Consider the following 72,089-nt stretch of genomic DNA (forward strand, 5'->3'; position numbering starts at 1 on the left):
CCTCTAGGACTTCTCCAGAGCCTCTCCCATCCTCTAGAATTCCCTGCCCCAGTATGTCCGTTAGCTCCTACCCTGCCTTTAGGTGATCCTTGAAAACTCATTTATTCAGGGAAGCCTACCCCAACTCCACCTAAGAATTGTACTTGAGTCACCTCCAATAAATCATCTCCTGCAGCTATTACCTTTTGTATCACCTCCCCCTTCCTTTAGACTGTAAGCTCCGTGAGCAGGGCCCTCCTGTTTCTTCTGTATTGAACCGTATTGCAATTGTACCATCCTCTGTATATTAATAAGTGCTGCGTAAACTGTTGGCACTATATAAATCCTGAATTATAATAATAATACCAAGTAAGTCCAGCTGAGCAGAATTACAAATCACTTGGTGGCTAAGATACGCTTATGTAATTAATGAAAACATTGCCTTGGGGGAAATCTAATTCCCTGATCTAATGATCTCAGCTAAAAATACATCAGAGAATATACACTTCTGCTTTGTTCCTTACCGTTTCTGATGTTTTCCAATGTATTGATTGTATTATTGGCTTCTACGGTATAACTGTACTATTGTAAGAAAAAAGAAAGACAAAGACAAACACCGCTTGGACCAACCTAATAGAGTCGGTATGAGTGCTAGCCTCAGCCGCAGCTCCAGCCATGGCCCTGTTGCATTTCACCCGCCCACTGGGGCTTGGTCAGAGAGGTGGGCAGGATGAAACGCGTCGAGGAAGTGGCTGAGCAACGGTACTGCAAGTTTACCAATTTTTTACAGTTATTATCCATCTAAAAAAAAGGAAGTATATTTTAACCGCTTTCCCACTGCCCTATAGCAGATATATTGCTACAAGGCGGCAGGGGTGCGCAAAATCATATATATATATATATATATATATATATATAATTTATATATGTGATTTTGCATTTCCGGGTAGGGGGTGAGCGCGAGCCACGTGCGTGCCCTACCCGCGCCACTGTTCGTGGCCTCGGCTGTCAATCACCGGTTCCCGGACGGTGATTACTTGCCGTCACCCGGTGATCGAGGAGCAGTACCGACGGAGGGAGAGAACTGTATCTAAACAACACAGATCTCTCCCCTGTCAGCTTCTGCACACTGCTTTGTATGGCTCTGCAAAGCAGTGTGCTTGCAGTTGAAAGCACACACGGAGCACATAGTAAAACAGCACACAGTTAACCCTTTGATCACCCCACGTTAACCCCTTCCTGCCCAGTGCCATTAGTACAGTGTCAGTGCTTTTTATTAGCACTGATCATTGTGTTAGTGTCACTGGGGATGTCAGTGACACCAAGTCAGTTCCCCCCCCCAGTGTCAGAATGCCTGCCGCAGTCCCTTTATAAGGCTTTAATAGTAAATAGACTCCACATGTGTGTAATTTAATATCAGTATAAATACAGCTGTTTTGTGAAGCACTCAGAGGTTTGTTAGAGAACACACCAGACAGGTCAGGGATAAAGTTGTGGAGAAGCTTAAAGCAGGGTTAAGTTATACTAAAATACCTTATATTGAATATATACGTATATTTTTTTTATCAATTTTGTTCACACAACTAGAGCTTTCTTTTCGTGGTATTCAATCACCACTGGGGGGAGGTTATTTGTTGCTAAATAAATAAACAAAGACTGCAAAGTTTGAAAAAAAAAACACGTTTTTCTTTGTTTCCATTAGAAACTTTTGCAAACAAATAATGTTTCTTTATACATTTAGGCTAAAATGTAGTCTGCTATATTTTCTTGGTAAAAATAACCCAAATTAGTGTATATTATTTATTCTGTGTGAAAGTTATAGAGCTTACAAACTATGGTATATATATATATATCTATATATATATAGATAGATATATATATATATATATATATATATATACAGTATTTGAAAATTGATGCACTGACTGTCTTATTTCTTGAGGCCCTAAAAAGCCAGGACTGTACAAATACTCTCCAAATTACCCCTTTTTGGAAAGTAAAAAATCCAAGATATTTAGTAAGAGTCATGGCAAGTTTTTTGAAGTTGTAATTTTTTTTGTCAAAATTTCAGAAAATTAAGTAATTAAATCAATTTAGTTTTTTTCACAAATTTTTTTTTTTTACATACTGTCACCAGTGCAGTACAGCGTCATCATATGACTGGTGTGGGAGTGATCAGGGATACTGACTGATGACAGTATGTAAAAAATAAATAAATAATAAATAAAACTTATTAATGTACATTAATGTAAATATTAATATAAAATTAATATAAATAATATTAATAAAATATATTTTTTTTTACTCATGTTTTCTTTTTTTCACATTTTTTTTTTACATTGTCATTAGAGCAGTTCAGTGTCACCATAGTTTTACACTGTGATTGCTTGTTATACTATCATCACTGTAGCAGCAATCATTTGAACTGTCATGAAAGGCTTTCAGTCATGACTAATTGTTTACCATTATGATGCTGTGATTGACCACAGCTATCACATGGTACAGGGGCCTGTGGTTGGCCCAGGTATTATGTGATCACCGTTGACCAATCACAGATGACACACAGTAGCAAACAATGATGGCAGTAATGGATTTGCATGAGCACATGAGTGGGTCAACTTACTGGTATGTGGTGCGTGCTCAAGCCTCTGGCCAGCAGTAAAATTACTGCTGGTTGGTTGGCAAGTGGTCAAAAAAAAGTATGGCGTGGTATGCTGTGAAGAAGGCTTCTTAGGCTGAAACGCATTGCATTTTATATTTTTATCTATATATACCTGAATATTTTGGTAACCAATAAAAATATTCATAAGAAGTCAGCGAATCGCCGGCTATTACCCTTGGAGTTACTAGTTCTGAGTGGACACTTGAGCACTGAACTCCTGTCCTGCAAATAGCAGTAGAGCTTGGGTAAGCTTTGTTCCATGGTCAAAAAAAAGCCTTTTAGTGGCCCTTTTAGTAACAATTAGGAAAAGTGAAAAATGCATGCAGCCTGTTATCACTGTAGTGCATGTTTGCAGGGACAGGCTATAAAAAGTCTGCAGGACATTAGCAGCATTAGGATGTAACAAAAGATGAAAAAATGTCAAAATCCTTACTTCCCCCTAACTCCAAATTCTTCAAAATACACAACATTTTGGTCCCTGCAGGATATTTGCTAAGGGATTACATATACTTTAAGAGACCAGCCAGAGACTATCGGCTCCACACTTATCTATCCCTCCTGCACTTTACCATTATCAGCAGTACTTCCCATACGGAAGAAAAATATATTTGAAATACTACAATTTTGGTCATATTCAATATATTTCAATAAATATAAATATATATACACACACACACATATAGTGTATGTTGAAATGCGTTTCTATTACAAAATATATGAAAAATATTTTTACCAATGTATTTCAAATATACTGTGTCTTTAAAATACAAATCTACATTTTTGGAATGCATTTACAAATATACGTAAAAATATATGTTCAAATGACTTTTTTATATGTAAAAAAGTCCGGGATATCTGCTCTCCGGGGAGAGCAGATATAGTGAATGCAGGGTCCGGGGAGACCATATATAATGAATGCAGGGTCCGGGGAGACCGGATATAGTGAATGCAGGGTCTGGGGAGACTGAATATAATTAATGCAGGGTCCGGGAGACCGGATATAGTGAATGCAGGGTCCGGGGAGAGCAGATATAGTGAATGCAGGGTCTGGGATGACCAGATATAGTGAATGCAGGGTCCGAGGAGACTAGATATAGTGAATGCAGGGTCCAGGGAGACCGGATATAGTGAAGGCAGGGTCCGGGGAGAGCGGATATAGTGAATGCAGGGTCCGGGGAGACCGGATATAGTGAATGCAGGGTCCGGGGAGAGCGGATATAGTGAATGCAGGGTCTGGGGAGAGCAGATATAGTGAATGCAGGGTCCGGGGAGACCGGATTTAGTGAATGCAGAGTCCGGGGAGACCAGGTATAGTGAATGCAGGGTCCGGGGAGAGCGGATATAGTGAATGCAGGGTCCGGGGAGAGCGGATATAGTGAATGCAGGGTCTGGGGAGACCGGATATAGTGAATGTAGGGTCCGGGGAGACCAGATATAGTGAATGCAGGGTCCGGGGAGACCGGATATAGGGAATGCAGGGTCCGGGGAGACCAGATATAGTGAATGCAGGGTCCGGGGAGACCGGATATAGGGAATGCAGGGTCCGGGGAGACCGGATATAGGGAATTCAGGGTCCTGGAAACCGGATATAGTGAATGCAGGGTCCGGGGAGACCAGATATAGCGAATGCAGGGTCCGGGATTTAGTAACACTTTAGGTTTAGCATACTATTAATTGATAATGTGGGTTTGTTAAACATTTGCACCATTATCATGTGACATAAAATTTACAACTACCACCATTTTATTCTCCAGGGTCTGCACTGTCAGAAAACTTATAATACTTGGGGGGGGGTTAACTAATCTTCAGGCCTAAAATGTAAATTTTAACATACATGCAAAAAATGGCAACATAGCCGTGGCAGCAGAATGGTAAAGGCAATTTCAGGGCTAGTTTAGATCAACATTTGCTGCACTAAGCTGGGAAATGTTAACAGTAATTCTGTTTATTAGCTAAATGGAGTAAATTCTGAATGACAGTAATGTAGGGATTACCATAAAACATTATTTGATTTGAAAACAGGGAGCTAATCTAAACATATCCCATTGGGTTGACAAGATAAAAACAGTATAATTTAAGATCCCCATAGGTATTCTTGTTTTTATTGAGCGGTAACATCACAGCAGTCCACACAGTATAAAATGCCTTCCCTCCTTAACAGGCAGTAATTTCCAGTATATTTTAAGGCAAGTTACATTCCATTTATTTACTGTTTAGCAAACACTGTGCAAGTTTATTTTGCTTATTGAATGCCAAGAGTTGCCAGACATATACAGTAGTATTAGTGGTGATGTTTTAGGGCCATTTATAAGTATTATACAAAAATTATTTAAAAAATCAGCCATCGTTCGCTTTGAAATTTGATGTACACAGGAATACCCATATGGAAGAAAATATATTTGAAATATATTTTAGAAATATTCTTCCCAAATATATTGACATATATTTGAAATACTACAATTTTGGCCATATTCAATATACCGTATTTTTCGCTCCATAAGACGCACTTTTTTCCCCCCAAAAAAGGGGGGAAAATGTCAGTTCGTCTTATGGAGCGAATATGGAGCGGCCGGTCCGGTATTTCCACCGCCGCCGTGTCAGAATACCGGGCCGGCCGCTCAGCTCTGCAGTGGGACCGTACCTGTTCCTCTATCCAGCGGCACGCTGTCTTCCCGGCTTCTGTAGTGTGCGTGACAGCCGGGTCCCAAGTGCGCATGCGCAAGAAGCGGTGCTCTTTGTGAATGGTAAGGCGGTACCTGGGACACATGACAGATCCCAGAAGCCGCCGGACCAATCACAAAGCACAGTGCTTCTCGCGCATGCGCACTGGGCATCCGGCTGTCCGCCGAGGGCCCACACTACAGAAGCCGGGTAGACAGCGCGCCTCTGGATAGAGGAATAGGTAAGATCAAAGAACAACTCCGCGGAAGTAAGAGCGGGTACCTGTCAAATTCAGGTACCCGATCCCCCCCCCCCCAAAGGTCAGCAGTCATCTTCTGTACTGTCTGCAGTCTCTGCTCATCCCCTGTACTGTCTCCGCAGTCTCTGGTCATCTCCTGTACTGTGTCCGCAGTCTCTGGTCATCTCCTGTACTGTGTCCGCAGTCTCTGCTCATCTCCTGTACTATGTCTGCAGTCCATTAGTTCAGAATTTTCTGCCTCTAAAACCTAGGTGCGTCTTATGGTCAGGTGCGTCTTATGGAGCGAAAAATACGGTATTTCAAAATATACTTAAATATATATATATATATATATTCACAGTATATATATATATATATATATATATATATATATATATATATATATACTGCATGTTGAAATGCATTTCTTATATGTTACAAAATATATGAAACATATTTTTCTGAATATATTTTTTAAATATATTCTTCAGATTTTTTTTAACATATAAAAAAGTAATTTTAACCTATATTTTTACATATATTTGTAAATGCATTCCATAAATGTAGATTTGTATTTTAAAGACATACAGTATATTATAAATGTATTTTTAAAAATATTTTTCAAATATTTTGTAATAAAAATGCATTTCAACATGCAGTATATATATATATATATATATATATATATATTTATTGAAATATGTTTTTAAATATATTGAATATGGCCAAAACTGTAGCATTTCAAATATATGTCAATATATTTGGGAAGAATATTTTCAATATATATATATATTATAAATATATATAATAAATATATTTCAAATATATTTTTCTTCCATGTGGGTATGGCCGGCTTTGGCTTATGGTATTCTATAATTTTTGGGTTACAAGAACTAAAACTAACACACACCTTTTATTTTGCTTGTAGGCTGAAATGGTGAACGGCACATTCCACAATGACTTCCAAATTGTGCCATTTTTCTACAAAACTGGCAATAGATCATTGGCGCTTAGCATTTTTTTCATTATATATTTAATTGGTTTGCTAATGAATTTCCTCCTCTTGACTGTGATCTACATTAATGATCACTTGCACACCCCTTTGTATATTTTTCTCTGCAATCTGTCCTTTGTAGATATATGTTCCACCACAGCCACCGTCCCTAAACTGCTGGGCATGCTCCTTTCTGGAAACAACACAATCTCCTTCATGCAATGCTTCTCTCAGACATACTTTTTTCTGCTGGCTGCCAGTGCAGAGGATATATTATTATTCGTCATGGCGTATGACCGTTATGTTGCGATATGTAACCCTTTACACTATCACCATCTGTTAAGGAAGAAAATTTGTATCTTCTTTATATTCGTGATTTGGCTATCGGCATCATTCAATTCCTTGTTAATGACTGTCCCGGTATTGATGATGTCATTCTGCCAGTCTAACATAATCAAACATTTCTTTTGTGAGGCTAAATCTCTCACAAACCTTTCATGTGCTGGCAGAGAAGTGTTTTACTACATTGTTTATATGGAGTTAGTGCTATTTGGTCTTTTTCCCTTTTTGTGTAGCTTGACATCATACATCAAAATCCTCAATGTCATCTTACAGATCAAATCAAGAGATGGGAAGAAGAAAGCGTTCTCCACCTGCTCATCCCACCTAGCTGTCATCATGCTCTACTATGTAACTGGTGCCTCCATATATGTAATTCCACCCACAAAATATTCAGATATCATAGAACAGATCTCCACGGTGCTCTGCACGGCTATTACTCCAATGTTAAACCCTCTGATATACAGCCTACGCAATAAAGATGTGAAGACAGCTTTGCGGAATTTAGCAGTGGTGCATTTAAAATTGAAATCAAACAAGTTTAACGTTTAAAAAAATGAACAAAACTGTTTTATCTTTGAATTCTCCTAATGTTTATGCCAGGGTTTCTCAACCAGGGTTCCATGGAACTCTAAGGTTCCTCCAGAGATTGCTGGGGGCTCCTTGAGCAACGAGCAATTTCTGCCTCTCAGATACGTTCCCACTGACACCAATGAGCTTCTTAGCTATCTGTAAGGGGTACATTCTTCCCATTGACCACAAGTGTAAGGAGCATTCATCCCACTGACCATCACACCGACGTATCATGAGTTGTAACAGTAATTTTTAGCAAGGGTTCCTTGAGACCCCAAAGTTATTTAAAGGGTTCCTCCATATTGAAAAGGTTGAACAAAGGCTGGTTTATACAGTTTTAACCTAAGGTATTATAAGTTTTGGACAATATATAACACATCCTCTTTATTTTACAATAATAAATGTAATATATAGAAGTTGATTCTCTGATCACTATGGGTTGTTGTGTTTTTTACACAGAAGTGGCTGTGTCTTTTCAGGCAAGGTAAGCAACACTGAAACCTTAGATGGTGTTATACTCAGGGAGAGGGAGGAGGAGGATTCTTGCTCTTACCTATTCACTTATGTGTGTTTTTCAGCCTGAGCTACTGAGTTCTGTAAATAACAGGCTGCAGGAGGTAAGGGGGAACTGGAAAATATGAAAAGCTGTCTTAAAGTGTTACTAAACCCCAGACTCTGCATTCACTATATCTGGTCTCCTTGGACCCTGCATTCACTATATCTGGTCTCCCCGGACCCTGCATTCACTATATCTGGTCTCCCTGGACCCCGCATTCACTATATCTGGTCTCCCAGGCCCTGCATTCACTATATCTGGTCTCCTTGGACCCTGCATTCACTATGTCTGGTCTCCTCGGACCTTGCATTCACTATATCTGGTCTTCCCGGACCCTGCATTCACTATATCCGGTCTCCCCAGAACCTGCATTCACTATATCTGGTCTCCCCAGACCCTGCATTCACTATATTCACTCACCCTGGACCCTGCTTTCACTATATCTGCTCTCCCCGGACCCTGCATGCATTACATCCGGTCTCCCTGGACCCCGCATTCACTATATCCAGTCTCCCCGGACCCTGCATTCACTATATCCGCTCTCCCCGGACCCTGCATTCACTATATCCAGTCTCCCCGGACCCTGCATTCACTATATCTTGTCTCCACGGACCCCGCATTCACTATATCCAGTCTCTCTGGACCCTGCATTCATTATATCCGGTCTCCCCGGACCCTGCATTCACTATATCTGGTCTCCCCGGACCCTGCATTCACTATATCCAGTCTCTCTGGACCCTGCATTCACTATATCTGGTCTCCCCGGACCCTGCATTCGTTATATCCGGTCTCCCCGGACCCTGCATTCACTATATCCGGTCTCCCTGGACCCTGCATTCACTATATCTGGTCTCCCCGGACCCTGCATTCACTATATCCAGTCTCTCTGGACCCTGCATTCACTATATCTGGTCTCCCCGGACCCTGCATTCGTTATATCCGGTCTCCCCGGACCCTGCATTCACTATATCCGGTCTCCCTGGACCCTGCATTCACTATATCTGGTCTCCCCGGACCCTGCATTCACTATATCCAGTCTCTCTGGACCCTGCATTCACTATATCTGGTCTCCCCGGACCCTGCATTCGTTATATCCGGTCTCCCCGGACCCTGCATTCACTATATCCGGTCTCCCCGAACCCTGCATTCACTATATCTGGTCTCCCCGTACCCTGCATTCATTATATCCAGTCTCCCCGGACACTGTATTCACTATATCTGGTCTCCCACAGTACACAGAACATGGAAGTGCAATTATATTAGTGAATATTAACTGCTAAATACCTTTTCTCATCAGCAGCAGTTAGAGCAGTCTTGTGACTTCTATCAGTGTCCAGCCCAACACTAGCTAAAGCTTGTAGGAGGAGTTTTCATTCTGCTTTAGGAGGATGCAGAACCCCTGACCTCTGTCTTGACAGTGCTGATTGGTCCTGTGCTGATCACATGCACTCTCCCAAGGAAAAAAAAAACTCTGTAGCAATACACACCAAAACAAGCATGTGCATGCCTATGGCTCAGTCTGGAGATTGGTGGTCACTTGAAAAAGGGTTCCTCCATATTGAAAAGGTTGACAGTATTTCTTATTTCCTGACAAAATAAAAAGTATTAATATTTTAGTCCAGCCATAACAACAGTAGTATTCTCTACCCTGTTGGTCATTGAATAATGCCGAAACATTGAAATTTAAGTAATACATTTATTGGCTAATTTAAATGACTAAAAATTCAAATTTTGGGATTTCTTAGGTGCCTTCACAAGGTTTATAAATCCTGTCCAAAGGATCTTAAAAATCGCAAAGTCTTTATCAACTTTAACCCCTTGGCGCTGGCGCCTCCCGGCCCTTTAAGGGTTCCAGAAGCCAGGAGGCACCTGTCATGGCGGTCACATGATCGGGAAAGGTCCTGATCGAAAGAGGAGAGTACCGACCGTGTGTGCTGGGAGCACGCTGGGCGCACGCTCTCAGCGCATATATTTTTTTTAATAGAACGCAAATGTGCGGCCGCTCAGCATCTAGGGCCAGACGCCGGGAGGCCACACATTTGCGTTTGGCCGGCACCAAGAGGTTAATTAGCTAATAAAGGATATTACTTAAAATCCAAGGTTTATGCAGTCCAGCCATAATAAATAATACATTAAAAATATTTACAGAACCATCATACAGTGACTTTAAGCCAGGGGTGTCAATCTGGCGGGTCTCCAGCTGTTGCGAAACTACAAGTCCCATCATGCCTCCGCCTTTAGGAGTCATGCTTGTAACTGTCAATCTTGCAATGCCTCATGGGACTTGTAGTTTGGCAACAGCTGGAGGGCCGCCAGTTTGACACCCCTGCTTTAAGCTATCTAACAACGAATGTTATGTGAAAAATACTCTCTAGGCAGATTAACGTGTGATGCATTGAACAACGGAATTTTCAAGAAGGAACAAAATTCTATACATACACTTTTGTCTGTCTTGCCAACGAGGCCTGTTTTTTAAAAAGTGCTTTTGATTATTTTGTATTAGTTTGCATATTGTGTAACAGAGTCTTTGTAAAACAGTGTCTTGGCATAATCTAATAGGAATGTGTGCCAATCATTTTTTTTAAATAAATTCTAAATGTATCTGTTTGATATCACATGATATATTTTAATGTATGAATGGTACCCTTGGTTTGTGCTCTATTGACGTAGGTCGCTCTTATTGGAAAGTCTGCATTTTTGTTTTCAGACTGCTAAGCCTTTTCAAGTGCAGTTTTGGTGTCCCACAAAAAAGAAATTATTCAGAATAAATATTTTATTTACGTGCAATTTAACAGCTTCCTCACCACCCTATAGCAAAAGTACAGGGCTGCACAAAATCATGTATTTATGACGCCCTACCAGCACCGTTATTGGTGGCTACAGATGTCAATCACCGGGATAGCCGGAGATTCCCCGCCGGCAACTGGCAATTGCCGAGGAACAGTGACAGGGGAGAAACCTGTGTGTAGACAACACAGGTCTCTCTCCAGCCAGTAGTAACATGCTGCTGTGTATTTCTCTTCACAGCAGAGAAATACACAGCAGCATGTTTCCCTAATAAAACACACACAGCACACAGTTAACCCTTTCAGAGGTCAGGGCAGGTAGCGGTCAAGCAGTGGTCAGAAACAAGCCGGTTCAGTATCAGGAGTCAATCTCAGGAATCAGGGAACACAAGCAGGGATAAGACGACACAGCAATGAGACATTTACTGCAGCCAGTTTAAATAGCCCCTTTGGCGCCAGCATTAGTGACCTAACAGGTGTTCTAATCCCTCTCTACCCTATCCAAAATCAAAAAAAGTTTTCCCTTTAGTTATACTTTAATAGTACTGCATTGTATAGTGGTATATTTAGCACAGATTAGCAGCACTCTAAAACAGCAGCTATCTTAGGGCAGCACAGTGGGTAATGGTTAGCACCCCTGCCTGGCAGTACTAGGGTCATTGGTTCAAATCCCAGCCACGGTACCACCTGCCTGGAGTTTGCATGTTCTCCCTGTGCCTGCGTGGGTTTCCTCCAGGTCCTCTGGTTTCCTTCCACACTCCAAAGACATGCTGGGAGGTGAATTGGATCCTGTATAAATTGACTCTAGTATATGATTGTGAGTTAGGGATCTTAGATTGTACGCTCCTTGAGGGTTAGGGACTGGATGTACAATATATATGTAAAGTGCTGCATAAATTGACAGAACTGTATAAGTACCTGAAATAAATAAATCTTTCTCTGCAATCAAAATGTCCCTATCTACTGGAAGTCTCCACACATTCTAACAAAATGCTGCTGGGAACCTTGACTTTAGAGGGAGAGGGCTGCCACATAATAAAACACTCATTATTGGCCCCTCTAACCCTCCACCTGAACACAGTTCAAAGGCAAAATTTGGAAGATTGTTGATTTGTTGCTATGGTGGCGAATTATCAGATTAGTTTCACGGCACCAAATGGTGGATGTGGACAAATTGGGCAGTGGGACGGTCTTAAAGGGGTACAGTCAAAGAAGATCTACTGAGAACGGATGTATTCAGTGAGCAAATGGCAATGCTTCTAATATGTAAAACACATCATTCAGAAAGGCAAAAAAAATGTTTTTAGAGATACACAAGCGCAGTCAAAATGGAAAACCTGACTCCTGCAAAGAACAAAGTCTTTTTCCAATAAGTGTTCAGAAATAATCCCCAAAGGGGCAGAATTTGGATATAACATGACAAGTCACTAAATGCCTCCATAAGTTGATTTCTCTAGAAGCTCCTGAAGAAGTCACCTTTTGGTTGCAATATACACAAAATGTTTTACTTTTTGTTCTTTTAGTGGCCTAATGCATTTCTCATGTCAATGCTAACCTTATTACATCAAGTCCACATTGAATACAACAAAAATATATAACAATAATATGACTCAGGGGACTACTCCTGTAATTATGCATTTTAGAACATATTCATTATTCCCTGATGATGTTTCGTGTCTTAACAGTGTACAAGATCTAATATAAATCACCCATATTCCTTCTTTGTTTCTGTGTCTGCACTGATAAAAACAGTGATTTTCTGAACCAGTTTCCAAAAGGTATGCGTGAAGCAACTATATTTATTACATTTGACATTTTCCGATTGGGACCAAGGAAAGTGATGGTGGAGTGGTGGAAATGCCCTATAACAGTTATCTAGCAAAACAATAAAAGAAATACAGAATACGTTTTTTAAATGTAACTATATTTGTAATATAAAATTCCGTAAGTTAGAAACTGGCATTCTGCATTAATGCTCTTAAAATTTAATTGATGAAATGGCCTGATGCTTGATATAAAAGTATTATAATTGTGTCATTTAACATGCTTAGAGGAACACTCCGGTCAAGATGATATAATTAAAGCTAGAAATGCATACAGAACACGGCATCCCTGTTCATTATTACTGTTATCATTATTTATTTATTTACCATTATTATCTCACCCACAATTGTACAAAATAATAGATATAGCAAGAAAGTGTAATATAGCTGTAAAATACACAAAATATTTTCAGGGATTATCCTTATAATATTATCAAGAATTCTCCTGACCCCAAAAATTTTAGGTCACAAAGGAACACACACAAAGGTTGAACTAGAAGGATTTTTTTTAAATATATTCTTCAGATTTTTTTTTAACAAAAAATTCATTTTAATATACGTATATTTTTACATATATTTGTAAATGCATTCCAAAAATTTAGATTTTTATTTTTAAAGACATACAGTATATTTGAAATGTATTTTTAAAAGTATTTTTCATATATTTTTTAATAATAACGCACTTCAACATGCAATATATATATATAAATATATTTTGAAATATATTGAATATGGCCAAAATATATGGCAATATATTTGGGAAGAATATTTTTTAATTATATTTCAAATATATTTTTCTTCCATGTGGGGCACTGCTCTGCAAACCAGTGTGTTACACTCAACCCATTGGGGTTTGGTCATATCTAAGACATATATTAGTCTCTATGACTAAGACCCAATAGGCAGGGCAAACACATCAACGGGTTTGGTTTTAGGAGCAGCACTGATTGAGGCAGCCATACATGGATGTGTGAGTTTGGGGTGGAGGAACTTGACTGGCCTGCACAGAGTCCTGACCTCAACCCCATAGAACACCTTTGGGATGAATTAGAGCGGAGACTGTGAGCCAGGCCTCCTCCCCTGACATCAGTGCCTGACCTGACAAATGTGCTTCTGGAAGAATGGTCCAACCTTCCCATAGACACCCTCCTAAACCTTGTGGACGGCCTTCCCAGAAGAGTTGAAGCTGTTATAGCTGCAAAGGGCGGGGCCAACTCAGTATTGAACCCTACGGACTAAGACTGGGGGGCCATTAAAGGACATGTGTGTGGAAAGGTAGGTGTCCTAATACTTTTGGCAATATAGTGTACCTCTTTTAAATGAAACATAACTTTCACTTTTCCTTTAAAACAGTCACAAACTATGTTAATGGAATGTATATTTAACACGATTCACGATCCTATGCCTCACATTTCTGATACATGGGAGGTTTGGGAATCTAAATCAGTGTTAATTTCATCAACAAAAACATTTCCATCATAGTTTTTGTCAGCTGCACGTTTTCATTGACGAAAACAAACAAAAAAAATATTAGTTTAAACTCAGATGACTAAAACTGAATTGAAATTTGATGTAGAAATTGACAGTGGTCAAAAATAAATATTCTTGTTTGTTTACGAAAATTGATTTTATTTATAAAGATGTTACGGGATACTTCTGTTAGTTATTAACAGAGAACTGCTAAAGTTTTTATATGCAGGTAATATGTGCAATGGCATTACAGCCAATAGAGTTTACAGTTTTTTGGGTTTTTTTTTTTAAAGTTGCACTTCTATTTGTCAAAAAGCGTTATTTTTGTTTGTTTATGATACTGGAGAGTTTAGTCCTCGAAAATATGACTATAACTAAAACAATTCAGAAACCTAAAATACAACTAAAACTAAAATGGCATTTTAGTCAAAAGACTATGACTAATACAAAATCGAAATTTGACTTCAAAATTGACACTGATCTAAACATGAACTATTTTCCAGAAAATTGTTTTATTTTTCTTCTTTTTTTTTATGGGGATTTCCAGTTTTCAACTACCACATGGGTGTTAGAAATCTCCGTCAAGGTCTTTATTACCTGCCTTTTGTTTGAACTGATTTTTCTGTATGACATTATGAGATGCTTTATCTCTATTTCATGATTCTTACATATTTTTGTTGTCTCATATCTGGACTGTCATTTATACAATTAGTTTCCAACTTTTGTATATTACCTTCAATAAACAGTTTGTATGCAAAAAAAAAAAAAGTTCACAAACTTTTATTTTCTTTCTTTATTTTGGCTTTCTTAAATGTGGCATTGACTGCCTAAACCAGGGGTGGGCAAACTTTTTGACTTGAGGGCCGCAATGGGTTCATATATTGGACCCGGGGGCCGGACCAAGAGTAGATAGTAATTCATCCCCCATAGTAATTCATCCCCCATATAGTAATTCATCCCCCATAGTAATTCATCCCCCATAGTAATTAATCCCCCATATAGTAATTCATCCCCCATAGTAATTCATCCCCCATATAGTAATTCATCCCCCATATAGTAATTCATCCCCCATAGTAATTCATCCCCCATAGTAATTAATCCCCCATATAGTAATTCATCCCCCATAGTAATTCATCCCCCATATAGTAATTCATCCCCCATAGTAATTAATCCCCCATATAGTAATTCATTCCCCATAGTAATTAATCCCCCATATAGTAATTCATCCCCCATAGTAATTCATCCCCCATATAGTAATTCATCCCCCATAGTAATTCATCCCCCATATAGTAATTCATCCCCCATAGTAATTCATCCCCCATAGTAATTCATCCCCCATATAGTAAATCATCCCCCCTATAGTAATTCATTCCCCATATAGTAAATCATCCCCCCTATAGTAATTCATTCCCCATATTAATTCATCCCCCATATTAATTCATCCCTCATATAGTATTTCATCCCCCACAGTACTATTCCCCCCCAAGTAGTAAGCCAAGTCCCCCCTGTGTCAATTCACTTACCTTTGCTCCGCACGTTCCTCTTGCCGTGTTCCCGCGCCGTTCCGGTCTTCAGGGCGGACTGTGAGAGGAGCCTAGCTCCCTTCACGTTCGTCACGCTGCCCCGCCTACACACATCCTGACAGCCAATGTTTGCCTGCCCTGGCTGTGTTTTTTTTTATCACGCTCCGCGGGCCCGATTAAAAGGTCCGCCGGGCCGTATACGGCCCGCGGGCCGTAGTTTGCCCATTGCTGGCCTAAACATTTGCTAAGTCTAAATGACAATTCCCTCAATATCTTACAGTCTGATGAAAATGTTCAAAGTGAGACTTGTCCTTTAAATCTTAGCTTCACCAAAATAATTTTTTTGTATTTTCCAGGATTTCAAAAAAGAAACATGGATAACTTTACAGCATTTAAAGAATTTCAAATTTTACTCTTCTCCAGCGTAGCTGGCAGCAAATCTTTTATACTTAGTGTATTTGCTTTAATATACCTGATAGGAGTTCTGCTGAATCTCACAATACTGACCGTGATATGCATGGATGTTCATTTACACACCCCCATGTATTTGTTTTTGTCTAACTTATCCTTAGTAGACATTTGCTATATAACAGTCACTATTCCAAAACTGATGGACATGTTGGTATCTGGACACAACAAAGTGTCATTCTCACGGTGCTTCATACAAATCTTCCTTTTATTCACGGTAGCTACCACTGAAGATATGCTGTTGATGATAATGGCGTATGACCGCTATGTTGCGATTTGTAATCCTTTGCGCTATCACCACCTCCTTAGTAAGAGAATGTGCTTTCTGTTCACAAATCTGGCATGGTTTTGTGGAAGTTTAAATTCATCTCAGCTTACCATATCTACATCCAAAATGTATTTCTACCATTCTAACACCATTCATAGTTTTTACTGTGATATCAAGGCCCTGATGAACATTGCAAGTGGCGGCAGAGAATTACTTCACAGTATCATTTATTTAAGCGTAGTTTTATTTGGAATTTTACCATTTATGTGCATTTTGACATCTTACACAAAAATTTTAAAGGTGATATTGAGTGTTAAGTCTTTGGACGGCAGAAGAAAAGCATTTTCCACATGTTCCTCTCACCTTACTGCCATTGTAATTTTCTACTGTACGGGAACAACTGTATACATGATACCAGCATCAGAAAAATACAACGTCCTGGAACAGATCTTCACTGTCCTGTATACAACAATCATACCTTTGCTGAACCCTTTAATATACAGCTTGAAGAATCAAGATGTAAAGGGGGCAATGATGAGGCTACTTGGGGTTAATGCTCCGCAATGAATGTATCCAAACGTTAAAGCAGATCTAAACCCAACCACTAAAATCATACGTGTTGTGCCTAGTACACACTATTAGAAAATCGAACAAACGATCATCCGATTTTCCACAAAAGTGTGTATCCAGGGGTGGACTGACCATTTGGGAACTCGGGCACTGCCCGAGGGCCCTGGGTCAATAGGGGACCCCATGAGATGCCCCTGGCACCTTTCATAGGCTTGTTTGGGTGTGGTTTGAGTGTGGGCGAGGACACAGGGGCCTCATGATCCCCTATTGCCCGAGGGCCCATGAGTTGTCAGTCCACCCCTGTGTGTATCATGAAGTAACTGAGAATGGTACTAACTTGTATGAACATTCTCAACCGACAAAGGCAAACATAGCCATGTACTAGAAGAGGAAAATGTAGGGTCGTTCTTTGCTCCTGATCTTCCAAGTTTTTTTCTGTTCAGTTATTTCAGTCCAATTTGTTATTATTTTTCAGTAGAATTATTTTATTTGTTTTTGTATTTTATTTATTTCAGGTACTTAAATAGCGTCGTCAATTTATGCAGCACTTTACATAAAATATTATACATTCACATCAGTCCCTAACCCTCAAGGAGAGTACAGTCTAAGGTCCCTAACTCACATTCATACATACACATACTAGGGACAATTTAGACAGGATCCAATTATCCTACCAGCATGTCTTTGGAGTGTGGGAGGAAACCAGAGTTCCCAGAGGAAACCCATGCAGGCACAGGGAGAACATGCAAAGTCCAGATAGGTGGGGCCTGGAATTCGGAACTGACGACCCTAGTACTGCCAGGTGGAAGTGCTAACCATTTAGCCACTGTGCTACACTGTGATTACTTTACACATTGAACTAAAAGTGGACGTTGTGCTCGCGCATGATAAAAATTTTCTAGCTTGCACCTTCAGGTTTTTTTGTTTGAACAGTTAGAATTGACTGTTGAAAGCAGTATACTAACAAACAAATAATTGACTGATCATTCCATCGTTGTGATTCTGCCATGAAGGTCCTTGTTCAGGCACTTAAAGTGTTATTAAACCCAGGACTCTGCATTCACTATATCCGCTCTCCCCGGACCCCACATTCACTATATCCGGTCTCCCCAGACCCTGCATTCACTATATCTGGTCTTCCCGGACCCTGCATTCACTATATCCGCTCTCCCCGGACCCTGCATTCACTATATCTGGTCTTCCCGGACCCTGCATTCACTATATCTGGTCTCCCCGGACCCTGAATTCACTATATCTCGTCTCCCCGGACCCTGCATTCATTATATCTGGTCTCCCAAGACCCTGCATTCACTATATCTGGTCTCCCCGGACCCTGCATTCATTATATCTGGTCTCCCAAGACCCTGCATTCACTATATCTGGTCTCCCAAGACCCTGCATTCACTATATCTGCTCTCCCAGGACCCTGCATTCACTATATCTGGTCTCCCAAGACCCTGCATTCACTATATCTGGTCTCCCCGGACCCTGCATTCACTGTATCCGGTCTCCCCGGACCCTGCATTCACTGTATCCGGTCTCCCTGGACCCTGCATTCACTATATCTGGTCTCCCCAGACCCTGCATTCACTGTATCCGGTCTCCCTGGACCCTGCATTCACTATATCCGCTCTCCCCGGTCCCTGCAATCAGTATATCCGCTCTCCCCCCAGACCCTGCATTCACTATATCCGCTCTCCCCGGACCCTGCATTCACTATATCTGGTCTCCCCGGGCCATGCATTCACTATATCTGGTCTCCCATCGTACACAGAAATGCAAGTAAATATAAACTGCTAAATCCCTTTTCTCATCAGCAGTCTTGTGACTTCTATCAGGGTTCAGCTGAGCACTGGTTAAAGCTTGTAGGAGGAGTTTTCATTCTCCTCCCACTGCCCTATGAGATTGATCAGCTGTGTGTTTTTTATTTTTTGTGCTATAAACAAAAAAAGACCAACAATTTTGAGAACAAAAAAAAATATTTTTGACTCTTTGCTATTAAACATGTCCACAAAAAAATTTTTTTTGTCATAAATTAAGGGCAAAATGTCTTTGCTAAAAAATAAATGCCAATACGTGTAAATTAAGTGGTTTACATGAAAATTATAGCATTTACAAATGGCAGTATATAATGGAATTTTTTTTTTTACTAGTAATGGCGGTGATCAATGACTTATAGCGGGACTACAGTGGACATTCTGACACTGAGGGGAACTGACTAACTGTCACTGACATCCCCAGTGACACCAATACAGTGATCAGTGCTAATAAAAAGCACTGACACTGTACTAATGGCACTGGGCAGGAGGGGGTTAAAATGTGGGACGATCAAAGGGTTAACTGTGTGCTGGGTCTGTGCTTTCAACTGTAAGTACACTGCTTTGTATGGCTCTGCTATGCAGAGCCATACAAAGCAGTGTGCAGGAGCTGACAGGGGAGAGAACTGTATTGTTTACATACAGTTATCTCCCTCGTCAGTAATACTCAGCGATCACCGAGTGCCGGCGAGTAATTATCAGCCAGGACCCAGTGATTGACAGCCAAGTCCGCGAATGGTGGCACAGGTAGGGAGCTCGCGCATACCCCCTACCCAGAACTGCAAAATCACATGTGTGATGTCGGGGGAGAAGCTCTCCCTCACAGATGCCGAGGTGGCCATATTGCGACACCATTTGGCGTTATTGGCGGCCTCTTCATCTCTCTGCTGGCGGCACAGGTGGATCGGATTACTTTCTGATGAGATAATTACCCCACATTGAGTCCTATATACAGTCAGGTCCATAAATATTGGGACATGGACACAATTCTAACATTTTTGGCTCTATACACCACCACAATGGATTTGAAATGAATTGAACAAGATGTGCTTTAACTGCAGACTGTCAGCTTTAATTTGAAGGTATTTACATCCAAATCAAGTGAACGGTGTAGGAATTACAACAGTTTGCATATGTGCCTCCCACTTGTTAAGGGACCAAAAGTAATGGGACAATTGGCTTCTCAGCTGTTCCATGGCCAGGTGTGTGTTATTCCCTCATTATCCCAATTACAATGAGCAGATAAAAGGTCCAGAGTTCATTTCAAGTGTGCTATTTGCATTTGGAATCTGTTGCTGTCAACTCCCAAGATGAGATCCAAAGAGCTGTCACTATCAGTGAAGCAAGCCATCATTAGGCTGAAAAAACAAAACAAACCCATCAAAGAGATAGCAAAAACATTAGGCGTGGCCAAAACAACTGTTTGGAACATTCTTAAAAAGAAGGAATGCACCGGTGAGCTCAGCAACACCAAAAGACCCGGAAGACCACGGAAAACAACTGTGGTGGATGAGCAAAGAATTCTTTCCCTGGTGAAGAAAACACCCTAAACAACAGTTGGCCAGATCAAGAACACTCTCCAGGAGGTAGGTGTATGTGTGCCAAAGTCAACAATCAAGAGAAGACTTCACCAGAGTGAATACAGAGGGTTCACCACAAGATGGAAACCATTGGTGAGCCTCAAAAACAGGAAGGCCAGATTAGAGTTTGCCAAACGACATCTAAAAAAGCCTTCACAGTTCTGGAACATCCTATAGACAGATGAGACCGAGATCAACTTGTACCAAAGTGATGGGAAGAGAAGAGTATGGAGAAGGAAAGGAACTGCTCATGATCCTAAGCATACCACCTCATCAGTGAAGCATGGTGGTGGTAGTGTCATGGCGTGGGCATGTATGGCTGCCAATGGAACTGCTTCTCTTGTATTTATTGATGATGTGACTGCTGACAAAAGCAGCCGGATGAATTCTGAAGTGTTTCGGGAATATTATCTGCTCATATTCAGCCAAATGCTTCACAACTCATTGGACGCTTCACAGTGCAGATGGACAATGACTGAAAGCAGACTGCAAAAGCAACCAAAGAGTTTTTTAAGGGAAAGAAGTGGAATGTTATGCAATGGCCAAGTCAATCACCTGACCTGAATCCGATTGAGCATGCATTTCACTTGCTGAAGACAAAACTGAAGGGAAAATGCCCCAAGAACAAGCAGGGACTGAAGACAGTTGCAGTAGAGGCCTGGCAGAGCATCACCAGGGATGAAACCCAGCGTCTGGTGATGTCTATGTGTTCCAGACTTCAGGCTGTCATTGACTGCAAAGGATTTGTAACCAAGCATTAAAAAGTGAAAGTTTGATTTATGATTATTATTCTGTCCCATTACTTTTGGTCCCTTAACAAGTGGGAGGCACATATGCAAACTGTTGTCATTCCTACACCGTTCACCTGATGTGGATATAAATACCCTCAAATTAAAGCTGACAGTCTGCAGATGAAGCACATCTTGTTCTTTTCATTTCAAATCCATTGTGGTGGTGTATAGAGCCAAAAATGTTAGAATTGTGTCCATGTCCCAATATTTATGGACCTGACTGTATGTTGGATGCATTATTGCAGTTGGTTGTTGGCTTTCTAGCTTGAAGGTAATCCCTTATGCTATCTTGGATGGTTTGGTGAGCATTATATTTGTCTTTTGGCGAAGAGAAGCATTTATCAATATGGGAAGCCATGTCAGTGTTTTTATAGCTTTATTTGATTGTTATTATAGATAAAATAGCTGGATACAGTTATCTGTCCTCTGGGATCTGGAACATTTCAATATTCCTACAGTTCAGTAAGCATTGCGGTGAGTTGCCATAGTGAGGGTATTTTTGTACTGTTACAGGCAGCTATGATAGTGTTTCTATAATTTTTTATTTCTATTATAGATCAAACAATTGCACAAAATCTTTGGTCCTGCGGGACTTGTGATATCTTTAACATAGAATGAGGCATACTCCAGTTTACTATGCTTATTGGCTATGCCCTCAATACGGTTAGCTTTTTTCTATATACCAACCAGAATACCAACTCTTAGGCCTGTTCAATAAGCCCTGTACCTAATTTATATTATATCTTCCACGATGATTATAGAGGGACATAGAGGGTGATTTGGTGCTCTCCTGTTGCCGTCAGCATTATGAGATGGCTATCTGACCACCTTTGTTCCTCCGGTGGTTCACGCCATTAAAACTTTGGATTATGCAGCCTCATCTTGGACATCATTATTTTATGATTGCTCTGATCAATATTGATTTCCCTTGTCAGTACCATAATGGTAATTATATCAATGTTATTGATTACATTTTCTATGTGTAAATTATCACTTATTCCCATGTGTTCATTTAGAAATTCCTCTTGCATGTATGCCCCCTGAAGAAGATGAAAAAGTGGAATGATCGAAACACGTCGGGGTAATTTTTGAGGGAATTTTTTTATTCTGTGAAGGAAGCATTTTTGCAATATCCATCAGAGATAATGTTTTTAAAGATAATGTATCTCTCACAAGTATGTTCATGTAATAAAGCATATGTTTTAAAAAATGTTCTTTTGAGTATATGTGTAACAATATTGTTGTTGCATTAAAGTCCCATAGGGGGATTCTCCATATACATTTAAGTCAGGGACAAGCAGCTAGATACTCAATTCTCTGTTATGAACAGATTTGAAGCATTGTTATTTTGATGCCGTTTCAATTCAATGAGGTTTCAATTCTCTTTAATAAATATACAAGGTGCTGCAGATTGGACCCCTTTTTTGCTTTTCTATATATTGGAGTTTGGGTGATCTCCATTGTGTGCTCTTCACCTGAAGGATCGAGATACATGCCCAGTGTGTGCTGTTCTGACCCATATGTATATATTATTATTATTATTATTATAATACAGTATTTATAAAGCGCCAATAGTTCGCTCAGCGCTGTACATTACAAAGGGGGACAGAACATGTGACAGAACAATACCAATACAATGCAAAACATGAGGGGGATCGAGGGCCCTGCTCTTTCGAGCTTACAATCTAGGAGGGAGGGGATGGTGGCACAGGAGGAGATAGCTGTGGGGGATGGAGTGGTAGGAAGAGTGGAGGAGGTCGGCAAGTTAGCAGGGGGTGGGGTAGGCTTCCCTGAAGAGATGGGTTTTCAGGGTGCGCCTAAAGGAGAGGAGAGTAGGTGATAATCTGATGGGTTGGGGCAGGGAGTTCCAGAGGATGGGTGACACCCTGGAGAAGTCCTGGAGGCGGGCATGGGAGGAGGAGACCAGGGAACTAGAGAGAAGGAGGTCTTGTGAGGAGCGGAGTGTGCGTGCTGGGTGGTACTTGGATATTAGGTCAGTGATGTAGTTCGGGGCAGTATGGTGGACAGCTTTGTACGTCAGTGTTAGGATTTTGAATTTGATCCGTTGTGCAATCGGAAGCCAGTGGAGGGATTGGCAGAGGGGGGTGGCGGAGACGGAGCGGTTGGAAAGGTGAATGAGTCTGGCAGCCGTATTCAGGATCAACTGAAACGGGGATAGCCAGCGGCGAGGCAGGCCAATGAGGAGGGAGTTGCAGTAGTCGAGTCGTGATATGATGAGGGAGTGGATGAGCTGTTTCGTGGTTTCTGGAGTTAGGAACGTGCGTATTTTGGCGATGTTGCGGAGGTGGAGTCTGCACGAGTTTGTTAAAGATTGGACTTGGGGCTGGAAGGATAGGTTGGAGTCCAGAATGACACCAAGTACTCTGGCCTGCGGGGCGGGTTTGATGGTGGTGTTGTTGGATGTGATGGAGAAGTCAATGGGGAGTGGGGTCCGGGCTGGGGGGAAGACAAGAAACTCGGTTTTGGAGAGGTTCAGTTTAAGGAAGTGGAGCGACATCCAGTCTGATATGTCGCTCAGCAGGTGTGTAATTCGGGCGGAGACCGAGGGGGTGAGGTGGGGGGTTGAGAGATAGATTTGTGTGTCGTCGGCATAGAGGTGGTAGTTGAAGCCGTGAGAGTGTATGAGTTGTGCCTTTACACGCACATGAACTTCAATGACATCCCAATCTTAGTCCGTAGGGTTCAATATTGAGTTGGCCCCGCCCTTTGCAGCTATAACTGCTTCAACTGTTCTGGGAAGGCCGTCCACAAGGTTTAGGAGGGTGTCTATGGGAAGGTTGGACCATTCTTACAGAAGCACATTTGTCAGGTCAGGTACATATACGAGGTCAACACATATAGTATATTTTAAAAAAAAATGAAGATCATAAAAGCAAACAAAAGGCCACAAAATGAGATCAATATACACTGGGTACAGTTCTCTTCAATTCCAATGTGTTTCGAACAATATTTTCTTCCTCAGCGGAGATGAGAATCTGTAAGAGACCCAGATGATCAGAATAGAAGTGTCGCATCAAAATCATTGCTATGTTAAAAGGTCAACCAGCAGCCTCCTCTCTTCCGGGATGAGCCCCAACATAACCTCCCTCAGCAAAACCTAGAACACCAGACCTTGCCTTTATACAGCAGGAAGTATTTTGAAGGTGGTAATCATCCTGCAAATCAAACACCAAGGGGATTCCCAACGGCCAAACTAATGATGTATTAGTGGGGGCACCAAAAAATAAAGGGGGGGGGGTCTTTAAACACTTTCCAGCTCTATGTCAGAGATGATCCAATTGGACTTGTAACATTTAAGCAGTTTTGTTGCTTGTCCAAGCCACATATTCTAGTGCTAAAGAAACACACTAAAGCATTGAAAGTCTTGAAGGTCACATTAATACTATCATTTTGGAATGCATCTAGGCAGAAGTTGATTGCCTAAGACAGGGGTGTCAAACTGGTGGCCCTTTAGCTGTTGCAAAACTACAAGTCCCATCATACCTCTACCTTTGGGAGTCATACTTGTAACTGTCAATCTTGTAATGCCTCATGGGACTTGTAGTTTGGCAACAGCTGGAGGACTGCCAGTTTGACCCCTGTGGCCTAAGGACATGGGGGAGGTTTGAATGTTTTTGGAGACACCCTGTTCTAATTACATAGCCCAGTCCCATGGTTCAGTTCAACCTACACCCTGATAATATTTTCTAACTCTCCTCCACAAGAGAAAAAAATCTTTCTTAAAATTATAGCAACAGATAGAAAACTATTCTAAAAAAAAAAGTTTATTAAGAGTATCTAAAGTGGTTCTAAAGGCAGAAGGTTTTTTTTTACCTTCATGCATTCTATATTTGAAGGTAAAAAAACTTCTGGGTTCAGATCCTCCCCCCTCCTAATATTTACCTAAGGCCGATCCTGATCCAGTGATGGGCATGAGAGCTGGGTGAGCCTCACTGGCTCACACAGCAGCGGGATCCATTGGCTCCAGCTGCTGTCAATCACAGCCAGTGAACCAATGAGGAGAGAGATGGGGAGGCAGATCTGAGCTGCGTTCTTTGTGTGAATGATCAATGTCCATTCACAGGAGCATGGCTCGGGAACAAGCCTGCTTGAGTGCCCCGCATAGGAAGAGGCTTGCTATTGGTGGCACTTGGCACGGGGGGAAGAGCCAGGACCGCTGGCAGGGAACCCAAAAAGAAGAGGACTATGGCTGCTCTGTACAAACCCATCACACAGTGCAGGTAAGTATAACATGTTTGTTATTTAAAAAAAAAACCTTTAGAATTACTTTAATCACTTTAGATTTTTATTTTAAAAAATAGACCCTTTGAAATGCTATATATATCATTCAATAAGAGTCTACGGGTTAGCTGTTTCACTATAGCAAATTTTTTGCATGTTGAACTCTGAACTCTGGGGACAGAGATTTGTTTATAGCTGGGTCTTGAGTGTACAAACCATAGTGGGATTTAAAAGAAAACAAGCAAATTAAGCACACATGCATGTATTCTCATATTCTCCAAGGTATTTTTTAATTGAGTCATTGTCTATAAATAAAAAGATTCACTGCTGCAGGCCTTTTAGATGAATATTATTATGGTAACAAAGAACTAAATGACTGAAATGATAACAAAGCAGTTCTGAATATGTGTGCGCCTTCTCTATGAATTTTGTAACAAGTGACAAATCTTAGGTGATCTGCACACTCTAAATTCTCAGACACGCCTAGTTTCTGCAAGAATTTTTAATATACTATGTCAGTTTGCAGGTGAGTTCTTTGCTTTCCCAAAATGTAAAAATAAAATATTATTACTTTTACTTTGTAAGTTGTATTTTTTTCTATTTTAACACATATTTGAACACTTTTTATAATCTCAATTTCATATGAGAATGAAAACATTTAAATGACTCCATTGTGATGTCTTTTTCATCAAATACTGACTTCCACGGTTTATGTAATACTTGATGAAAGATCTCATAGCTTGTAATAACAAAGTAAAATGTAATTTCAGCCACTTTAGATCTCACAACTAATTACCTTTTAGAAACCAAGGCACTATTTTATGTTTATGTTATATTATGAGTCTATTAATTTAGCCATATCTTTGTCATTATTTAAGATAATTAAGTAATATTTTATTTTTTGGTGCAAATGAGGCTTTATGGTGGCAATATTATCTTGCAAAAATTATTTTAGTTTCTACGTCAGCTAGAGACAAAAAAAGGTCAGAAAAATATGCATTGTTTTGTCCTTTTTCTAGTGTTGTTTTTAAAACAACTGTTGTTACTATAGATAAAAAGTGAACATTTTACTCTACAATTTGTTCTATTTGTAAAGGTACAAAAACTATGTTTCTTTTACAAAGCATGGCAAATTTATTTACCTGTGGCCTAAGAACATGGGGGAGGATTGAATGTTTTTGGAGACACCCTGTTCTAATTACATAGCCCAGTCCCATGGTTCAGTTCAACCTACACCCTGATAATATTTTTTAACTGCCCTCCACAAGAGAAAAACATCTTTCTTAAAATTATAGCAACAGATAGAAAACTATTCTAAAAAAAATAGGTTTATTAAGAGTATCTAAAGTGGTTCTAAAGGCAGAAGGTTTTTTTTACCTTCATGCATTCTATGTTTGAAGGTAAAAAAACTTCTGGATGCAGATCCACCCCCCTCCTAATATTTACCTAAGGCCAATCCTGATCCAGTGATGGGCATGAGAGCTGGGTGAGCCTCACTGGCTCACACAGCAGCGGGACCCATTGGCTCCAGCTGCTGTCAATCACAGCCAGTGAACCAATGAGGAGAGAGATGGGGAGGCAGATCCGAGCTGCGTTCTTTGTGTGAATGATTAATGTCCATTCACAGGAGCATGGCTCGGGAATCCCAATAAAAAAGTGAACATTTTACTCTACAATTTGTTCTATTTGTAAAAGCACAAACACTATGTTTCTTTTACAAAGCATGGCAAATTTATTTACAAACGATATATAGTCTTTTTTAAAACTTTTTTAAAGGCGTCACTGAAAAAAAAAAAAAAAGCTACAGTAACTAATAAAAATGAAAGAAGTAAATATTATTAGTAAAAAATTAATGTAACAAAAAATGTCAGTAAGATAAGGAATGAGAGGAAAGAGGAACAAGTTAACTATGGCTTACAAGGGTTAACTGCAGGTTAATAAAGGGTTAAATAGGAACACGGCTAGTTTAAATTTAACTTTCAGAGACATGCTGGTAGGTTAATTAGATCCTGTCTATATTGTCCCTAGTATGTGTATGTATGAATGTAAGTTAGGGACCTTAGATTGTACGCTCCTTGAGGGTCAGGGACTGATGTGAATGTACAATATATATGTAAAGCGCTATATAAGTACCTGAAATAAATAAAATAAATAACTTTCAGTGTTGCCTTAGCTGACATTGTATGCAGATCAATGGTCACCAATAGTAGCAATAATAACCTTGCCAAAACTTAATTCTTGTTGACACTGCAGAAACTGTTCTGTGAGCCTCTCCAGGACAAGTCCTAGCTGTCAAAATGACAGCTGGGACATGCCAGTAAATTCAGCCAGGAAGCTGTGGGGGAGATGGAGGGTACAACTCTTTTCCAAAATATTTTGATGAGCTGCTTTTATATGAATTGCAAACCAAAAATCCAAGTAAACAATGTCCTTTTTTATCCATTTATCCTGCCATTCAGCAAATTACCTCATTTTTGAGGGAGGCTTGACAACAAAGGTTAGGCTGTAAGGTTCAATGTAAAACATTATGTTATACTGTGGTGTTACACTGGCACCCCTATATGTATCAGTTTATTTGTTAATTCTCCACATTTGCAAATCTTTTTTTTTTCAAAATAATATTGAAATCCATATTCAACTAGTCCTAGATGCCATGGATTTACAGATTGTCAGGGATCCGGGTATGACCAGAGATGTGTGGACTGACACAGGGAAACGCAGACTTCAAGTAAGGTGTAAACAATATCATTTATTAAAGGCTATACAATACACAAACGTAGTACAAACAAACCAAACCTAAACTAATATAAATATGTATAGAGCACAAACGTAGTCAGGCAGGCCAGGTTGGTAGCTAAGGGGCAGACAAGGTACAAAGGAGCAGGCAGAAGAGTGGTCAGGAATAGCCGGGGTTGGTACGGGCAGAGTTCAAGCAGTGTCAGAGTCCAGCAGGCAGGAGGCAGGATACAGGGCACAAGGGAGCAATACACCAAGGCACTGATTGCAGGCCTGGTCCTGCTTTAATACACCTCCTGCAATCAGCCTCAGGTGATGGCCTGATTGCAGGAGTGAGACACTTGCTGCTGAGAGCACCCACTGGCCAGCACTGGTACTGCAGCCCACAAGGCAGGTAAGCCCCAGCACTACCAGAGATAAGACCATTCCTGACACAGATCTTCAACTGAGAAAATCCAACAATGCAAATTACTGCCAAATCATTAGTAATTCTGTTTTTTTTATGTATAGTCCTGAAAGAGGTTCTTATGGTTCCATGCATGCTATTGCTGTACAGTTTGTTCTTAGCAATGTGGCAAAGGGCATCTTTCAGCAACACTGGGAATCCTGTGAATGAATGGCCTGTGAAGAATCATGATTTGGCCAACATTTATGATCTAACATCAAGGCGGAATGGCATGACAGGCACAAAGAGGCATTCTTTGGAAACAAAGCAATCAGGCAAGTAAAAAAAACTGAGCATGGTTTCCTTGGTCATTACCCTAAGCAGGAACACTGACAAAACTGGAGCTCTCCCATTTAGTTGAAAAGATAAAAAGACGACTTGAAAATGTTAACCTATACATTGCCGACCAACCATCCACTAATATCTATAGCCAGATTCAATTTGGTCCATTGTTCCCAGTTCTTACTCTCAAATAATGAATTTCAGTTTAGCTTATCTATGATAAACATTTGTTGGGGAACATTGACTGAAACTTGAAAGACCAAACCCTACCAGAGGGTATTGCAAAGTAAATTTTCACTTAGCCTAGTAAATACAATGTAACAAATTTAATTCTGAATACCCAATCATCCGCAAGGGAAAAAAAACAGTGCTTCTACTATCCTGGCATTTCAGGGCCAACATTATAATCCTATTCCAGACATTACCCTTCTAACCACTTGAAGACCAAGCCTTTTTTGACACTTTTTGTTTACAGGAAAAACATTTTTTTTGCTAGAAAATTACTTTGAACACTCAAACATTATATATTTTTTAAAAGAAGAGGCCTACAAAATAAAACGGTGGGTGTTGCAATTTTTTATGTCACACAGTATTTATGCAGATTTTCCAAATGCAAATTGTTTTGAAAAATACACTTTGTGAATTTTAATGCACAAAAACACAATATATTTCCCAATTGAAAAAATATAAAAAATATAAAAGATGGTGTTACACCAAGTAAATAGATACCAAACAGGACATGCCCTTTAAATCCCGCATGCCAGGACAACGACAACAAACTACGCACATTTTTAATATCCATAGGCAATGCTTTAAAAGCCTCCACAGGTTACCACTTTAGATTTGCACGGAAGGTCTAGTTCTAGAATTACTGCCCTCAATCTGATGTTTGTGGTGATACCTCACATGCATGGTGCAATCTCTGTTTACATACTAACATTGGACCGATGTCTGCATTTGCCTTTACGTGCGAACACAGGGATTTTTTTTTACACTGTCCCTTTAATTTTTTTATCACTTTTATTGTTATCACAGGGAATGTAAATATCCCCTGTGATAGCAATAGGCAGTGACTCTTTTCTGGGAAATCTGGGGTCTATTAGACTCTAGATCTCTCCTCTGCCCTTAAAGCATCTGATCTCACCAAGATCGGTGTGATCAGATACTTTCCCAATTTTAAAATGGCTCTGTTTATATCCAGCAAACCTGAAATGATGAAATGCTTGTTGTTTCCAGTTTCTTAGACCATACAGATGATTGGAACCATTCTAGTCTTCGATCATCTGTATGGTCAGCTGGAGGAACCGCCGGCTGCCTTCTTGGGTTCTTTGGTAGGACGGGAGAGTCTGAGAAAGCTATGGAAGGAAGCAGGAGGGGAGGTCGTCTCTTCCCACTGCTTGTAAAAGAGATCCAGCAGCTAATTAGCTGATAGGATTGATTTTACATGAAAGCCAACCACCAGCTGAAAACAACAATACCAGGATGATGCCTGTAGCTGCAGACATCATCCTGGTATAACCACGCAAAGTCCAGCGACATGCCAGTATGTTGCTGGTCCATGTTGGGCATATATGTAACAGCAGAGAACACGGGCATATGATGAATTGGGTCTGTGGACCAATATGACGACAATTCATTCTTTTTTGTAATGCCCATGTCGAGGGTTAGGCCGAAAAAAGTTTTACATTCAGAAACCGTGATAGGTTTCCATGTGAATTGTCTGACAAGAGCTGAATTTGGGTGAGTGGCCATGTATTGTTGTGCATATAAATTGCCTTGGCCCACAATGAATTCATACAAATCTTCAGTGAAAACAGTGAAGGGGCTAAACTCTAGGGCTGACAGTGAACAGGGCTAATCTTGCTAACACTGATCACCGGGTCCAGATTACCGGAACCTGCATTCCACTGTGTTTGGTGGACAAAGTGGTCACGTGTGGAGGGGGGTGCTCTGTATGTGTTGGTACAGTCAGAGTGACGTACCAGTACGCCGCTATGCCTGTAGCTGCCGCCCGTCCGCAGTATAATGCGGGCGGGCAGACAGTAAGTGTTTAAATAAAAATTAATTGTTTATTAATTCAAAATTCATAAGCATTTGTTCATTTCAGTAAAAGATACTGAAAGAGAAAACTGCAGCTACGTTTTGTAAATCATTGCCAGTTATCGCAATCGATTAATTTCAGTTGTTGCCACCAATGGCCAGGTAGGACAGCTTATTTTCCTTAATGAATAAAATCATCATTTAAAAACTACGATTTGTATTTATTTGGGTTAATTTTGTGTAATGTTAAAATTCGTTTGATGATCTGAACCATTTAAACTTGAAAAACATGCGAAAAAATAAAAAAATCAGGAAGGGGCAAATACATTTGCACAGCACTGTAAATGATTTTTAAAAACATTTTTTTATTATATATATTCCTTAACATTTTTTTAAATTTATTTAATTAATGTAATTTTTTTCAGAAAGTTAATGGAAAACCAAACATTTCTGAAAGATTTCCACTTGTTACCATTTTCTATTGAATCTGAATATACATCATTAATTATTGGTCTGTATTTAATTTTGTATTTGACTGGAGTATTTGTCAATTCCTTCATAATGGTTCTTATATTTATTTCCAGTGATTTGCACACCCCCATGTACATGTTCCTCTGCAGCTTGTCCTTCACTGACATTAGCTACACTACAGTCATAGCCCCCAAACATCTGGACATATTAACGTCCGGGGATAACTCTATATCCTTCAACCAATGCTTCACACAAATGTACTTCTATACATTAGTTGGCATCACAGAAAACATGGTCATACTTGCAATGGCCTTTGACCGTTACGTGGCTATTTGTAACCCTTTACGATATCACTCTATATTAAGACCCAAAAACTGCATCTCTATCGTCACAGGGATTTGGATTTCGGGATGTCTAAATTCATTGGTAATCACAGTTGCATTATCATACGTGTCCTTTCGCATTTCACAGACTATTCACCAGTTTTTCTGTGATGGGAAAGCTTTGATTGACATCGCTTATGCTGGTGTACGTGAATTTTATATAGTCATCTATATAGAGACATTTTTCTTCAGCTTCTGTCCATGCTTTTGCAGTTTGATATCGTATGTAAACATCATCAAGGTCATTCTTCAAATTAAATCTAAGGAAGGGCGTAAGAAAGCCTTCTCCACCTGCTCTTCGCACCTCATTGTCATCATCGTGTATTATACTACAGCTATGTTAGTGTACATTATGCCACGAAACTATGATAGCCTACAGCAAGTCTGTCTGGTGCTCTTCACTGCTGTTACCCCCATGGTAAACCCTCTCATATACAGTCTGCGAAATAACGATGTCAAATCGGCACTTCTGAGACTTCTGAGACTGGCACCTAAAATGTATTTCCAAGCTTGAAAGGATTTTATAAAACAGTCTCAAAATAAATGCCATGTGGACCGCGCATAAGTTGTGCAAACAATAAGAAATGATGACACTCAAAAATAATCAATAATCATAAGTAATATACAATAAACATGTAATTAAACTGGTTGTATTAGGTATGCAGTTCCAAAATGTGAAAATAGGGTGCAAGCGTGCTAAGTTCTTGATTGTGAACTCCGTATTTAAAGTGACAGGTGCTCCACTGTGCTCAGACCGGTACCTCACATGGATCTGCACTCACCGTCATCCCATGACTATCCCACTGTTCAACGTGATGTTGGTGACCAATGTTCTTCCACAGCATTGCTAATAGTAACCAATATATCTTCCCATGGATTAAATAGCATTGTGGATGGTAACCAGTAATCCTTCTCAGATGCTAAATTAATCACAGGAATCTTCCTCTCCTCCACAGGCAATTTAGCAAATTGTCAGCATGGAAATAGGAGCAAAAATGGACTTCCCATAATGTAAAACTGTAAAACCTTTAATATCGGGGACAAATAGTAAAAATGCAACTCACCAAAAAAGTGCCTATGACTTGGCACTGAGTGTATTCAGCTTTGTTACTTGTGAATGGAATCAAAGATGGCCACCACGTTCCACCATGCATTCCAAAGGGCGAAAGTGACGGCGGAAGTTAAAATGATTTTTTTTAAAATATATTCTTCAGATTTTTTTAGCATATAAAAAAGTCATTTTAACATATTTTTACATTGATTTATAAATGCATCCCAAAAATGTAGATTTTTATTTTTAAAGACATACAGTATAATTGAAATGTATTTTTACTTGAGGTGATTGTAGCCGTACTAGTGCACTTGCGACAGAAACAATTCAGTACTGTCTGTGATACTTTTTTCATTTGCACGCACATACAATTTTGAGGACAAGCTTTCGGGGAGTGTCCCTTTCTTCAAGGTCCAAGCAGTACTGTTACAACGTTTTAGTAGAATGTTAGAAGATATGTGGGGATTGAGAAAAAAAAAAGGCAGAAAGAAACACAAGCCTAAGGTTAGCCTAGAGATAAGAACAGCAAAGCAAAAGCAAAGACTGGGGGGGGGGGAGGGGAACAACACTCACAGAGGGAGTCATAAATATGTTGGATAATGAGTGAGGAATCCCATGTCCAAGTTAAGACCCTTATCTCTTGTGTCAAATAGAATTATCATTCTTAGTTCAAAAGTTTTTCTTTCCTGAATGGATTTGAAATTTCCTTTAAGAACTAAAACATTGAGGTCTTCCATAGTGTGGTCTGGTTGTGCGAAATGGTGTCCCACAGGTGTGCAGAGGTCATCTTCTTTATGTTCCTTGATGGTATGTCTGTGCAGATTCATCCTTGTTTGCAACTTCTGTCCTGTTCGCCAACATAAGATCCTTTGCTGCATTTTCTGCACTGGATAAGGTACACAACATTACTGGAGGTGCAGCTGTATGATCCGGAGATATTGAAGATCCCTTTTGAGTGTCTGAGACTTTTTGATGGATTGATTTGGTTGCAGAGTTTGCAGCGTTTCTTATTGCAGGGTGTGCTTCCATTATTTGTGACATTTTGATCAGAAGGAAGTTTCCTACTGATTAGTTTATTTCTGAGGTTGGGGGGTTGTCTGAAGGCCAGTATTGGGGGTTGCTGGAATATTTTTTTCAGAGTTCCATCCTCTGTTATGATGGGTTGTAAATCTTTGATTATTTTTCTTATTCCTTCTAGTGTTGGGTTGTATGTGGTGACTAGAGGTACACGGTTGTTTGTTTTTTTCTCTTTGTACTGAAGTAGATTTTCCCTTCGGGTTCTCAAGGCTGTGTTTATGCTGGTGTTGATAGTTTTGTCCTTGTAACCCTTCTAATAGAAGGAGTCTGCTAGTGTCCCGAGATGTTTATCTCTGTCTCTTGGGTCAGAACATATTCGGTGGTATCTGATGACCTGACTGTGTATGATGGCACGTTTCGTGTGTTGGGGGTGGAAGCTAGAACTGTGGAGGTAGTTGCATCTGTCAGTGGGTTTCCTGTATATTGAGGTGTGAAGGGTATCATCCCTGATGTATACTGTGGTGTCTAGGAAGGTGACGTGTGTGTTTGAGTATTCCATTGTTGGTTTTATTGATGGATGAAAAGTGTTGATCAATGAGTAAAATTGTTTTAGGTTTTCTTCACCTTCTGTCCATATGATGAAAATATCATCAATATAGCGATAGTATCTGTATGGTTTTTGTTCCATGCTGTTCAGGAATTGTTCCTCCAGGTCAGCCATAAATAAATTGGCATGTTGGGGTGCCATTTTACTTCCCATCGCAGTGCCCATACATTGAAGATAGATGTCTTTATTGAAGGCAAAGTAGTTGTGTGTAAGTATGAATTCAATGAGCTGTGTAACATCCTCAGCAGTGTATTTGTTGTTTGGCGAGGATGATAAGGATCTGTGACATGCAGCTAATCCATCCTTGTGAGGGATATAACTATACAGGGATACTACATCCATAGTCACTAGTGCTTCTGGCCTTCTTGTGTGTATTTGTTTGTATCCATCACAACAACTGCTCCCCTTTTATCCGCTGGTTTGATGGCCTAATTATTGCGCAAATCGTGTATAGCCCTTCGCTCTAGTGGTGAAAGATTGTACAGAATTTTCTTTTGCTGGGTGGATATCAGGGATGTAGCTCGCAGTCTGAAGCTATCAATATAGGTGTCCAGTTTGGGGTTGCGTCCTTGTGGGGGTGTGAAGCAGCTGTTCTTTTTCTTTGTGTAGCACTCCATTGTCCTAGGATTCCTTTCATTATTGTGGAAATATTCTTTGAGCCTTAGTCTCCTGAAGAAATCCTCCATATCTGACAATACTTGTAAATGATCCAATTTGGTGGTTGGGCAGAATGTAAAGCCTTTGGAGAGGATGGTTAATTCTGGTTCAGAAAGTTTATGATTTGACAAGTTGATGATTCCAAGTTCCTCTGTTATATCCACATTTTCAGTTAGGTCAGCACTTACACAAGGGATACCTTGGGATTCTGGATTGAATTCCAGGTCACTGATAGTAGTTCTTTTAGTTCTTAAAGGAAATTTCAAATCCATTCAGGAAAGAAAAAACTTTTGAACTAAGAATGATAATTCTATTTGACACAAGAGATAATGGCTTTAATTTGGACATGGGATTCCTCACTCATTATCCAACATATTTATGACTCCCTCTGTGAGTGCTGTTCCCCACCCCTCCCCCCCCCCCCACCCCCACCCCCCCAGTCTTTGCTTTTGCTTTGCTGTTCTTATCTCTAGGCAAACCTTAGGCTTGTGTTTCTTTCTGCCTTTTTTTTTTTCTCAATCCCCACATATCTTCTAACATTCTGCTAAAACTTTGTAACAGTACTGCTTGGACCTTGAAGAAGGGGACACTCCCCGAAAGCTTGTCCTCAAAATTGTATGTTAGTGCAAATAAAAAAAGTATCACTAACAGTACTGAAATGTATTTTTAAAAATATTTTTCATATATCTTGTAATAAAAATGCATGTCAACTTGCAGTATATATATATATATATATATATATATATATATATATATATAAATATATTTTGAAATATATTGAATATGGCCAACATTGTAGCATTTAAAATATATGTCAATATTTTTGGGAAGAATATTTTTAAAATATATTTATATTTTATTTTATTACGGTCTTGTTGTAAAGTTTCTTTATCCTGCTGTGAAGCTATTGCCCTACTTAGCTTTGTATAATCAACAAACATTGAGATTAAGCTATTTATACCAACCTCTTTATCATTTATGAATAAATTAAAAAGAATTTGTCCCAATGCAGAGTCCTGGGGTACCCCACTTACCACTCCAGACCAGTCTGGGTACACGCTATTAATCACCTCCAATTTTGATGCGCCCCTATAACCAATTTTCTATCCATGTACAAACCTTATGGTCCATGCCTACAGACATCAGTTTGTAAATTAAGCGCTTATGGGGAATTGTATTCTTAATATATTCTTCCCAAATATATTGACATATATTTCAAATACTAAAATTTTGGCCATATTCAATATATTTAAAAAAGTTATTTCAATATATTTCTGAATATATTATAAAAAATATATTCAGAACACATGCTGAAAAATGTAATATGTAATAGTGTAATTTGGAATGCATTTACAAGTATATCTAAAAATCTGTGTTTTAAATGAATTTTTTTAGATGTTAAAAAATATCTGCAAAATATATTTTAAAAAATATATTTTAAATATATGACTTTGGAAAACATATTTTAATTTACATTTTTGGAATACATGTTAAAATATATTCTTGTAGGCCAATATATTGGAAATATATGTTGCATGTATAATTTTTTTTTTTCTAAATGTATTGGAAATATATTTCTCTTCCATATGGGCAGGTACACCACATCCACAGGCCTTCCTTATCTAGATGACCGCACACTTCCTCATAGAATGTTAACAGTTTGGTTTGGCAAGAATGACCTTTCGTAAAGCCATGCTGATCACTACTAATGATACTGATTTCATCAGCAAAATCTTGGATATAGTCCCTTATTAACCCCTCCAGTAGTAGCACTTCACCAATGCGCTGGTACCATTCCTGTCAATATGCTGTCCATGAAAATTAGATATAACAGTTTGGCTAAACCCTGAGTTCCTTGAGGACTCTCGGGTGTAAGCCATCTGGTCCTGGTGATTTGTTTGTGTCAAGTCTATTTTGGACCGTGGCTTCTGTTAGCCACAAGGGCACACTCTGTGATGCGTTACTAATGATATAGTCTTGATTACTATACCCCTCCTTTTCCTTAGTAAAAACGGAGGATAAGAATGCATTTGGTACAGTTGTCTTCTCCTTGTCATTTGTAACCAACTTCCCTTCATCATCCTTTATGAGACCAATATATTGTGACCTCATTTTTTTTTTTTTTGCTATTAACATATTTAAAGAATTTTTGGGGATTTTTTTTAATCTATGTGTCTCTCATGGTCTACCATCCTGATTGCATTCTTACATTTTTTATTGCAGTTTTGGAATGCTGACAATGACCCCTCTTGACTTATATTTTTAAAGGCCTTTTTTTTTTTTTAATATATCTTTTCGCATTAACCACAAGCAGGGAAGCGGGAGGACGTTTATAAATGGCCACCGCCCCTGCACTGCTCCCTGTTTATGTACATGGGCCGGAAGGGAGCAGTGCAGGGTCGGGTGGCCGTTTATAAATGTCATCCCGCTTCCCTGCTTTTACGCGCTACCTAGGAGCGTGCGGCACCACCTCCTCTGGACACAGAAGAACACCGATCGCTGTACGGGACCTCCATGTGAGGTCCCGATTATGTGATCACTGATTGACCAATCAGTGATCACATGAATAGTAGTAAGCAAGATGTCTCTTCTGACATCATTGCTTATTACGTGTGAAATCTGTGAATGATCACAGAGATCACATGGTACAGGGCTATTCACAACAGCCTTCTACCATGTGACAAGCTGTGGCCAATCACAGTTTACACAGTATTTCTCAATGGCTGCAAGAATGCAGCCAGAGAGAAGGAGAAATTATTGCTTTTACAGCCTATTTGGGTGTAAAAGTGATCAGTGTAAAAAAAAATCTTCATCACCCCCCACAAGTAGTACAGTGTCACTATGGTGACAGTATATAACACTCTAACTGTAATCCCCCTATGAAAAGTTAAACTTTGACTCTTGAAAGTGCAAACCATAAACCTTTTCTACAAAACCTGTATACAATATTAATCTTCCTGTAAATAACCAAAATAAGTCCAAAATGTCCACAACAAATGCCAAAGTTTCCACAACTACTTTTTTTCAGTCTTCCAAATCGTGAAAAAATCCCGGATGCCTCAAAAAAAAAAATTAGAGAAACAGATATATTGAATACATGCACACCATTCGTGAGAGAAAAAAAAAAAAAACTTTTTAAATTTATACATATACACTTACACTTATATATAAAGTGAATCAAAACACACAGCACTCTGTGACAGTAAATAAACATAAATACCACACTAAATACTTCAATTTATAAATGAACAATCTGTGACTCTTCACTCGTGAAAATAAATCCACAGCAATTACACAATCCGTGATATTGTGCTCAATTTAGTGGTTTCACACTTTAGTAGGATTTCATACAATTACCCTCTTTCTGTTTAAACTAGCAATACAAGCACTCCAGGGTAGTTATAACTTTCTCCCTGCGGATGTATCCACCTCAATCTCCCCCGCTCCTCATAAGGCAGAAAGGACAAATTCAGTGGAGTATATAAGGGTAACACATATACAGTATTTTATTTCCATCTTACATCAAACATAGGAACCGTCCATCCTTCCAGTAATTCACACAGCCAAATTCCAAAACCAAGATGGCCGCGCCGCTCCTTCCGGTATTGAGTCTGACGTCACGACTAGAGATGAGTGAAGTAATCAAAAATTCGATTCGGCTGATTCGGCGACTTCGAGGAATAAATTCGATTCGATGCGAATATATTCGCTGCGAATTTAACTTATAAAAGGGTGTTTCTAGGCTTCAGAGAGCCTTTATATTAGTGCAGAACACTGTACCTTTAATTTAAATGCCCTTGGAGTCTGCTGGGGAAGAGAAATAATACTGTCAGTCAGTATGACATGCAGATGAGTGCCGTCGATCTTAGAATCACCGCACACTTCACTCATTTGGGCAGTCACGGGGTCAAAACCAGAGTGTGGAGCCACAGTGTGGCGGTGGAGGCAGCAGCAATGGGAGGCCATACAGCACCCTATGACAAAAATGGAACCCACCAGCAGTGTGAGGAGACCTGAAAGTGGCACATGGCAGAGTGTGGCGATGGAGACAGCAGCAATGGGAGGCCGTACAGGGACCCATGAGACACTGTGGACCTGGCAGCAGCATGAGGAGGCGGTACAGGGGCCCATGGCAGATTACGGGCCTGGCAGCAGCAATGGGAGGCCCGTAATCTGCCAGCACCCTATGACAAAATGGAACACACCAGCAGTGTGAGGAGACCTGAAAGTGGCACATGGCAGAGTGTGGCGATGGAGACAGCAGCAATGGGAGGCCGTACAGGGACCCATGACACACTCTGGACCTGACAGCAGCATGAGGAGGCGGTACAGGGGCCCATGGCAGATTACGGGCCTGGCAGCAGCAATGAGAGGCCCGTAATCTGCCAGCACCCTATGACAAAATGGAACCCACCAGCAGTGTGAGGAGACCTGAAAGTGGCACATGTTTGGGGCATGATTCATGGCGGATTTAGTCAGTTGTGTCAGGAACTGGTGGTTTGAAATCCAGACTAATCCACGCCTGATTCATTTTCACAAACGTGAGTCTCTCCACACTTTGGGTGGACAGTCGTGTCCTCCGCGGAGTTACAATACCTCCTGCCGCACTAAACACGCGCTCCGATGCCACGCTACTGGCCGGGCATGACAGCCTTTCAAGGGCAAATTCAGCTAGTTGGGGCCAAAGGTCAAGTTTCGTTGCCCAGTAGTCAAGGGGATTGTCTGCCTCGGTTGGCAGGGTGCTGTCCAAGTAGGCCCAAGCCTGTTGTTTGAGGTCGTGCTCCAGGTCCACCTGATGCTGCTGCTGCTGCGGCTGGTTAGTAGTTTCCTCACTGCGCTGGTGAAGAAAGCTACTCATCATCGACTGCAGACTGAGGCAGCCGCTGCTGGTGGAGCTGCCACTGCTCCTACCACCCCACCCCTCCCCTGCTGCCATGGCAGCGGAACGCAAGCGCACAGGGCCCACAGTGTCTGAGGATGGACGTTGGCGCAGAAAGGCAGAGACCAGCTGACTATATAGGTGGTTTTTATAGTACGTTATTTTGGCCTCCCTCTCAGCAGGTGTGAAAAAGGCCACCATTTTTGAACGGTAGCGAGGGTCCAACAAGGTGGACAGCCAAAAGTTATCCCTCTGTCTGATGGTTATTATTCGGCTGTCGCTACGCAAGCAACCGAGCATGCTATGGGCCATTTGTGCCAAGGAATGCGAGGGACTCCCTGCCTCCATCTCCACAGCATACTGCCACGGTGCGTCTGGGTCCTCCTCTACCTCCTCCTCTTCTTCCTGTCCTGCCCCCACAGGGGTCATGTGGCGTTGAGATCTGTGCGCCACGTCTACCGCACCCTGACCAGCCATTGTTAACAGCATTTGTTCCAGGACGTTCCTGAAAGTGGCACATGGCAGAGTGTGGCGATGGAGACAGCAGCAATGGGAGGCCGTACAGGGACCCATGAGACACTGTGGACCTGGCAGCAGCATGAGGAGGTGGTACAGGGGCCCATGGCAGATTACGGGCCTGGCAGCAGCAATGGGAGGCACGTAATCTGCCAGCACCCTATGACAAAATGGAACACACCAGCAGTGTGAGGAGACCTGAAATTGGCACATGGCAGAGTGTGGCGATGGAGACAGCAGCAATGGGAGGCCGTACAGGGACCCATGAGACACTGTGGACCTGGCAGCAGCATGAGGAGGCGGTACAGGGGCCCATGGCAGATTACGGGCCTGGCAGCAGCAATGGGAGGCCCGTAATCTGCCAGCACCCTATGACAAAATGGAACACACCAGCAGTGTGAGGAGACCTGAAAGTGGCACATGGCAGAGTGTGGCGATGGAGACAGCAGCAATGGGAGGCCGTACAGGGACCCATGAGACACTGTGGACCTGGCAGCAGCAATGAGGAGGCGGTACAGGGGCCCATGGCAGATTACGGGCCTGGCAGCAGCAATGGGAGGCCCGTAATCTGCCAGCACCCTATGACAAAATGGAACACACCAGCAGTGTGAGGAGACCTGAAAGTGGCACATGGCAGAGTGTGGCGATGGAGACAGCAGCAATGGGAGGCCGTACAGGGACCCATGAGACACTGTGGACCTGGCAGCAGCATGAGGAGGCGGTACAGGGGCCCATGGCAGATTACAGGCCTTGCAGCAGCAATGGGAGGCCCATAATCTGCCAGCACCCTATGACAAAAAATGGAACACACCAGCAGTGTGAGGAGACCTGAAAGTGGCACATGGCAGAGTGTGGCGATGGAGACAGCAGCAATGGGAGGCCGTACAGGGACCCATGAGAGACTCTGGACCTGGCAGCAGCATGAGGAGTCGGTACGGGGGCCCATGGCAGATTACGGGCCTGGCAGCAGCAATGGGAGGCCCGTAATCTGCCAGCACCCTATGACAAAATGGAACACACCAGCAGTGTGAGGAGACCTGAAAGTGGCACATGGCAGAGTGTGGCGATGGAGACAGCAGCAATGGGAGGCCGTACAGGGACCCATGAGACACTGTGGACCTGGCAGCAGCATGAGGAGGCGGTACAGGGGCCCATGGCAGATTACGGGCCTGGCAGCAGCAATGGGAGGCCCATAATCTGCCAGCACCCTATGACAAAATGGAACACACCAGCAGTGTGAGGAGACCTGAAAGTGGCACATAGCAGAGTGTGGCGATAGAGACAGCAGCAATGGGAGGCCGTACAGGGACCCATGAGACACTGTGGACCTGGCAGCAGCATGAGGAGGCGGTACAGGGGCCCATGGCAGATTACGGGCCTGGCAGCAGCAATGGGAGGCCCGTAATCTGCCAGCACCCTATGACAAAAAATGGAACCCACCAGCAGTGTGAGGAGACCTGAAAGTGGCACATGGCAGAGTGTGGCGATGGAGACAGCAGCAATGGGAGGCCGTACAGGGACCCATGAGACACTGTGTACCTGGCAGCAGCATGAGGAGGCGGTACAGGGGCCCATGGCAGATTACGGGCCTGGCAGCAGCAATGGGAGGCCCGTAATCTGCCAGCACCCTATGACAAAAAATGGAACACACCAGCAGTGTGAGGAGACCTGAAAGTGGCACATGGCAGAGTGTGGCGATGGAGACAGCAGCAATGGGAGGCCGTACAGGGACCCATGAGAGAATCTGGACCTGGCAGCAGCATGAGGAGGCGGTACTGGGGCCCATGGCAGATTACGGGCCTGGCAGGAGCAATGGGAGGCCCCTAATCTGCCAGCACCCTATGACAACAAATGGAACACACCAGCAGTGTGAGGAGACCTGAAAGTGGCACATGGCAGAGTGTGGCGATGGAGACAGCAGCAATGGGAGGCCGTACAGGGACCCATGAGACACTGTGGACCTGGCAGCAGCATGAAGAGGCGGTACAGGGGCCCATGGCAGATTACAGGCCTGGCAGCAGCAATGGGAGGCCCGTAATCTGCCAGCACCCTATGACAAAAAATGGAACACACCAGCAGTGTGAGGAGACCTGAAAGTGGCACATGGCAGAGTGTGGCGATGGAGACAGCAGCAATGGGAGGCCGTACAGGGACCCATGAGACACTCTGGACCTGGCAGCAGCATGAAGAGGCGGTACAGGGGCCCATGGCAGATTACAGGCCTGGCAGTAGCAATGGGAGGCCCGTAATCTGCCAGCACCCTATGACAAAAAATGGAACACACCAGCAGTGTGAGGAGACCTGAAAGTGGCACATGGCAGAGTGTGGCGATGGAGACAGCAGAAATGGGAGGCCGTACAGGGACCAGTGAGAGACTCTGGACCTGGCAGCAGCATGAGGAGGCGGTACTGGGGCCCATGGCAGATTACGGGCCTGGCAGCAGCAAAGAGAGGCCCGTAATCTGCCAGCACCCTATGACAAAAAATGGAACACACCAGCAGTGTGAGGAGACCTGAAAGTGGCACATGGCAGAGTGTGGCGATGGAGACAGCAGCAATGGGAGGCCGTACAGGGACCCATGAGACACTGTGGACCTGGCAGCAGCATGAGGAGGCGGTACAGGGGCCCATGGCAGATTACGGGGCTGGCAGCAGCAATGGGAGGCCCGTAATCTGCCAGCACCCTTTGACAAAAAATGGAACCCACCAGCAGTGTGAGGAGACCTGAAAGTGGCACATGGCAGAGTGTGGCGATGGAGACAGCAGCAATGGGAGGCCGTACAGGGAACCATGAGACACTGTGGACCTGGCAGCAGCATGAGGAGGCGGTACAGGGGCCCATGGCAGATTACAGGCCTGGCAGCAGCAATGGGAGGCCCGTAATCTGCCAGCACCCTATGACAAAAAATGGAACACACCAGCAGTGTGAGGAGACCTGAAAGTGGCACATGGCAGAGTGTGGCGATGGAGAAAGCAGCAATGGGAGGCCGTACAGGGACCCATGAGAGACTCTGGACCTGGCAGCAGCATGAGGAGGCGGTACTGGGGCCCATGGCAGATTACGGGCCTGGCAGCAGCAATGGGAGGCCCGTAATCTGCCAGCACCCTATGACAAAAAATGGAACCCACCAGCAGTGTGAGGAGACCTGAAAGTGGCACATGGCAGAGTGTGGCGATGGAGACAGCAGCAATGGGAGGCCGTACAGGGACCCATGAGACACTGTGTACCTGGCAGCAGCATGAGGAGGCGGTACAGGGGCCCATGGCAGATTACGGGCCTGGCAGCAGCAATGGGAGGCCCGTAATCTGCCAGCACCCTATGACAAAAAATGGAACACACCAGCAGTGTGAGGAGACCTGAAAGTGGCACATGGCAGAGTGTGGCGATGGAGACAGCAGCAATGGGAGGCCGTACAGGGACCCATGAGAGACTCTGGACCTGGCAGCAGCATGAGGAGTCGGTACGGGGCCCATGGCAGATTACGGGCCTGGCAGCAGCAATGGGAGGCCCGTAATCTGCCAGCACCCTATGAAAAAATGGAACACACCAGCAGTGTGAGGAGACCTGAAAGTGGCACATGGCAGAGTGTGGCGATGGAGACAGCAGCAATGGGAGGCCGTACAGGGACCCATGAGACACTGTGGACCTGGCAGCAGCATGAGGAGGCGGTACAGGGGCCCATGGCAGATTACGGGCCTGGCAGCAGCAATGGGAGGCCCATAATCTGCCAGCACCCTATGACAAAATGGAACACACCAGCAGTGTGAGGAGACCTGAAAGTGGCACATAGCAGAGTGTGGCGATAGAGACAGCAGCAATGGGAGGCCGTACAGGGACCCATGAGACACTGTGGACCTGGCAGCAGCATGAGGAGGCGGTACAGGGGCCCATGGCAGATTACGGGCCTGGCAGCAGCAATGGGAGGCCCGTAATCTGCCAGCACCCTATGACAAAAAATGGAACCCACCAGCAGTGTGAGGAGACCTGAAAGTGGCACATGGCAGAGTGTGGCGATGGAGACAGCAGCAATGGGAGGCCGTACAGGGACCCATGAGACACTGTGTACCTGGCAGCAGCATGAGGAGGTGGTACAGGGGCCCATGGCAGATTACGGGCCTGGCAGCAGCAATGGGAGGCCCGTAATCTGCCAGCACCCTATGACAAAAAATGGAACACACCAGCAGTGTGAGGAGACCTGAAAGTGGCACATGGCAGAGTGTGGCGATGGAGACAGCAGCAATGGGAGGCCGTACAGGGACCCATGAGACACTGTGTACCTGGCAGCAGCATGAAGAGGCGGTACAGGGGCCCATGGCAGATTACAGGCCTGGCAGCAGCAATGGGAGGCCCGTAATCTGCCAGCACCCTATGACAAAAAATGGAACACACCAGCAGTGTGAGGAGACCTGAAAGTGGCACATGGCAGAGTGTGGCGATGGAGACAGCAGCAATGGGAGGCTGTACAGGGACCCATGAGAGAATCTGGACCTGGCAGCAGCATGAGGAGGCGGTACTGGGGCCCATGGCAGATTACGGGCCTGGCAGGAGCAATGGGAGGCCCCTAATCTGCCAGCACCCTATGACAACAAATGGAACACACCAGCAGTGTGAGGAGACCTGAAAGTGGCACATGGCAGAGTGTGGCGATGGAGACAGCAGCAATGGGAGGCCGTACAGGGACCCATGAGACACTGTGGACCTGGCAGCAGCATGAAGAGGCGGTACAGGGGCCCATGGCAGATTACAGGCCTGGCAGCAGCAATGGGAGGCCCGTAATCTGCCAGCACCCTATGACAAAAAATGGAACACACCAGCAGTGTGAGGAGACCTGAAAGTGGCACATGGCAGAGTGTGGCGATGGAGACAGCAGCAATGGGAGGCCGTACAGGGACCCATGAGATACTCTGGACCTGGCAGCAGCATGAAGCGGCGGTACAGGGGCCCATGGCAGATTACAGGCCTGGCAGCAGCAATGGGAGGCCCGTAATCTGCCAGCACCCTATGACAAAAAATGGAACACACCAGCAGTGTGAGGAGACCTGAAAGTGGCACATGGCAGAGTGTGGCGATGGAGACAGCAGCAATGGGAGGCCGTACAGGGACCCATGAGAGACTTTGGACCTGGCAGCAGCATGAGGAGGCGGTACTGGGGCCCATGGCAGATTACGGGCCTGGCAGCAGCAAAGGGAGGCCCGTAATCTGCCAGCACCCTATGACAAAAAATGGAACACACCAGCAGTGTGAGGAGACCTGAAAGTGGCACATGGCAGAGTGTGGCGATGGAGACAGCAGCAATGGGAGGCCGTACAGGGACCCATGAGACACTGTGGACCTGGCAGCAGCATGAGGAGGCGGTACAGGGGCCCATGGCAGATTACAGGCCTGGCAGCAGCAATGGGAGGCCCGTAATCTGCCAGCACCCTATGACAAAAAATGGAACACACCAGCAGTGTGAGGAGACCTGAAAGTGGCACATGGCAGAGTGTGGCGATGGAGACAGCAGCAATGGGAGGCCGTACAGGGACCCATGAGAGACTCTGGACCTGGCAGCAGCATGAGGAGGCGGTACTGGGGCCCATGGCAGATTACGGGCCTGGCAGCAGCAATGGGAGGCCCGTAATCTGCCAGCACCCTATGACAAAAAATGGAACCCACCAGCAGTGTGAGGAGACCTGAAAGTGGCACATGGCAGAGTGTGGCGATGGAGACAGCAGCAATGGGAGGCCGTACAGGGACCCATGAGAGACTTTGGACCTGGCAGCAGCATGAGGAGGCGGTACTGGGGCCCATGGCAGATTACGGGCCTGGCAGCAGCAAAGGGAGGCCCGTAATCTGCCAGCACCCTATGACAAAAAATGGAACACACCAGCAGTGTGAGGAGACCTGAAAGTGGCACATGGCAGAGTGTGGCGATGGAGACAGCAGCAATGGGAGGCCGTACAGGGACCCATGAGACACTGTGGACCTGGCAGCAGCATGAGGAGGCGGTACAGGGGCCCATGGCAGATTACAGGCCTGGCAGCAGCAATGGGAGGCCCGTAATCTGCCAGCACCCTATGACAAAAAATGGAACACACCAGCAGTGTGAGGAGACCTGAAAGTGGCACATGGCAGAGTGTGGCGATGGAGACAGCAGCAATGGGAGGCCGTACAGGGACCCATGAGAGACTCTGGACCTGGCAGCAGCATGAGGAGGCGGTACTGGGGCCCATGGCAGATTACGGGCCTGGCAGCAGCAATGGGAGGCCCGTAATCTGCCAGCACCCTATGACAAAAAATGGAACCCACCAGCAGTGTGAGGAGACCTGAAAGTGGCACATGGCAGAGTGTGGCGATGGAGACAGCAGCAATGGGAGGCCGTACAGGGACCCATGAGACACTGTGTACCTGGCAGCAGCATGAGGAGGCGGTACAGGGGCCCATGGCATATTACGGGCCTGGCAGCAGCAATGGGAGGCCCGTAATCTGCCAGCACCCTATGACAAAAAATGGAACACACCAGCAGTGTGAGGAGACCTGAAAGTGGCACATGGCAGAGTGTGGCGATGGAGACAGCAGCAATGGGAGGCCATACAGGGACCCATGAGACACTGTGTACCTGGCAGCAGCATGAAGAGGCGGTACAGGGGCCCATGGCAGATTACAGGCCTGGCAGCAGCAATGGGAGGCCCGTAATCTGCCAGCACCCTATGACAAAAAATGGAACACACCAGCAGTGTGAGGAGACCTGAAAGTGGCACATGGCAGAGTGTGGCGATGGAGACAGCAGCAATGGGAGGCCGTACAGGGACCCATGAGAGAATCTGGACCTGGCAGCAGCATGAGGAGGCGGTACTGGGGCCCATGGCAGATTACGGGCCTGGCAGCAGCAATGGGAGGCCCCTAATCTGCCAGCACCCGATGACAACCAATGGAACACACCAGCAGTGTGAGGAGACCTGAAAGTGGCACATGGCAGAGTGTGGCGATGGAGACAGCAGCAATGGGAGGCCGTACAGGGAACCATGAGACACTGTGGACCTGGCAGCAGCATGAGGAGGCGGAACAGGGGCCCATGGCAGATTACGGGCCTGGCAGCAGCAATGGGGGGCCCGTAATCTGCCAGCACCCTATGACAAAAAATGGAACCCACCAGCAGTGTGAGGAGACCTGAAAGTGGCACATGGCAGAGTGTGGCGATGGAGACAGCAGCAATGGGAGGCCGTACAGGGACCCATGAAACACTGTGGACCTGGCAGCAGCATGAAGAGGCGGTACAGGGGCCCATGGCAGATTATGGGCCTGGCAGCAGCAATGGGAGGCCCGTAATCTGCCAGCACCCTATGACAAAAAATGGAACACACCAGCAGTGTGAGGAGACCTGAAAGTGGCACATGGCAGAGTGTGGCGATGGAGACAGCAGCAATGGGAGGCCGTACAGGGACCCATGAGACACTGTTGACCTGGCAGCAGCATGAAGAGGCGGTACAGGGGCCCATGGCAGATTACGGGCCTGGCAGCAGCAATGGGAGGCCCGTAATCTGCCAGCACCCTATGACAAAAAATGGAACCCACCAGCAGTGTGAGGAGACCTGAAAGTGGCACATGGCAGAGTGTGGCGATGGAGACACCAGCAATGGGAGGCCGTACAGGGACCCATGAGAGACTCTGGCCCTGGCAGCAGCATGAGGAGGCGGTACTGGGGCCCATAGCAGATTACGGGCCTGGCAGCAGCAATGGGAGGCCCGTAATCTGCCAGCACCCTATGACAAAAAATGGAACACACCAGCAGTGTGAAGAGACCTGAAAGTGGCACATGGCAGAGTGTGGCGATGGAGACAGCAGCAATGGGAGGCCGTACAGGGACCCATGAGACACTGTGGACCTGGCAGCAGCATGAGGAGGCGGTACAGGGGCCCATGGCAGATTACGGGCCTGGCAGCAGCAATGGGAGGCCCGTAATCTGCCAGCACCCTATGACAAAAAATGGAACCCATCAGCAGTGTGAGGAGACCTGAAAGTGGCACATGGCAGAGTGTGGCGATGGAGACAGCAGCAATGGGAGGCCGTACAGGGACCCATGAGAGACTCTGGACCTGGCAGCAGCATGAGGAGGCGGTACTGGGGCCCATGGCAGATTACGGGCCTGGCAGCAGCAATGGGAGGCCCGTAATCTGCCAGCACCCTATGACAAAAAAATGGAACACACCAGCAGTGTGAGGAGACCTGAAAGTGGCACATGGCAGAGTGTGGCGATGGAGACAGCAGCAATGGGAGGCCGTACAGGGACCCATGAGACACTGTGGACCTGGCAGCAGCATGGAGAGGCGGTACAGGGGCCCATGGCAGATTACAGGCCTGGCAGCAGCAATGGGAGGCCCGTAATCTGCCAGCACCCTATGACAAAAAATGGAACACACCAGCAGTGTGAGGAGACCTGAAAGTGGCACATGGCAGAGTGTGGCGATGGAGACAGCAGCAATGGGAGGCCGTACAGGGACCCATGAGACACTGTGTACCTGGCAGCAGCATGAAGAGGCGGTACAGGGGCCCATGGCAGATTACGGGCCTGGCAGCAGCAATGGGAGGCCCGTAATCTGCCAGCACCCTATGACAAAAAATGGAACACACCAGCAGTGTGAGGAGACCTGAAAGTGGCACATGGCAGAGTGTGGCGATGGAGACAGCAGCAATGGGAGGCCGTACAGGGACCCATGAGAGAATCTGGACCTGGCAGCAGCATGAGGAGGCGGTACTGGGGCCCATGGCAGATTACGGGCCTGGCAGGAGCAATGGGAGGACCCTAATCTGCCAGCACCCTATGACAACAAATGGAACACACCAGCAGTGTGAGGAGACCTGAAAGTGGCACATGGCAGAGTGTGGCGATGGAGACAGCAGCAATGGGAGGCCGTACAGGGACCCATGAGACACTGTGGACCTGGCAGCAGCATGAAGAGGCGGTACAGGGGCCCATGGCAGATTACAGGCCTGGCAGCAGCAATGGGAGGCCCGTAATCTGCCAGCACCCTATGACAAAAAATGGAAAACACCAGCAGTGTGAGGAGACCTGAAAGTGGCACATGGCAGAGTGTGGCGATGGAGACAGCAGCAATGGGAGGCCGTACAGGGACCCATGAGACACTCTGGACCTGGCAGCAGCATGAAGAGGCGGTACAGGGGCCCATGGCAGATTACAGGCCTGGCAGCAGCAATGGGAGGCCCGTAATCTGCCAGCACCCTATGACAAAAAATGGAACACACCAGCAGTGTGAGGAGACCTGAAAGTGGCACATGGCAGAGTGTGGCGATGGAGACAGCAGCAATGGGAGGCCGTACAGTGACCCATGAGAGACTCTGGACCTGGCAGCAGCATGAGGAGGCGGTACTGGGGCCCATGGCAGATTACGGGCCTGGCAGCAGCAAAGGGAGGCCCGTAATCTGCCAGCACCCTATGACAAAAAATGGAACACACCAGCAGTGTGAGGAGACCTGAAAGTGGCACATGGCAGATTGTGGCGATGGAGACAGCAGCAATGGGAGGCCGTACAGGGACCCATGAGACACTGTGGACCTGGCAGCAGCATGAGGAGGCGGTACAGGGGCCCATGGCAGATTACAGGCCTGGCAGCAGCAATGGGAGGCCCGTAATCTGCCAGCACCCTATGACAAAAAATGGAACACACCAGCAGTGTGAGGAGACCTGAAAGTGGCACATGGCAGAGTGTGGCGATGGAGACAGCAGCAATGGGAGGCCGTACAGGGACCCATGAGAGACTCTGGACCTGGCAGCAGCATGAGGAGGCGGTACTGGGGCCCATGGCAGATTACGGGCCTGGCAGCAGCAATGGGAGGCCCGTAATCTGCCAGCACCCTATGACAAAAAATGGAACCCACCAGCAGTGTGAGGAGACCTGAAAGTGGCACATGGCAGAGTGTGGCGATGGAGACAGCAGCAATGGGAGGCCGTACAGGGACCCATGAGACACTGTGTACCTGGCAGCAGCATGAGGAGGCGGTACAGGGGCCCATGGCAGATTACGGGCCTGGCAGCAGCAATGGGAGGCCCGTAATCTGCCAGCACCCTATGACAAAAAATGGAACACACCAGCAGTGTGAGGAGACCTGAAAGTGGCACATGGCAGAGTGTGGCGATGGAGACAGCAGCAATGGGAGGCCGTACAGGGACCATGAGACACTGTGTACCTGGCAGCAGCATGAAGAGGCGGTACAGGGGCCCATGGCAGATTACAGGCCTGGCAGCAGCAATGGGAGGCCCGTAATCTGCCAGCACCCTATGACAAAAAATGGAACACACCAGCAGTGTGAGGAGACCTGAAAGTGGCACATGGCAGAGTGTGGCGATGGAGACAGCAGCAATGGGAGGCCGTACAGGGACCCATGAGAGAATCTGGACCTGGCAGCAGCATGAGGAGGCGGTACTGGGGCCCATGGCATATTACGGGCCTGGCAGCAGCAATGGGAGGCCCCTAATCTGCCAGCACCCGATGACAACCAATGGAACACACCAGCAGTGTGAGGAGACCCGAAAGTGGCACATGGCAGAGTGTGGCGATGGAGACAGCAGCAATGGGAGGCCGTACAGGGACCCATGAAACACTGTGGACCTGGCAGCAGCATGAAGAGGCGGTACAGGGGCCCATGGCAGATTACAGGCCTGGCAGCAGCAATGGGAGGCCCGTAATCTGCCAGCACCCTATGACAAAAAATGGAACACACCAGCAGTGTGAGGAGACCTGAAAGTGGCACATGGCAGAGTGTGGCGATGGAGACAGCAGCAATGGGAGGCCGTACAGGGAACCATGAGACACTGTGGACCTGGCAGCAGCATGAGGAGGCGGAACAGGGGCCCATGGCAGATTACGGGCCTGGCAGCAGCAATGGGAGGCCCGTAATCTGCCAGCACCCTATGACAAAAAATGGAACACACCAGCAGTGTGAGGAGACCTGAAAGTGGCACATGGCAGAGTGTGGCGATGGAGACAGCAGCAATGGGAGGCCGTACAGGGACCCATGAGACACTGTGGACCTGGCAGCAGCATGAAGAGGCGGTACAGGGGCCCATGGCAGATTACGGGCCTGGCAGCAGCAATGGGAGGCCCGTAATCTGCCAGCACCCTATGACAAAAAATGGAACCCACCAGCAGTGTGAGGAGACCTGAAAGTGGCACGTGGCAGAGTGTGGCGATGGAGACACCAGCAATGGGAGGCCGTACAGGGACCCATGAGAGACTCTGGCCCTGGCAGCAGCATGAGGAGGCGGTACTGGGGCCCATAGCAGATTACGGGCCTGGCAGCAGCAATGGGAGGCCCGTAATCTGCCAGCACCCTATGACAAAAAATGGAACACACCAGCAGTGTGAGGAGACCTGAAAGTGGCACATGGCAGAGTGTGGCGATGGAGACAGCAGCAATGGGAGGCCGTACAGGGACCCATGAGACACTGTGGACCTGGCAGCAGCATGAGGAGGCGGTACAGGGGCCCATGGCAGATTACGGGCCTGGCAGGAGCAATGGGAGGCCCGTAATCTGCCAGCACCCTATGACAAAAAATGGAACCCATCAGCAGTGTGAGGAGACCTGAAAGTGGCACATGGCAGAGTGTGGCGATGGAAACAGCAGCAATGGGAGGCCGTACAGGGACCCATGAGACACTGTGTACCTGGCAGCAGCATGAGGAGGCGGTACAGGGGCCCATGGCAGATTACGGGCCTGGCAGCAGCAATGGGAGGCCCGTAATCTGCCAGCACCCTATGACAAAAAATGGAACACACCAGCAGTGTGAGGAGACCTGAAAGTGGCACATGGCAGAGTGTGGCGATGGAGACAGCAGCAATGGGAGGCCGTACAGGGACCCATGAGAGAATCTGGACCTGGCAGCAGCATGAGGAGGCGGAACTGGGGCCCATGGCAGATTACGGGCCTGGCAGGAGCAATGGGAGGCCCCTAATCTGCCAGCACCCTATGACAACAAATGGAACACACCAGCAGTGTGAGGAGACCTGAAAGTGGCACATGGCAGAGTGTGGCGATGGAGACAGCAGCAATGGGAGGCCGTACAGGGACCCATGAGACACTGTGGACCTGGCAGCAGCATGAAGAGGCGGTACAGGGGCCCATGGCAGATTACAGGCCTGGCAGCAGCAATGGGAGGCCCGTAATCTGCCAGCACCCTATGACAAAAAATGGAACACACCAGCAGTGTGAGGAGACCTGAAAGTGGCACATGGCAGAGTGTGGCGATGGAGACAGCAGCAATGGGAGGCCGTACAGGGACCCATGAGACACTCTGGACCTGGCAGCAGCATGAAGAGGCGGTACAGGGGCCCATGGCAGATTACAGGCCTGGCAGCAGCAATGGGAGGCCCGTAATCTGCCAGCACCCTATGACAAAAAATGGAACACACCAGCAGTGTGAGGAGACCTGAAAGTGGCACATGGCAGAGTGTGGCGATGGAGACAGCAGCAATGGGAGGCCGTACAGGGACCCATGAGAGACTCTGGACCTGGCAGCAGCATGAGGAGGCGGTACTGGGGCCCATGGCAGATTACGGGCCTGGCAGCAGCAATGGGAGGCCCGTAATCTGCCAGCACCCTATGACAAAAAATGGAACCCACCAGCAGTGTGAGGAGACCTGAAAGTGGCACATGGCAGAGTGTGGCGATGGAGACAGCAGCAATGGGAGGCCGTACAGGGACCCATGAGACACTCTGGACCTGGCAGCAGCATGAAGAGGCGGTACAGGGGCCCATGGCAGATTACAGGCCTGGCAGCAGCAATGGGAGGCCCGTAATCTGCCAGCACCCTATGACAAAAAATGGAACACACCAGCAGTGTGAGGAGACCTGAAAGTGGCACATGGCAGAGTGTGGCGATGGAGACAGCAGCAATGGGAGGCCGTACAGGGACCCATGAGAGACTCTGGACCTGGCAGCAGCATGAGGAGGCGGTACTGGGGCCCATGGCAGATTACAGGCCTGGCAGCAGCAATGGGAGGCCCGTAATCTGCCAGCACCCTATGACAAAAAATGGAACACACCAGCAGTGTGAGGAGACCTGAAAGTGGCACATGGCAGAGTGTGGCGATGGAGACACCAGCAATGGGAGGCCGTACAGGGACCCATGAGACACTGTGGACCTGGCAGCAGCATGAGGAGGCGGTACAGGGGCCCATGGCAGATTACGGGGCTGGCAGCAGCAATGGGAGGCCCGTAATCTGCCAGCACCCTATGACAAAAAATGGAACCCACCAGCAGTGTGAGGAGACCTGAAAGTGGCACATGGCAGAGTGTGGCGATGGAGACAGCAGCAATGGGAGGCCGTACAGGGACCCATGAGACACTGTGGACCTGGCAGCAGCATGAGGAGGCGGTACAGGGGCCCATGGCAGATTACAGGCCTGGCAGCAGCAATGGGAGGCCCGTAATCTGCCAGCACCCTATGACAAAAAATGGAACACACCAGCAGTGTGAGGAGACCTGAAAGTGGCACATGGCAGAGTGTGGCGATGGAGACAGCAGCAATGGGAGGCCGTACAGGGACCCATGAGAGACTCTGGACCTGGCAGCAGCATGAGGAGGCGGTACTGGGGCCCATGGCAGATTACGGGCCTGGCAGCAGCAATGGGAGGCCCGTAATCTGCCAGCACCCTATGACAAAAAATGGAACCCACCAGCAGTGTGAGGAGACCTGAAAGTGGCACATGGCAGAGTGTGGCGATGGAGACAGCAGCAATGGGAGGCCGTACAGGGACCCATGAGAGACTCTGGACCTGGCAGCAGCATGAGGAGGCGGTACTGGGGCCCATGGCAGATTACGGGCCTGGCAGCAGCAATGGGAGGCCCGTAATCTGCCAGCACCCTATGACAAAAAATGGAACCCACCAGCAGTGTGAGGAGACCTGAAAGTGGCACATGGCAGAGTGTGGCGATGGAGACAGCAGCAATGGGAGGCCGTACAGGGACCCATGAGACACTGTGGACCTGGCAGCAGCATGAGGAGGTGGTACAGGGGCCCATGGCAGATTACGGGCCTGGCAGCAGCAATGGGAGGCCCGTACTCTGCCAGCACCCTATGACAAAAAATGGAACCCACCAGCAGTGTGAGGAGACCTGAAAGTGGCACATGGCAGAGTGTGGCGATGGAGACAGCAGCAATGGGAGGCCGTACAGGGAACCATGAGACACTGTGGACCTGGCAGCAGCATGAGGAGGCGGTACGGGGGCCCATGGCAGATTACAGGCCTGGCAGCAGCAATGGGAGGCCCGTAATCTGCCAGCACCCTATGACAAAAAATGGAACACACCAGCAGTGTGAGGAGACCTGAAAGTGGCACATGGCAGAGTGTGGCGATGGAGACAGCAGCAATGGGAGGCCGTACAGGGACCCATGAGACACTGTGGACCTGGCAGCAGCATGAGGAGGCGTTACAGGGGCCCATGGCAGATTACAGGCCTTGCAGCAGCAATGGGAGGCCCGTAATCTGCCAGCACCTTATGACAAAAAATGGAACACACCAGCAGTGTGAGGAGACCTGAAAGTGGCACATGGCAGAGTGTGGCGATGGAGACAGCAGCAATGGGAGGCCGTACAGGGACCCATGAGACACTGTGGACCTGGCAGCAGCATGAGGAGGCGTTACAGGGGCCCATGGCAGATTACGGGCCTGGCAGCAGCAATGGGAGGCCCGTAATCTGCCAGCACCCTATGACAAAAAATGGAACCCACCAGCAGTGTGAGGAGACCTGAAAGTGGCACATGGCAGAGTGTGGCGACGGAGACAGCAGCAATGGGAGGCCGTACAGGGACCCATGAGAAACTGTGGACCTGGCAGCAGCATGAGGAGGCGGTACAGGGGCCCATGGCAGATTACAGGCCTGGCAGCAGCAATGGGAGGCCCGTAATCTGCCAGCACCCTATGACAAAAAATGGAACACACCAGCAGTGTGAGGAGACCTGAAAGTGGCACATGGCAGAGTGTGGCGATGGAGACAGCAGCAATGGGAGGCCGTACAGGGACCCATGAGAGACTCTGGACCTGGCAGCAGCATGAGGAGGCGGTACTGGGGCCCATGGCAGATTACGGGCCTGGCAGCAGCAATGGGAGGCCCCTAATCTGCCAGCACCCTATGACAAAAAATGGAACCCACCAGCAGTGTGAGGAGACCTGAAAGTGGCACATGGCAGAGTGTGGCGATGGAGACAGCAGCAATGGGAGGCCGTACAGGGACCCATGAGACACTGTGTACCTGGCAGCAGCATGAAGAGGCGGTACAGGGGCCCATGGCAGATTACAGGCCTGGCAGCAGCAATGGGAGGCCCGTAATCTGCCAGCACCCTATGACAAAAAATGGAACACACCAGCAGTGTGAGGAGACCTGAAAGTGGCACATGGCAGAGTGTGGCGATGGAGACAGCAGCAATGGGAGGCCGTACAGGGACCCATGAGAGAATCTGGACCTGGCAGCAGCATGAGGAGGCGGTACTGGGGCCCATGGCAGATTACGGGCCTGGCAGCAGCAATGGGAGGCCCCTAATCTGCCAGCACCCTATGACAACAAATGGAACCCACCAGCAGTGTGAGGAGACCTGAAAGTGGCACATGGCAGAGTGTGGCGATGGAGACAGCAGCAATGGGAGGCCGTACAGGGACCCATGAGACACTGTGGACCTGGAAGCAGCATGAAGAGGCGGTACAGGGGCCCATGGCAGATTACAGGCCTGGCAGCAGCAATGGGAGGCCCGTAATCTGCCAGCACCCTATGACAAAAAATGGAACACACCAGCAGTGTGAGGAGACCTGAAAGTGGCACATGGCAGAGTGTGGCGATGGAGACAGCAGCAATGGGAGGCCGTACAGGGACGCATGAGAGACTCTAGACCTGGCAACAGCATGAGGAGGCGGTACTGGGGCCCATGGCAGATTACGGGCCTGGCAGCAGCAATGGGAGGCCCGTAATCTGCCAGCACCCTATGACAAAAAATGGAACACACCAGCAGTGTGAGGAGACCTGAAAGTGGCACATGGCAGAGTGTGGCGATGGAGACAGCAGCAATGGGAGGCCGTACAGGGACCCATGAGAGACTCTGGACCTGGCAGCAGCATGAGGAGTCGGTACGGGGGCCCATGGCAGATTACGGGCCTGGCAGCAGCAATGGGAGGCCCGTAATCTGCCAGCACCCTATGAAAAAATGGAACACACCAGCAGTGTGAGGAGACCTGAAAGTGGCACATGGCAGAGTGTGGCGATGGAGACAGCAGCAATGGGAGGCCGTACAGGGACCCATGAGACACTGTGGACCTGGCAGCAGCATGAGGAGGCGGTTCCGGGGCCCATGGCAGATTACGGGCCTGGCAGCAGCAATGGGAGGCCCGTAATCTGCCAGCACCCTATGACAAAATGGAACACACCAGCAGTGTGAGGAGACCTGAAAGTGGCACATGGCAGAGTGTGGCGATGGAGACAGCAGCATTGGGAGGCCGTACAGGGACCCATGAGACACTGTGGACCTGGCAGCAGCATGAGGAGGCGGTACAGGGGCCCATGGCAGATTACGGGCCTGGCAGCAGCAATGGGAGGCCCGTAATCTTCCAGCACCCTATGACAAAATGGAACACACCAGCAGTGTGAGGAGACCTGAAAGTGGCACATGGCAGAGTGTGGCGATGGAGACAGCAGCAATGGGAGGCCGTACAGCTACCCATGAGACACTGTGGACCTGGCAGCAGCATGAGGAGGCGGTACAGGGGCCCATGGCAGATTACGGGCCTGGCAGCAGCAATGGGGGGCCCGTAATCTGCCAGCACCCTATGACAACAAATGGAACCCACCAGCAGTGTGAGGAGACCTGAAAGTGACACATGGCAGAGTGTGGCGATGGAGACAGCAGCAATGGGAGGCCGTACAGGGACCCATGAGAGACTCTGGACCTGGCAGCAGCATGAGGAGTCGGTACGGGGGCCCATGGCAGATTACGGGCCTGGCAGCAGCAATGGGAGGCCCGTAATCTGCCAGCACCCTATGAAAAAATGGAACACACCAGCAGTGTGAGGAGACCTGAAAGTGGCACATGGCAGAGTGTGGCGATGGAGACAGCAGCAATGGGAGGCCGTACAGGGACCCATGAGACACTGTGGACCTGGCAGCAGCATGAGGAGGCGGTACAGGGGCCCATGGCAGATTACGGGCCTGGCAGCAGCAATGGGAGGCCCGTAATCTGCCAGCACCCTATGACAAAATGGAACACACCAGCAGTGTGAGGAGACCTGAAAGTGGCACATGGCAGAGTGTGGCGATGGAGACAGCAGCATTGGGAGGCCGTACAGGGACCCATGAGACACTGTGGACCTGGCAGCAGCATGAGGAGGCGGTACAGGGGCCCATGGCAGATTACGGGCCTGGCAGCAGCAATGGGAGGCCCGTAATCTTTCAGCACCCTATGACAAAATGGAACACACCAGCAGTGTGAGGAGACCTGAAAGTGGCACATGGCAGAGTGTGGCGATGGAGACAGCAGCAATGGGAGGCCGTACAGGGACCCATGAGACACTGTGGACCTGGCAGCAGCATGAGGAGGCGGTACAGGGGCCCATGGCAGATTACGGGCCTGGCAGCAGCAATGGGAGGCCCGTAATCTGCCAGCACCCTATGACAAAATGGAACACACCAGCAGTGTGAGGAGACCTGAAAGTGGCACATGGCAGAGTGTGGCGATGGAGACAGCAGCAATGGGAGGCCGTACAGGGACGCATGAGAGACTCTAGACCTGGCAACAGCATGAGGAGGCGGTACTGGGGCCCATGGCAGATTACGGGCCTGGCAGCAGCAATGGGAGGCCCGTAATCTGCCAGCACCCTATGACAAAAAATGGAACACACCAGCAGTGTGAGGAGACCTGAAAGTGGCACATGGCAGAGTGTGGCGATGGAGACAGCAGCAATGGGAGGCCGTACAGCTACCCATGAGACACTGTGGACCTGGCAGCAGCATGAGGAGGCGGTACAGGGGCCCATGGCAGATTACGGGCCTGGCAGCAGCAATGGGGGGCCCGTAATCTGCCAGCACCCTATGACAAAAAATGGAACCCACCAGCAGTGTGAGGAGACCTGAAAGTGGCACATGGCAGAGTGTGGCGATGGAGACAGCAGCAATGGGAGGCCGTACAGGGACCCATGAGAGACTCTGGACCTGGCAGCAGCATGAGGAGTCGGTACGGGGGCCCATGGCAGATTACGGGCCTGGCAGCAGCAATGAGAGGCCCGTAATCTGCCAGCACCCTATGAAAAAATGGAACACACCAGCAGTGTGAGGAGACCTGAAAGTGGCACATGGCAGAGTGTGGCGATGGAGACAGCAGCAATGGGAGGCCGTACAGGGACCCATGAGACACTGTGGACCTGGCAGCAGCATGAGGAGGCGGTACAGGGGCCCATGGCAGATTACGGGCCTGGCAGCAGCAATGGGAGGCCCGTAATCTGCCAGCACCCTATGACAAAATGGAACACACCAGCAGTGTGAGGAGACCTGAAAGTGGCACATGGCAGAGTGTGGCGATGGAGACAGCAGCATTGGGAGGCCGTACAGGGACCCATGAGACACTGTGGACCTGGCAGCAGCATGAGGAGGCGGTATAGGGGCCCATGGCAGATTACGGGCCTGGCAGCAGCAATGGGAGGCCCGTAATCTTCCAGCACCCTATGACAAAATGGAACACACCAGCAGTGTGAGGAGACCTGAAAGTGGCACATGGCAGAGTGTGGCGATGGAGACAGCAGCAATGGGAGGCCGTACAGGGACCCATGAGACACTGTGGACCTGGCAGCAGCATGAGGAGGCGGTACAGGGGCCCATGGCAGATTACGGGCCTGGCAGCAGCAATGGGAGGCCCGTAATCTGCCAGCACCCTATGACAAAATGGAACACACCAGCAGTGTGAGGAGACCTGAAAGTGGCACATGGCAGAGTGTGGCGATGGAGACAGCAGCAATGGGAGGCCGTACAGGGACCCATGAGACACTGTGGACCTGGAAGCAGCATGAGGAGGCGGTACAGGGGCCCATGGCAGATTACAGACCTTGCAGCAGCAATGGCAGGCCCCTAATCTGCCAGCACCCTATGACAAAAAATGGAACACACCAGCAGTGTGAGGAGACCTGAAAGTGGCACATGGCAGAGTGTGGCGATGGAGACAGCAGCAATGGGAGGCCGTACAGGGACCCATGAGAGACTCTGGACCTGGCAGCAGCATGAGAAGTCGGTACGGGGGCCCATGGCAGATTACGGGCCTGGCAGCAGCAATGGGAGGCCCGTAATCTGCCAGCACCCTATGAAAAAATGGAACACACCAGCAGTGTGAGGAGACCTGAAAGTGGCACATGGCAGAGTGTGGCGATGGAGACAGCAGCAATGGGAGGCCGTACAGGGACCCATGAGACACTGTGGACCTGGCAGCAGCATGAGGAGGCGGTACAGGGGCCCATGGCAGATTACGGGCCTGGCAGCAGCAATGGGAGGCCCATAATCTGCCAGCACCCTATGACAAAATGGAACACACCAGCAGTGTGAGGAGACCTGAAAGTGGCACATAGCAGAGTGTGGCGATAGAGACAGCAGCAATGGGAGGCCGTACAGGGACCCATGAGACACTGTGGACCTGGCAGCAGCATGAGGAGGCGGTACAGGGGCCCATGGCAGATTACGGGCCTGGCAGCAGAAATGGGAGGCCCGTAATCTGCCAGCACCCTATGACAAAAAATGGAACCCACCAGCAGTGTGAGGAGACCTGAAAGTGGCACATGGCAGAGTGTGGCGATGGAGACAGCAGCAATGGGAGGCCGTACAGGGACCCATGAGACACTGTGTACCTGTCAGCAGCATGAAGAGGCGGTACAGGGGCCCATGGCAGATTACAGGCCTGGCAGCAGCAATGGGAGGCCCGTAATCTGCCAGCACCCTATGACAAAAAATGGAACACACCAGCAGTGTGAGGAGACCTGAAAGTGGCACATGGCAGAGTGTGGCGATGGAGACAGCAGCAATGGGAGGCCGTACAGGGACCCATGAGAGAATCTGGACCTGGCAGCAGCATGAGGAGGCGGTACTGGGGCCCATGGCAGATTACGGGCCTGGCAGGAGCAATGGGAGGCCCCTAATCTGCCAGCACCCTATGACAACAAATGGAACACACCAGCAGTGTGAGGAGACCTGAAAGTGGCACATGGCAGAGTGTGGCGATGGAGACAGCAGCAATGGGAGGCCGTACAGGGACCCATGAGACACTGTGGACCTGGCAGCAGCATGAAGAGGCGGTACAGGGGCCCATGGCAGATTACAGGCCTGGCAGCAGCAATGGGAGGCCCGTAATCTGCCAGCACCCTATGACAAAAAATGGAACACACCAGCAGTGTGAGGAGACCTGAAAGTGGCACATGGCAGAGTGTGGCGATGGAGACAGCAGCAATGGGAGGCCGTACAGGGACCCATGAGACACTCTGGACCTGGCAGCAGCATGAAGAGGCGGTACAGGGGCCAATGGCAGATTACAGGCCTGGCAGCAGCAATGGGAGGCCCGTAATCTGCCAGCACCCTATGACAAAAAATGGAACACACCAGCAGTGTGAGGAGACCTGAAAGTGGCACATGGCAGAGTGTGGCGTTGGAGACAGCAGCAATGGGAGGCCGTACAGGGACCCATGAGAGACTCTGGACCTGGCAGCAGCATGAGGAGGCGGTACTGAAGCCCATGGCAGATTACGGGCCTGGCAGCAGCAAAGGGAGGCCCGTAATCTGCCAGCACCCTATGACAAAAAATGGAACACACCAGCAGTGTGAGGAGACCTGAAAGTGGCACATGGCAGAGTGTGGCGATGGAGACAGCAGCAATGGGAGGCCGTACAGGGACCCATGAGACACTGTGGACCTGGAAGCAGCATGAGGAGGCGGTACAGGGGCCCATGGCAGATTACGGGGCTGGCAGCAGCAATGGGAGGCCCGTAATCTGCCAGCACCCTATGACAAAAAATGGAACCCACCAGCAGTGTGAGGAGACCTGAAAGTGGCACATGGCAGAGTGTGGCGATGGAGACAGCAGCAATGGGAGGCCGTACAAGGAACCATGAGACACTGTGGACCTGGCAGCAGCATGAGGAGGCGGTACAGGGGCCCATGGCAGATTACAGGCCTGGCAGCAGCAATGGGAGGCCCGTAATCTGCCAGCACCCTATGACAAAAAATGGAACACACCAGCAGTGTGAGGAGACCTGAAAGTGGCACATGGCAGAGTGTGGCGATGGAGACAGCAGCAATGGGAGGCCGTACAGGGACCCATGAGAGACTCTGGACCTGGCAGCAGCATGAGGAGGCGGTACTGGGGCCCATGGCAGATTACGGGCCTGGCAGCAGCAATGGGAGGCCCGTAATCTGCCAGCACCCTATGACAAAAAATGGAACCCACCAGCAGTGTGAGGAGACCTGAAAGTGGCACATGGCAGAGTGTGGCGATGGAGACTGCAGCAATGGGAGGCCGTACAGGGACCCATGAAACACTGTGTACCTGGCAGCAGCATGAAGAGGCGGTACAGGGGCCCATGGCAGATTACAGGCCTGGCAGCAGCAATGGGAGGCCCGTAATCTGCCAGCACCCTATGACAAAAAATGGAACACACCAGCAGTGTGAGGAGACCTGAAAGTGGCACATGGCAGAGTGTGGCGATGGAGACAGCAGCAATGGGAGGCCGTACAGGGACCCATGAGAGAATCTGGACCTGGCAGCAGCATGAGGAGGCGGTACTGGGGCCCATGGCAGATTACGGGCCTGCCAGGAGCAATGGGAGGCCCCTAATCTGCCAGCACCCTATAACAACAAATGGAACACACCAGCAGTGTGAGGAGACCTGAAAGTGGCACATGGCAGAGTGTGGCGATGGAGACAGCAGCAATGGGAGGCCGTACAGGGACCCATGAGACACTGTGGACCTGGCAGCAGCATGAAGAGGCGGTACAGGGGCCCATGGCAGATTACCCGCCTGGCAGCAGCAATGGGAGGCCCGTAATCTGCCAGCACCCTATGACAAAAAATGGAACACACCAGCAGTGTGAGGAGACCTGAAAGTGGCACATGGCAGAGTGTGGCGATGGAGACAGCAGCAATGGGAGGCCGTACAGGGACCCATGAGACACTCTGGACCTGGCAGCAGCATGAAGAGGCGGTACAGGGGCCCATGGCAGATTACAGGCCTGGCAGCAGCAATGGGAGGCCCGTAATCTGCCAGCACCCTATGACAAAAAATGGAACACACCAGCAGTGTGAGGAGACCTGAAAGTGGCACATGGCAGAGTGTGGCGATGGAGACAGCAGCAATGGGAGGCCGTACAGGGACCCATGAGAGACTCTGGACCTGGCAGCAGCATGAGGAGGCGGTACTGGGGCCCATGGCAGATTAACGGGCCTGGCAGCAGCAAAGGGAGGCCCGTAATCTGCCAGCACCCTATGACAAAAAATGGAACACACCAGCAGTGTGAGGAGACCTGAAAGTGGCACATGGCAGAGTGTGGCAATGGAGACAGCAGCAATGGGAGGCCGTACAGGGACCCATGAGACACTGTGGACCTGGCAGCAGCATGAGGAGGCGGTACAGGGGCCCATGGCAGATTACAGGCCTGGCAGCAGCAATGGGAGGCCCGTAATCTGCCAGCACCCTATGACAAAAAATGGAACACACCAGCAGTGTGAGGAGACCTGAAAGTGGCACATGGCAGAGTGTGGCGATGGAGACAGCAGCAATGGGAGGCCGTACAGGGACCCATGAGAGACTCTGGACCTGGCAGCAGCATGAGGAGGCGGTACTGGGGCCCATGGCAGATTACGGGCCTGGCAGCAGCAATGGGAGGCCCGTAATCTGCCAGCACCCTATGACAAAAAATGGAACCCACCAGCAGTGTGAGGAGACCTGAAAGTGGCACATGGCAGAGTGTGGCGATGGAGACAGCAGCAATGGGAGGCCGTACAGGGACCCATGAGACACTGTGTACCTGGCAGCAGCATGAGGAGGCGGTACAGGGGCCCATGGCAGATTACGGGCCTGGCAGCAGCAATGGGAGGCCCGTAATCTGCCAGCACCCTATGACAAAAAATGGAACACACCAGCAGTGTGAGGAGACCTGAAAGTGGCACATGGCAGAGTGTGGCGATGGAGACAGCAGCAATGGGAGGCCGTACAGGGACCCATGAGACACTGTGTACCTGGCAGCAGCATGAAGAGGCGGTACAGGGGCCCATGGCAGATTACAGGCCTGGCAGCAGCAATGGGAGGCCCGTAATCTGCCAGCACCCTATGACAAAAAATGGAACACACCAGCAGTGTGAGGAGACCTGAAAGTGGCACATGGCAGAGTGTGGCGATGGAGACAGCAGCAATGGGAGGCCGTACAGGGACCCATGAGAGAATCTGGACCTGGCAGCAGCATGAGGAGGCGGTACTGGGGCCCATGGCAGATTACGGGCCTGGCAGCAGCAATGGGAGGCCCCTAATCTGCCAGCACCCTATGACAACCATTGGAACACACCAGCAGTGTGAGGAGACCTGAAAGTGGCACATGGCAGAGTGTGGCGATGGAGACATCAGCAATGGGAGGCCGTACAGGGACCCATGAAACACTGTGGACCTGGCAGCAGCATGAAGAGGCGGTACAGGGGCCCATGGCAGATTACAGGCCTGGCAGCAGCAATGGGAGGCCCGTAATCTGCCAGCACCCTATGACAAAAAATGGAACACACCAGCAGTGTGAGGAGACCTGAAAGTGGCACATGGCAGAGTGTGGCGATGGAGACAGCAGCAATGGGAGGCCGTACAGGGAACCATGAGACACTGTGGACCTGGCAGCAGCATGAGGAGGCGGAACAGGGGCCCATGGCAGATTACGGGCCTGGCAGCAGCAATGGGGGGCCCGTAATCTGCCAGCACCCTATGACAAAAAATGGAACCCACCAGCAGTGTGAGGAGACCTGAAAGTGGCACATGGCAGAGTGTGGCGATGGAGACAGCAGCAATGGGAGGCCGTACAGGGACCCATGAAACACTGTGGACCTGGCAGCAGCATGAAGAGGCGGTACAGGGGCCCATGGCAGATTATGGGCCTGGCAGCAGCAATGGGAGGCCCGTAATCTGCCAGCACCCTATGACAAAAAATGGAACACACCAGCAGTGTGAGGAGACCTGAAAGTGGCACATGGCAGAGTGTGGCGATGGAGACAGCAGCAATGGGAGGCCGTACAGGGACCCATGAGACACTGTGGACCTGGCAGCAGCATGAAGAGGCGGTACAGGGGCCCATGGCAGATTACGGGCCTGGCAGCAGCAATGGGAGGCCCGTAATCTGCCAGCACCCTATGACAAAAAATGGAACCCACCAGCAGTGTGAGGAGACCTGAAAGTGGCACATGGCAGAGTGTGGCGATGGAGACACCAGCAATGGGAGGCCGTACAGGGACCCAAGAGAGACTCTGGCCCTGGCAGCAGCATGAGGAGGCGGTACTGGGGCCCATAGCAGATTACGGGCCTGGCAGCAGCAATGGGAGGCCCGTAATCTGCCAGGACCCTATGACAAAAAATGGAACACACCAGCAGTGTGAGGAGACCTGAAAGTGGCACATGGCAGAGTGTGGCGATGGAGACAGCAGCAATGGGAGGCCGTACAGGGACCCATGAGACACTGTGGACCTGGCAGCAGCATGAGGAGGCGGTACAGGGGCCCATGGCAGATTACGGGCCTGGCAGCAGCAATGGGAGGCCCGTAATCTGCCAGCACCCTATGACAAAAAATGGAACCCATCAGCAGTGTGAGGAGACCTGAAAGTGGCACATGGCAGAGTGTGGCGATGGAGACAGCAGCAATGGGAGGCCGTACAGGGACCCATGAGAGACTCTGGACCTGGCAGCAGCATGAGGAGGCGGTACTGGGGCCCATGGCAGATTACGGGCCTGGCAGCAGCAATGGGAGGCCCGTAATCTGCCAGCGCCCTATGACAAAAAAATGGAACACACCAGCAGTGTGAGGAGACCTGAAAGTGGCACATGGCAGAGTGTGGCGATGGAGACAGCAGCAATGGGAGGCCGTACAGGGACCCATGAGACACTCTGGACCTGGCAGCAGCATGGAGAGGCGGTACAGGGGCCCATGGCAGATTACAGGCCTGGCAGCAGCAATGGGAGGCCCGTAATCTGCCAGCACCCTATGACAAAAAATGGAACACACCAGCAGTGTGAGGAGACCTGAAAGTGGCACATGGCAGAGTGTGGCGATGGAGACAGCAGCAATGGGAGGCCGTACAGGGACCCATGAGACACTGTGTACCTGGCAGCAGCATGAAGAGGCGGTACAGGGGCCCATGGCAGATTACGGGCCTGGCAGCAGCAATGGGAGGCCCGTAATCTGCCAGCACCCTATGACAAAAAATGGAACACACCAGCAGTGTGAGGAGACCTGAAAGTGGCACATGGCAGAGTGTGGCGATGGAGACAGCAGCAATGGGAGGCCGTACAGGGACCCATGAGAGAATCTGGACCTGGCAGCAGCATGAGGAGGCGGTACTGGGGCCCATGGCAGATTACGGGCCTGGCAGGAGCAATGGGAGGCCCCTAATCTGCCAGCACCCTATGACAACAAATGGAACACACCAGCAGTGTGAGGAGACCTGAAAGTGGCACATGGCAGAGTGTGGCGATGGAGACAGCAGCAATGGGAGGCCGTACAGGGACCCATGAGACACTGTGGACCTGGCAGCAGCATGAAGAGGCGGTACAGGGGCCCATGGCAGATTACAGGCCTGGCAGCAGCAATGGGAGGCCCGTAATCTGCCAGCACCCTATGACAAAAAATGGAACACACCAGCAGTGTGAGGAGACCTGAAAGTGGCACATGGCAGAGTGTGGCGATGGAGACAGCAGCAATGGGAGGCCGTACAGGGACCCATGAGACACTCTGGACCTGGCAGCAGCATGAAGAGGCGGTACAGGGGCCCATGGCAGATTACAGGCCTGGCAGCAGCAATGGGAGGCCCGTAATCTGCCAGCACCCTATGACAAAAAATGGAACACACCAGCAGTGTGAGGAGACCTGAAAGTGGCACATGGCAGAGTGTGGCGATGGAGACAGCAGCAATGGGAGGCCGTACAGGGACCCATGAGAGACTCTGGACCTGGCAGCAGCATGAGGAGGCGGTACTGGGGCCCATGGCAGATTACGGGCCTGGCAGCAGCAAAGGGAGGCCCGTAATCTGCCAGCACCCTATGACAAAAAATGGAACACACCAGCAGTGTGAGGAGACCTGAAAGTGGCACATGGCAGAGTGTGGCGATGGAGACAGCAGCAATGGGAGGCCGTACAGGGACCCATGAGACACTGTGGACCTGGCAGCAGCATGAGGAGGCGGTACAGGGGCCCATGGCAGATTACAGGCCTGGCAGCAGCAATGGGAGGCCCGTAATCTGCCAGCACCCTATGACAAAAAATGGAACACACCAGCAGTGTGAGGAGACCTGAAAGTGGCACATGGCAGAGTGTGGCGATGGAGACAGCAGCAATGGGAGGCCGTACAGGGACCCATGAGACACTGTGGACCTGGCAGCAGCATGAAGAGGCGGTACAGGGGCCCATGGCAGATTACGGGCCTGGCAGCAGCAATGGGAGGCCCGTAATCTGCCAGCACCCTATGACAAAAAATGGAACCCACCAGCAGTGTGAGGAGACCTGAAAGTGGCACATGGCAGAGTGTGGCGATGGAGACAGCAGCAATGGGAGGCCGTACAGGGACCCATGAGACACTCTGGACCTGGCAGCAGCAATGGGAGGCCGTACAGGGACCCATGAGAGACTCTGGACCTGGCAGCAGCATGAGGAGGCGGTACGGGGGCCCATGGCAGATTACGGGCCTGGCAGCAGCAATGAGAGGCCCGTAATCTGCCAGCACACTATGACAAAAAATGGAACACACCAGCAGTGTGAGGAGACCTGAAAGTGGCACATGGCAGAGTGTGGCGATGGAGACAGCAGCAATGGGAGGCCGTACAGGGACCCATGAGACACTGTGGACCTGGCAGCAGCATGAGGAGGCGGTACAGGGGCCCATGGCAGATTACGGGCCTGGCAGCAGCAATGGGAGGCCCGTAATCTGCCAGCACCCTATGACAAAAAATGGAACCCATCAGCAGTGTGAGGAGACCTGAAAGTGGCACATGGCAGAGTGTGGCGATGGAGACAGCAGCAATGGGAGGCCGTACAGGGACCCATGAGAGACTCTGGACCTGGCAGCAGCATGAGGAGGCGGTACTGGGGCCCATGGCAGATTACGGGCCTGGCAGCAGCAATGGGAGGCCCGTAATCTGCCAGCACCCTATGACAAAAAAATGGAACACACCAGCAGTGTGAGGAGACCTGAAAGTGGCACATGGCAGAGTGTGGCGATGGAGACAGCAGCAATGGGAGGCCGTACAGGGACCCATGAGACACTCTGGACCTGGCAGCAGCATGGAGAGGCGGTACAGGGGCCCATGGCAGATTACAGGCCTGGCAGCAGCAATGGGAGGCCCGTAATCTGCCAGCACCCTATGACAAAAAATGGAACACACCAGCAGTGTGAGGAGACCTGAAAGTGGCACATGGCAGAGTGTGGCGATGGAGACAGCAGCAATGGGAGGCCGTACAGGGACCCATGAGACACTGTGGACCTGGCAGCAGCATGAAGAGGCGGTACAGGGGCCCATGGCAGATTACGGGCCTGGCAGCAGCAATGGGAGGCCCGTAATCTGCCAGCACCCTATGACAAAAAATGGAACACACCAGCAGTGTGAGGAGACCTGAAAGTGGCACATGGCAGAGTGTGGCGATGGAGACAGCAGCAATGGGAGGCCGTACAGGGACCCATGAGACACTGTGGACCTGGCAGCAGCATGAAGAGGCGGTACAGGGGCCCATGGCAGATTACGGGCCTGGCAGCAGCAATGGGAGGCCCGTAATCTACCAGCACCCTATGACAAAAAATGGAACACACCAGCAGTGTGAGGAGACCTGAAAGTGGCACATGGCAGAGTGTGGCGATGGAGACAGCAGCAATGGGAGGCCGTACAGGGACCCATGAGACACTCTGGACCTGGCAGCAGCATGAAGAGGCGGTACAGGGTCCCATGGCAGATTACGGGCCTGGCAGCAGCAATGGGAGGCCCGTAATCTGCCAGCACCCTATGACAAAAAATGGAACCCACCAGCAGTGTGAGGAGACCTGAAAGTGGCACATGGCAGAGTGTGGCGATGGAGACAGCAGCAATGGGAGGCCGTACAGGGACCCATGAGACACTGTGGACCTGGCAGCAGCATGAAGAGGCGGTACAGGGGCCCATGGCAGATTATGGGCCTGGCAGCAGCAATGGGAGGCCCGTAATCTGCCAGCACCCTATGACAAAATGGAACACACCAGCAGTGTGAGGAGACCTGAAAGTGGCACATGGCAGAGTGTGGCGATGGAGACAGCAGCAATGGGAGGCCGTACAGGGACCCATGAGACACTCTGGACCTGGCAGCAGCAATGGGAGGCCGTACAGGGACCCATGAGAGACTCTGGGCCTGGCAGCAGCATGAGGAGGCGGTACGGGGGCCCATGGCAGATTACGGGCCTGGCAGCAGCAATGGGAGGCCCGTAATCTGCCAGCACCCTATGACAAAAAATGGAACACACCAGCAGTGTGAGGAGACCTGAAAGTGGCACATGTTTGGGGCATGGTTCATGGCGGATTTAGTCAGTTGTGTCAGGAACTGGTGGTTTGAAATCCAGACTAATCCACGCCTGATTCATTTTCACAAACGTGAGTCTCTCCACACTTTGGGTGGACAGTCGTGTCCTCCGCGGAGTTACAATACCTCATGCCGCACTAAACACGCGCTCCGATGCCACGCTACTGGCCGGGCATGACAGCCTTTCAAGGGCAAATTCAGCTAGTTGGGGCCAAAGGTCAAGTTTCGTTGCCCAGTAGTCAAGGGGATTGTCTACCTCGGTTGGCAGGGTGCTGTCCTAGTAGGCCCAAGCCTGTTGTTTGAGGTCCTGCTTCAGGTCCACCTGATGCTGCTTCTGCTGCGGCTGGTTAGTAGTTTCCTCACTGCGCTGGTGAAGAAAGCTACTCATCATCGACTGCAGACTGAGGCAGCCGCTGCTGGTGGAGCTGCCACTGCTCCTACCACCCCACCCCTCCCCTGATGCCATGGCAGCGGAACGCGAGCGCACAGGGCCCACAGTGTCTGAGGATGGACGTTGGCGCACAAAGGCAGAGACCAACTGATTACATAGGTGGTTTTTATAGTACGTTATTTTGGCCTCCCTCTCAGCAGGTGTGAAAAAGGCCACCATTTCTGAACGGTAGCGAGGGTTCAACAAGGTGGACAGCCAAAAGTCATCCCTCTGTCTGATGGTTATTATTCGGCTGTTGCTACGCAAGCAACCGAGCATGCTATGGGCCATTTGTGCCAAGGAATGCGAGGGACTCCCTGCCTCCATCTCCACAGCATACTGCCACGGTGCGTTTGGGTCCTCTGTCTCCTCCTCCTCCTCCTCTACCAGATGCTCCTGCTTCTCCACTCCTGTCCGCTGAGTGGAAAAACCACCCATTTCACTCAATAATTCCTGAGCACCAATGTCCTCCTCTACCTCCTCCTCTTATTCCTGTCCTGCCCCCACAGGGGTCATGTGGCGTTGAGATCTGTGCGCCACGTCTACCGCACCCTGACCAGCCATTGTTAACAGCATTTGTTCCAGGATGTGCAACAGAGGAATGACGTCGTTCATCCCATAGTCCTGCCGACTCACGAATAGCGTGGCCTCCTCAAAGGGCCTGAGCAAGCGGCAGGTGTCACGCATGAGCTGCCAATGGCTGACATCGAAGTTACACAGGGGAGTACCTTTATCCGCTTGTAACATCAGGAAATCGGTGATGGCCTTTCGCTGTTCGTAAAGGCGGTCTAACATGTGTAGGGTTGAATTCCACCTTGTTGCAACGTCGCAGATCAGGCGATGCTGTGGAATTCCGTTCTGCCGCTGCAGCTCAAGGAGGGTGTGCTTTGCGGTGTAGGAATGGCTGAAATGCATGCAAAGTTTACGTGACATTTTAAGGATGTCTTGCAGTGGGATGGTGGATTTTAGGAACCGCTTGACAACCAGATTGAACACGTGAGCCATGCATGGCGCATGGCACAACCTTCCTTGATGCAGAGCAGACACCATGTTCTTTCCGTTGTCAGTCAACATGGTTCCGATTTTCAGTTTGCGCGGAGACAGCCATCTGTCGATTTCTCTGTTCAGTACACTCAGAAGTTCCTCCCCTGTGTGACTACGTTCGCCAAGGCATACCAGGTGCAGCACAGCGTGACACCGTTGCGCCCTGCACATGTGATATGCCGGTCGGGTAATGGGACTTGGCACGGGGGTGGCGGCTGAGGACACGGCGGAAGAAGAGGTGGTAGAGGCGGACATCTTTTGTGGACCAAGGACGTGCAAACATGGAGGCAAAAGTGGCGTGACCTGTCCAAGTTGCTGGTGCGGCTGTGCCGGCACCACGTTCACCCAGTGGGCCGTAAATGACATGTACTGTCCCTGACCGTAGTTACAGCTCCACACGTCGGCGCTGCTGTGCACTTTGGCAGAGACCGTCATGCTCAAAGACTGGCCCACCATCTCTTCTACATGTGAATGCAGGGCTGGCACTGCCTTTTTGGCGAAGAAATGCTGGCTTGGCACTCTCCCCCGCGGCGCGGCACAAGCCATCATTTCTCGGAAAGGTGCTGAGTCCACCACTTGGAAAGGGAGGGACTGCAGCACCAGCAACTTGGACAGGAGGACGTTCAGCTTTTGCACCGTCGGGTGCGTGCTCGCAAACTGTTGTCTCTTGGAAACGGATTCCAAGAAAGACTGCTGACGGAATCCGTGAAGAGGAGTAGCAGGAGAAGGAGCATCTGAACGAGCGGAAGATGCCAACGAGCGACAACTCCCCTCAGCAGAGGTGTTGGAGCCTTGACTGGCTGACAGAGGGCGATTGACGTCGGGTGACGGAGCAAGTAACGGAGCGGGTGATGGAGCGGGGGCTGGGGCAGGCAGAACCGCCGTATCTTTATCACGGTTTTCCCAGGCCACCAAATGGCGACGCTGCATATGCTGACGCAACGCTGTAGTCCCAACATGGGCCCCCTGGCCACGCTTGACTTTCTGGCCACATAGTCGACATACGGCTACGTTTACTTCCTCGGGCGGCTTGACGAAAAATTGCCACACCGCCGAGTAGGAAACTTTGCCCTCGATACTCCTCACTGGCTGACTGCTGCTTCCTCCGTGCACACCGGCACCACTACTGGCCGTGGTGGTAGGCTGCAGTGGAGCTGGTGCTCTACTCCGTGGCCGTTTGGCTCCACTGACACTGCTGCGACCCTGCTGCTGTCTCCTGGGCAACCCACCGACTGTTTCGCTCGCTGCCAAGCTGCCACCCTCTTCTCCTGATGATGCGGAAGAAATTGCCTGATGACGACGAGGCTGCCAAGTGCGATCAACCTCCTCATCATCAAGTAGGGTCTCCGCCTCACTACTAGCCCCCTCGGCTGCGTCTGGGTCAGGAGACAGACCTGTCTCTAGAC

At 48.1% G+C, this 72,089-nt stretch overlaps 3 protein-coding genes across 3 annotated transcripts; all 3 read left to right on the forward strand.

The window, feature by feature from the left end:
* Positions 1–6,474: 6,474 nt before the first annotated feature.
* LOC149443213 (olfactory receptor 1-like) lies at positions 6,475–7,425 on the forward strand. Its single transcript, XM_089655745.1, has one exon. The coding sequence runs from the start codon at positions 6,475–6,477 to the stop codon at positions 7,423–7,425; it is 951 nt and encodes a 316-aa protein (XP_089511871.1).
* An 8,552-nt stretch (positions 7,426–15,977) lies between these two features.
* On the forward strand, positions 15,978–16,907 carry LOC149443214 (olfactory receptor 2T1-like). Its single transcript, XM_089655746.1, has one exon. It carries the CDS (start codon positions 15,978–15,980, stop codon positions 16,905–16,907), a length of 930 nt encoding a protein of 309 aa, XP_089511872.1.
* Positions 16,908–31,275: 14,368 nt separating this feature from the next.
* On the forward strand, positions 31,276–32,211 carry LOC149443215 (olfactory receptor 1-like). Its single transcript, XM_089655747.1, has one exon. It carries the CDS (start codon positions 31,276–31,278, stop codon positions 32,209–32,211), a length of 936 nt encoding a protein of 311 aa, XP_089511873.1.
* Positions 32,212–72,089: the final 39,878 nt, after the last annotated feature.

The sequence above is a fragment of the Staurois parvus genome, unplaced genomic scaffold (assembly GCF_062004578.1).
Source record: "Staurois parvus isolate SC_StPar_1 unplaced genomic scaffold, SC_StPar_1.0 ptg000867l, whole genome shotgun sequence".
Classification (NCBI taxonomy): Eukaryota; Metazoa; Chordata; class Amphibia; order Anura; family Ranidae; genus Staurois; species Staurois parvus.

Coding starts and splice junctions, on each gene's coding strand:
- LOC149443213 (XM_089655745.1), top strand. CDS start 6,475: ATGGTGAACGGCACATTCCACAATGACTTCCAAATTGTGCCATTTTTC.
- LOC149443214 (XM_089655746.1), top strand. CDS start 15,978: ATGGATAACTTTACAGCATTTAAAGAATTTCAAATTTTACTCTTCTCC.
- LOC149443215 (XM_089655747.1), top strand. CDS start 31,276: ATGGAAAACCAAACATTTCTGAAAGATTTCCACTTGTTACCATTTTCT.